The 70,738-nt window shown below is 37.6% G+C and overlaps 6 protein-coding genes across 15 annotated transcripts; 2 read left to right on the top strand and 4 right to left on the bottom strand.

The window, feature by feature from the left end:
• The first annotated feature begins 10,423 nt into the window (after window positions 1–10,423).
• LOC131017354 (UBP1-associated protein 2A-like) lies at window positions 10,424–13,965 on the top strand. 2 transcript variants are annotated; one of them, XM_057946092.1, is made up of 2 exons: window positions 10,424–12,174; window positions 13,719–13,965. In XM_057946092.1, exon 1 carries the CDS (start codon window positions 10,603–10,605, stop codon window positions 12,172–12,174), a length of 1,572 nt encoding a protein of 523 aa, XP_057802075.1. In that variant the 5' UTR covers window positions 10,424–10,602; the 3' UTR covers window positions 13,719–13,965. The 2 variants fall into 2 exon arrangements, with proteins under 2 accessions (XP_057802075.1, XP_057802069.1); XM_057946086.1 differs by having other exon boundaries at window positions 10,424–12,184.
• Window positions 13,966–15,844: 1,879 nt separating this feature from the next.
• On the bottom strand, window positions 15,845–25,097 carry LOC131017344 (la-related protein 1A). Of its 2 annotated transcripts, none has more exons than XM_057946066.1 (15): window positions 24,615–25,097; window positions 22,739–23,258; window positions 22,392–22,560; window positions 21,826–21,916; window positions 21,589–21,660; window positions 21,185–21,437; window positions 20,893–21,088; window positions 20,343–20,412; window positions 19,465–19,560; window positions 19,046–19,386; window positions 18,682–18,825; window positions 18,442–18,505; window positions 16,952–17,097; window positions 16,696–16,800; window positions 15,845–16,307 (listed from the first exon to the last, which is right to left on the bottom strand). In XM_057946066.1, the coding sequence occupies exons 1-15, from the start codon at window positions 24,855–24,857 to the stop codon at window positions 16,169–16,171; spliced, it is 2,649 nt and encodes an 882-aa protein (XP_057802049.1). In that variant the 5' UTR covers window positions 24,858–25,097; the 3' UTR covers window positions 15,845–16,168. The 2 variants fall into 2 exon arrangements, with proteins under 2 accessions (XP_057802049.1, XP_057802054.1); XM_057946071.1 differs by having other exon boundaries at window positions 21,254–21,437; window positions 24,615–25,086.
• A 13,508-nt stretch (window positions 25,098–38,605) lies between these two features.
• Window positions 38,606–41,839, bottom strand: LOC131017326 (ubiquitin-like-specific protease 2). Of its 2 annotated transcripts, none has more exons than XM_057946053.1 (7): window positions 41,377–41,839; window positions 40,116–40,317; window positions 39,881–40,048; window positions 39,668–39,799; window positions 39,460–39,541; window positions 39,265–39,378; window positions 38,606–39,194 (listed from the first exon to the last, which is right to left on the bottom strand). In XM_057946053.1, exons 1-7 carry the CDS (start codon window positions 41,567–41,569, stop codon window positions 38,985–38,987), a joined length of 1,101 nt encoding a protein of 366 aa, XP_057802036.1. In that variant the 5' UTR covers window positions 41,570–41,839; the 3' UTR covers window positions 38,606–38,984. The 2 variants fall into 2 exon arrangements, with proteins under 2 accessions (XP_057802036.1, XP_057802042.1); XM_057946059.1 differs by having other exon boundaries at window positions 38,606–39,125; window positions 41,377–41,823.
• A 1,150-nt stretch (window positions 41,840–42,989) lies between these two features.
• LOC131017314 (splicing factor U2af large subunit A-like) lies at window positions 42,990–46,103 on the bottom strand. Its single transcript, XM_057946027.1, has 11 exons — window positions 45,888–46,103; window positions 45,761–45,820; window positions 45,453–45,513; window positions 45,248–45,360; window positions 44,960–45,113; window positions 44,331–44,401; window positions 44,199–44,243; window positions 44,062–44,121; window positions 43,639–43,699; window positions 43,430–43,542; window positions 42,990–43,320 (listed from the first exon to the last, which is right to left on the bottom strand). Exons 1-11 carry the CDS (start codon window positions 45,903–45,905, stop codon window positions 43,195–43,197), a joined length of 882 nt encoding a protein of 293 aa, XP_057802010.1. The 5' UTR covers window positions 45,906–46,103; the 3' UTR covers window positions 42,990–43,194.
• Window positions 46,104–48,010: 1,907 nt separating this feature from the next.
• On the top strand, window positions 48,011–48,890 carry LOC131017322 (uncharacterized). The gene is made up of 2 exons (XM_057946040.1): window positions 48,011–48,227; window positions 48,312–48,890. The coding sequence occupies exons 1-2, from the start codon at window positions 48,125–48,127 to the stop codon at window positions 48,770–48,772; spliced, it is 564 nt and encodes a 187-aa protein (XP_057802023.1). The 5' UTR covers window positions 48,011–48,124; the 3' UTR covers window positions 48,773–48,890.
• A 10,119-nt stretch (window positions 48,891–59,009) lies between these two features.
• On the bottom strand, window positions 59,010–65,424 carry LOC131017262 (splicing factor U2af large subunit B-like). Of its 7 annotated transcripts, none has more exons than XM_057945997.1 (14): window positions 65,249–65,424; window positions 64,198–64,330; window positions 63,194–63,489; window positions 62,992–63,105; window positions 62,096–62,166; window positions 61,444–61,514; window positions 61,312–61,356; window positions 61,175–61,234; window positions 60,776–60,836; window positions 60,571–60,683; window positions 59,990–60,436; window positions 59,729–59,867; window positions 59,436–59,503; window positions 59,010–59,322 (listed from the first exon to the last, which is right to left on the bottom strand). In XM_057945997.1, the coding sequence occupies exons 2-14, from the start codon at window positions 64,309–64,311 to the stop codon at window positions 59,185–59,187; spliced, it is 1,737 nt and encodes a 578-aa protein (XP_057801980.1). In that variant the 5' UTR covers window positions 64,312–64,330; window positions 65,249–65,424; the 3' UTR covers window positions 59,010–59,184. The 7 variants fall into 7 exon arrangements, with proteins under 7 accessions (XP_057801980.1, XP_057801983.1, XP_057801998.1 ...); XM_057946000.1 differs by having other exon boundaries at window positions 64,198–64,311; XM_057946015.1 differs by lacking the exons at window positions 62,992–63,105; window positions 63,194–63,489; window positions 64,198–64,330; window positions 65,249–65,424 and adding an exon at window positions 61,724–61,810 and having other exon boundaries at window positions 62,096–62,132.
• Between the last annotated feature and the right edge of the window lie 5,314 nt (window positions 65,425–70,738).

The following is a 70,738-nucleotide window of genomic DNA, read 5'->3' as shown; positions in this document are numbered from 1 at the left end:
TCGATCGGCTCGGTTTTTGCACACCCCTACAGATGACAATGTTTGTCAGGATGAAAAGGACGTAGGGATTGCAAGAGTTGCTGGAAGGAAGCGTAAGGCCATTGACTAGATGGGCTAGTTGATCTGTTGGGTGAGATGGGCCGAAACGTTAACAAGAGGATGGACTGCATTGCCTCTCGCATAGGCTACGAATTCGATCTAAGGAAGGCTAGAAAAGAGGTATTTGACCAGCTAAATGCGATGCCTAATCTTTCAATGAGCCAGAAATTCGACGCTTATCAAATTCTGGCAGGTGAAAAACAAAGCCTCGAACTATTTATAGGTCTTCCCGACGAGGCAAAACCTCACTATGTCCTGCACATTCTTACAACCTAGACGTCGTAGTCTTGTTGATAGTCTTTTTAGTAGTCTTGTTCGTTTTTTATAAAGATATATTTTGTTGAGATAATTTAAGGTAGTGTGAATTGCTATTCTGTTCCAATGCACAGAACTTCAGTGATGATTTTGCTTGGTTAGGACACAAAAAATTAAGCAAATGTAATGTTTTGCTGGTCTAGATGCAATGAATCCATGGCTATATATCATTTTGTAATATCTTATATTATATGTTGACATGTATTATCTTCACTTCATATGATTACCTGGACATAAGATGTCATTTATAATAAAAAAACTATAGCATGTCAAGTTTACTTTTATATGTATTGTAATACCCGAATCTGATGAATTTTTTTTAGAGAGTATTTATCCAATGCCACTTGCGGTATGGTGGATTTTTCCTAAACTCATTTTCATGACATAATTGTTGCTTCAATTGTCGCATTGAAGATAATGGTCTGGGGGGAATTTTCCAATCAACAAAACATATTCTTGGCATGAGGGAATTTTCCATCGACAATATCAATAGGTGTAAAATTTGTACATAACAAAACATATTCATATTACCAATGCCATATTCATACATTTTGGTTCGAAAACTTCTACATTACGAGAAGCAGTAGCAAATTTGTACTAAACAAAACATAGTGATGGTGAGTAGACAATGCATGTTATTCCATGCATAAGGTAAGACAAAATACTCACCACTTACCAAAACATAGGTAAAACGATAGAGATGACAGCACTTCACATTAATCCTAATACACCGTCGACCTAGAAGTTCAGTAGGCGACACTATTACTTGTGTGGACTCAACGACGCACGTGAGCTATGCTCAATGTCCTTTCTAATGCCGTCGTAGTCGAGAGGTTTCTTAGGAAGTGCGTTCAGTGGAGGGAAACCTATCTTGTCTTGAGATGTAGCCCACACATGGTGCAAGTTCGGTGCAGTGTGATGAGAAGGACCGATGTTGGAGTGGGCATCGTCTTCAAACAATAGCTTACAGGCGGTTGATGCTTTGAGTACAGGTGATGTTACTACATCCTTAGAAGCGGATGCGCAAGAGTATAGTACATGAGGAGACTCACTGATCACGATAACAGTATGGAAGGCTTCCTTCTTTATGCTAGTCCACCCGAAGATGCGGCATAGCTTGAACCACTGTGGATCACCCTTGGTATAGTAAGCTTCAACCAATGGATCCGTCTGTATCATTTTAAAGAGCAAGCAAAGAATCATGTGTTGAGACTAGTCTGTGATCAAGTGAAGTTCACATATATTATATAAATGGTTGTCTTTGTTAAGTATCTTTTGTTGTTTTGCACTAATTCTGTAATATACAACATTTCTATGGTTTGCTATAATTTCAATAACTGCTTGTTCAGGGAAGAAAAGACAGAGATATGAACTAGTAGAGAGAAAAGCTCTCTACATCGATAGATACATGACATGTGATTTGATATTGGAATTCAATTTACTAGTCATGCAAAGACATCAGAGGGTGTGTCTGTGTTTTGTGTGTGGTTAGCTTGTGATATAAATATGACTGAGTATTTGACAAGTGGTGTATGTGTTTGTATGTTATCAGGGGATGTTACTTTCAAGAAGGGACGAAAATCAAGATGGAGATGAGCGTGAATGAAGCGTTTGAGAGGTCGATGAGGTCTTTGTCGGAGTGGATAAGCCGGGAAGTGAATCGAAATATGTGATCATATATACTTGATACTTGGTTCATTCGGATGATAATGTATGAATATTTTGGATGATATATAATATTGTTATTGTTGATTTTATCATTTTGTTGTTTTAAAGTTATTTATTTATTTCTTGAGATAAATAACATAAAAATTGAGAAAAAATAAATAAATATTAAATATTAAAGATAACGGTTAAAACTGTTATAAAAAGTACAAAAAACTGTTAACTATGATGGAAAAAAAATAAATATATATCTAATACATAACGGTAAAAATATTAATACATAACAGTAGGAATCGTTATGTATTTCTTACAAAGATAACGGTTTAAACCGTTATAAAAAGTATAAAAAACTGTTAACTATGATGAAAAAAATAAAAAAAAAATCTAATACATAACGGTAAAATCTTAATACATTACGGTGAAAAATCGTTATGTATAATCTTTACAGATAACGGATGCGTACCGTTATGTATGAGCGCATCGTACCGTTATCTATGCTACTATACATAACGTTTTTTAACCGTTGTCTATGATACATATCATAGACAACGGTAGTATACACAACGATTTTTTGGGTCATAGATAACGAAAAAAAATCTGTTATGTATGAGCATTTTTCTAGTAGTGACTACGAAGAAATCCAAATATGAATGCGCATTAACACATATATATCCTGAACAAGCTATCCTTTACCCAAAAGATAACTTTCCACACATGTTCATCCGCAAAAACATGATTGTTGAGAACATCCCAGGCAATCTCAACGCAGCTCGCAAGTTTTTTGAAGCATGTGTAGCGCCTCCTTAAAAAGTTGACTCTCTCAATCAAGTCGACATATAGGAGGTCGGCGCCGAGCTCTTGGTTGAGGGCTTCCATGGCACATACGAATGCATGGGGCGAGTCGACGGGTGGAATGGGGTGACATTCCTTCTCGCGCTCCATCAAGCGCCGAATGAGATATGAGTCAAGCGCCTCAGTCTATTTCACATTGTGCATAAACCAATCTTGGTCAGGAGAGGAGGACTTCATTTCTTTTGTGTATAAAGCTATTTGTGAGATGGTGGAAGACTTACATCAATGGCTTGATAAGTTTTATAGACAAAATGGAAGTAGGTTTGGTAACCCCATTTACTGCACTGTGACATTATCAAGCGCTCCATTGGTGCATGCAAACATGGGGATTAATTGAATTAGAGGCGGATAGAAATGTGTCAATATGAAATGACAATGTGAGCCATTTCTTTCAATTTCTTTCGCATCCAAATTGGCATTTGTAATGATGGAGGTTTGCCTTTAATAAGGTGATTGACACACCAGCTACAAAAAAGAGTTAGTGCAAGAAAGGTATTAAATGTGATAATCCGTAAATTGGCATATTATTTGACAATATGGTGAGTGAAAATTCTCAACTTAATTCTTGTTTTTGTGACTCTGTTTTGTTGTAGCTGCTAATCATTCTCCATCTTCAAACAATAAAAGCAAAATTTCCAGTGATGAGCATTAGAGATATACACACTGGTAGTATGAATATCAAATTGTTATTGGGGTGTTATTTCCCAATCAATATATCACACTCCATTAGATGTAAAAATAAGTGTAATTTCAATCTCAATTTACATAATTATTAATAAGTAACTCTGTGAGAGATAAATTTGAATACATAAGTAATTATTTGTAAAAAAATCGGCAATTTTTTTATTAACAATTGAACTAAAATGAGGAATATGCAAGAGTTTATTTCAATAATTCAAGGGAAAAAGGTGCAGATATGCTCTTTAAGTTGTAGCCCTTATAGCGTATAACCCCTCTTACTCACTGTGTGTGTAACTAAACCCCCGAACTCAAAAAAATCGTACAATTAAGCCCCTCTGACGAAACGGCGTTATCCACCGTTAGTCAAACTTTTTTTTATTTTATAATTTAAAGTGGGGCCCACAGTCGTCCCCTCACCTCATCCCTCTTTCTGCTCTCTCTTTTTCTATGCACACACAGATGGACCGCACAGCAGCGCTGCTGCCTCCATCCATTCCCGGTGAACGGCGCCGTCCACGGTCACCACCACCGTCTCTCTTTCTCGCCTCTCACCCTTCGCCCATCGCCCCTTCTCTATCTCTCTCTCCTTCAGAAACCCTCTCTCTTTATCTGACCTCCAAGCACCAAACCCTCGCCTCTCACCCTTCGCCCATCGTCCACAGTCGGCATATGCAGCGCTGGCCGTCGCCGTCACCACCATCCCGTCATCTTCTCCCTTCCATTTTGACCTCCAAGCACCAAACCCCCAAAATAAGAGCCCCTCTCCCCAATTTCTCGACCTACAGCGTGTAACAGAGGCCGCCGCCCCTTTCTCCTTGAGTCAGATTCGGACAGCAGCAGCTATTAGTTAGCACCGCCACCGTCGTCGTCCCTCTGCCCTGCTCAAATTCCATTTCTTCTACCTCCTTCTCTCACCCTCTAGACAGACAGCCAACAGCGAGGAATCATCGTCGTGATTCTCACCGTCGGCCCCATCTCCGTCACCCATCTCATCGGCAGTAGCCACTGCTGTCACTGCCCCTCTGCCCGGCTTCAGTCCCCACCCTGGACTCACGCTACACATTTGAATGATTACTCTGGTGGTTGTGTGAGGGAGGTGAGCTTGCAGTGTGAGAGTAATGGTGGGCCCCACTTTTAAATTATATATAAAAAAATGGTTGACTAATGGTGATTATCTACCGTTTGGTCAGAGGGGCCTGATTGCACGGTTTTTTTGAGTTCGGAGGTTTAATTGCACACACAGTGAGTAAGAGAGGTTATACACTATATGTGCTACAACTTAAAGGGCCTATCTGCACCTTTTCCCATAATTCAATCGTAACTCCTCGTTGGGCTCAGCCCAACTAGATAAATGGGCTGAAGCTAACGAATGTTTATGAGCTGTAGATATATGGTTAAAATTGTGGGTCCAATTCAGTCGGATCTAATAAAACAAATACTTCTAATTAAAGATACAAATATGATAAGTGTCAATATATGTTGGTAAGTCTTTGAAGAATAATTTGTGGTAGGTAAAGATACAAATTTTCCAGCGATGAGCATTAGAGATATACACATTATGGAAGAGAATTTTGTTGACAATATATAGATGAAAAAAGGCTAAACTAAAAATAAGTTTATTTACTTGAAAATCTAAGTAAGGTGCATATATGTGGTTCATTCAGGAATCAAATAGCTCATAAAATCCAAATCTTAATTCATCAAATGCGATCTAATGGTGTCAAATTACAATGTAGACATCCGCAATTTGTCCACCGATATCCTACGCAAATACAAATCCAACTAAATGGTCTTGTTGCAATAAGCATAAAATACCAGATTCAAAGCAAAAGAGCAGAACTAAGTATAGTGGCTACCACATAACCTACAATCGTTTCCTAAATTAATTACACATAATAAATACCCTATAGGAGGTTTCCTATCACCAGCCCAAATAACACCATGACAACCAACAAGACGAAAAGAGGCATTTGCACTTCTTCTTCTCCACTTATTCGCATATGGCGACGAGACGTAGTGGGTTGTGAATCAACCACGGACGAAGTGGCTGGCTGATCTTGGTGCGGTGGTGCGTAGTTCAACTCAGTGTAATATGATGAATTCTGGCGCATCTCAGGCCACACGTGGTGGTACTCATCATACCAAAAGAAGTTACCGCGATGATCGCCAAATTTGGGGCACTTGTACTACCACCACCACCCCGGGAACAATGCCTTTGGACCCGCACACATAAGGAACATCGACCCTTTGCCACAACGACAATACAGAGCGGGTCTTCTTTACATGGCCTGTGACATATAAGACAATGCCATATTAGAACACCAAACTCAGAACTTACACAATAGAATTCCAGCTGCACATATGATATACATACATAAAAGAATGAATACAATAACTCAATAGCTCATATATCCATAAAACGCATAAAACAAGGTGATCAGAGATGCATAAATCCAACAACTCACAAAAACTGGAAATCCTAAAAAAAGCATAAAATGGGCACTACATAGATTGTGAAACTAGATAAACCATAAACTTATTGATCCATAAATGCACAAAATCATAAAATAATAAATCCAAACACCGACTAATTAACAAATCCATAAATTCATAAACTATCAATCCATAAGCCCGCAATTCCAAACATAAGCCAGAAGTCGAAGGGTAATCGGTGAACAAATCATGAATCCAAGGAAAGCAAAATACATAGCCTAAATAACAATCCATCCAATGTAATACAAGGAAAACAACATGAACATCAAACATGATTCAAGTAATTAGTCCACATATTGTGGGCTATTGCATCTCTCTCCACATTCCACTGTGGGGAAAACTCAATACCGTCTATGTATTCAGGTTCTAGCTCAAGTTCTTCTTGCTCAGGTAGATTGGCACTATCGAATTGTTGCTCAATCGGATCAATGGCCATCTCATTCTTAATAAAGTTATTAAGGATGAAACAAGACGTAGTCAAACGATTTTGAGTCTTCACAGGGTAGAAAGTAGAGCTCCTCAAGATACCCCATCACATTTTCATGATGCCAAAAGCTCGCTCAATCACGTTGTGCGCCTTCGAATGGCGCAGGTTAAATAATTCCATAGCATTTTGGGGTCTTCCAGCATTCGGTCCCCATTTCTTCAAATGGTATCGTATACCTTTATAGGGAACGAGGAAACCCTCGCAGTTGGCATACCCGTTGTCGCATAAGTAATAGTTATCTGCATTAGTTACGTATAATGTCATGCGAGCAGCAAAAAATCAGTGAGTTGAGTGGCATAAGTTAGAAATATACGCAGAGTATATACCCTTAGGGACCCCGAAGCCATTCACACGGGTGAGAGCATCGCGCAAAATCCTTGAATCGGCGGCTAAACCTTTCCACCCGGGTAACACATAAGCAAATTTCATTTGTCGGTCACAAACTGCTAGTGTGTTTGTTGAGATATGACCTCCGTGTTCGATACCTCGGTTTGTCAACATTTCGTACCATTACATTTATATACGTACCATCGAGAGCAACCAAACAACCTTACCATAAATGTGCCAAACAGTATGTCAATAAGTAAATAGTGATTACCCCAAGCATAGAAGCGGATGAAAATGTACAGCTGATAAGTCTATATGTTGCTTCTTCTTTCGTCCAAGACAAGTCCTCCAATGCTAAATGCTTGCTCGACGGAGACCGTTGAGGCCGATACCGCGAATAACTCCTTGGCCATGGTGGCGAGTATGAGATATTCCTTCTCGTGCAAGGACCACCATTTCAAGACGTCGAATTGTTCACCACCTACACTTTTGAAAGCAAATGTACTGGACAAATATATATTTAATTCGTTAGTAGTATGACTCATTTGTGTATTCATAAATGAATAGACGGCTTGAGCGAAGCGGTTGGAACCAAAAGCAAGAGCAATAAAGTGTGTGTAGTGCTAGTGTAATTGAAATATATAGTAATAGTATATAATATTAAGTACTTAGTAGTAATATAATGTAAGCAAGAGCAATAAAGTACAGCAAGAGAGTAACAATAGTTATAGAACAAGAGCAATTTAGCAAGACAATTTTAGCACATAAAGAATGAAGGAGAATTAGAAGTAGAAGATAAGAGAGTGTAGAATTGTTAACACAATGGGATGGTTTTGAAGGTGGAAGAAGGGGGTATTTATAGATAAAATTGGGTGGGAGAAATTTGAATGTGAATTTGAAAAAATAAAATAAAATTCGGCGAAAATCACCGATTTTGGGCGGTTTTTGCCTTGGAGACCGCGCCTACGCCTGCCGTCCTGCCACCTCTCCTGCCGCGCTTGGCCCGCCGGTTTCTAGGCCGAACCGCCGAGCCGCAGTTCAAAAAAATAAGGCCCTGAACCGGCCCGTAGCTGTTGGCGATTCCGGTTCTGGAACTGGCCCGCAGTCAACGGTCCGGGCCGGAACCGTTGACCACGGCCGATTCCGGCCCGGTTTAATTGTGGCAACACTATTTCCAACCATAACTCTAAACGTTTGGGTTTCGGGCTAACCTATCGGACTAATCGGACTTGAAAATTTATTTTTTTAAAATTAAATAATTTATTTCTCTTGACAATATTATATTTATAACAAATACACGCATAAATAAGTGACATTTCAACATCTACTTATATAAGTAAGTAATATGCAACTCTTAAATATATAAAAATGCAACATTTTTGTTAAATACTCCCTCCGTCCACGAAAAAACTTCCTATCTTTCATTTTCGGGACGTCCACAAAAGAACTTCCTACCTATTTTTGGACTATACCCCACCATTTATAATCCCTTACTTTTCACTTTTCACAACTCTCAATATTAATTATAACACTTTTTCACCACTTCCAATACACTCTACTATCTTTTATCTACTCTCAATATATTCAACAATATTTTTTCTTAAAACCCGTGCCACTCCCTCCTAGGAAGTTCTTTCATGGACGGAGGGGAGTAATTATCATTTTTTAATTTTTACATCTAAATATTTTATGTTAAGCATTGGATTAAAAATACAAATAAGTGAAATGATTAATATTGAATTTCTAATATTGAATCAAAATATATATTCACAATTTTTTTGAAAAACTATCTTATGATACTAATTTTCAAAAACAAAGTAATGAAGTTGGAAATCAATTAATGAGAAAATTTTCATATAATCGGGCGAACACATTATTTTCGGTTCAGCCCTATAGTGTTTCGGGTTATCTTTGAGTCAACCCTATCAGGTTCGGGCTATTTGGGTTGTATTTTTTATCGAGTTAAAAATTTCAGCCCTAACCCTCTCGGATTGACTGGCTAATCGGGCCAGCCCACGAGATTCGGGCTGGATTGACATCCCTATTACTAATATTTAATATGTGTAAATAGGGGAATCTACCCACTTCATAGCATGTCTTACAAAACTACTCACCCATATAATATGCCTTATAAAACTACCCAAAACACAATTAATGTTGATAGGTGGGCATTGATTTTTGCAAAAGTTCTTACACTTTTCTTACACAAGTACAATTGTGTAAGATACGTAGTTAAAAAATGTACAAATCTGATAAATGTGCAATTATTGTAAAAGTCACGTCACTTTGTAACCCTAAAATGCCCTAAGTTTGAAAAAATGAGGACAAGTTTGTGTATTATAAAACATTACTACGAAGGCTGAAAAATTCAAGTTTATGTATATTTTGAAACCAAAAAAAATTCTGAAGCTAATGGATCAACTAGCCTTGGAAAAACCCTAGCCACTCACACTAGTCGCCAGGAAAATATTAAATAATAATTTTTTTTATAAGTGTGTCTCATACAATACACTCACAATAAAAATGAGACCATTATTACACTAACTCACATTCAATCAATTTCTAAAAATATGTCATTTTCAAATCAGTACTCATTTGATGGACATATGGATTATGGAGTACATAAATTTATATTTTCATCATTTGTATAATTTTTAGGGTTATTTGCTTATAAATATACTAACTTTAAGAATTTTCTATTTTTTCCCCAAATTTTTTTTTGAATCTAAATATACAAACTTTATGCTTGTCTGATTTTTTCCTTAAAACTTATTTCCCTCCAAATTGATGTTGATGTGTTCGCTAGAGTTGTCTACTCGGAGTGACCGACCGACGATGTTAATTATTATTTTAGTTATTTGCGTGAAAACACACGAACTTGGACATTTTCTAGTTTTTTTCCACGAACTTCGTGCTTTTCTAATTTGCCCTACGAAATTTATTTTTTCACACGAAGTTCATTCCCCCATATTTCTTACTCAATGATAAATGATCCAAAGATTATATATATATTTTTTTAATTTTTCAACACAATAAAATATTTAAATTAATATTTTAATCATAACTAATTGCAATACAAACTCAGTGCAAAATATGCCATGATAAAATTTTGGATCCAAAAATTATATTAAAGCCTTTTAATTTCTTGACACAATAAAAATAATTTAAATTATCATTTTAATCATAACCAATTGCAACACAAACTAATTGAGAAATGTGATAGAAATGAATTTTTTGAAAAAAATCAGAAGAGTATTAAGTTTGGAAAAAATTCATATATAAATTCATATATTTACACACAAATAACTTAAATTAGAATTAACACGATAAGCCAAGTTGATTATAATTTTATCGGCATTGCGAGCACAAAAATTATATATTTAAATTTACAAAATTTTGTTTATGAAAACGTAAAAAAATATAAAAATTTTATATATTTACGCCCAAATAATCCAAAAATTTAATAGAAGAGAATAAAGTTAAGTGAAGAGCAAAAGAGTAGATGGAATATTCGAAAAAGGCGCAAGCAGTCTGTAGCGACTTCGTCAATCTGACATCAATCAACCTATAAAATACCTCTTTTTCTTATAGCGCAGACTCTCTTTTTCCCCCAAAATATCATTTCATAATCCATTTCCCATTTTGCTGAAACCCTAGCCACCCCCAAACAAAACCCTAACCCCATGGCCCGAAAACGGAAAACCCGCGCTGCTGAACTCCCTCAGGAGCCCGAAATTGTGCAGCCGGCGGAACCCGATCCCGAGCCGGAGCCCGAACCCGAGCCCGAGCCTGAGGTCAAGGCCGAGGTTGAGGTTGAGGTTGAGTCCGAGCAGACAGTAGGAGAAGGAGAAGGCGAAGGAGAAGAAGAAGAAGTGGTCGAAGAGGAAGAGGAGGAAGAAGAGCCGCCTGAGGACCACATGGAGGAGCAGAAGGATGAGGATATTCCGGAGACGAACCAATCTGGAGGTGAAATTAAAGAGGAAATTAAAGAAGAGCCCTCCGAGAACACTATTTCTGAGAATGGCAGTGGTGGTGGCGCTGAAGGAGAGGACGACCAAGGAGAAGAAGAATTTGAGGAAGAGCCCTTGGAGAAGCTTCTTGAACCCTTCTCCAAGGACCAGCTCACTCTTCTAATCAAGGAAGCCCTTGGAAAACACCCAGATCTAGCTGAGATTGTGCACAGGATGGCTGACTCCGACCCCGCCCACTGCAAGATTTTTGTTCACGGCCTCGGCTGGGATGCCAATGCGGAGACAATTACGTCTGTGTTCGGCAAGTATGGTGAGATTGAGGATTGTAAGGTGGTCAGAGACAAGAATTCTGGCAAATCCAAGGGATACGGATTTATTCTTTTTAAGAACCGGGATGGGGCTCGTCGCGCCCTCAAGGAACCTCAGAAGTTGATTGAAGGCCGGATGACTTCTTGCCAGCTGGCTTCGGCTGGCCCAGTTCAGACTCCCACCCAGACTGCAGCGCCAACCGTTTCTGTACCACCTGCGTCAGAGTACACGCAGAGGAAGATATACGTTAGCAATGTGTCTGCGGAACTTGAGCCGAAAAAGCTTTTGGAGTACTTCTCGAAATTTGGGGAGATTGAGGAAGGGCCTTTGGGGTTGGACAAACAGACTGGAAAGCCTAGGGGTTTCTGTTTGTTTGTGTATAAGAGTATTGAAAGTGCAAGAAAAGCACTGGATGAGCCGCACAAGCATTTTGAGGGTCAGATACTGCACTGCCAGAAGGCGATAGATGGCCCTAAACACAGCAAGGGTTACTTCAACCAGCAGCATGGTCAGCCTCAGCAGCAGCAGCCACAGCAACAGCAGCAGCAACATCATCACCAGGGGCACCAAGGGTATTATCATCATCCGGCTAAGAAGGGGAGGTATGCTGGTAGTGGCGGTGTGGGGCACACAGGTGGACACTTGATGGCTCCAAGCGCCGGACCAGCTGTTCCTTCTGTAGGGTTTAATCCAGCAGTTGCCCCTGCTGCCATAGGACAGGCCGTGGCAGCTCTGTTGGCCACGCAGGGGGCTGGATTGGGTATTGGCAATTTGCTCGGGGGGATTGGAGCAGGTGTGAATCCACAGGGAGTACCACCTATGATGAACAATGCTGGTTACGGAGGTCAAGGTGCTGGTGGTGGCTATGGAGGTCAACCTGGTATGCAGGGAGGTTATGGTGGCCAGCCACAGATGGGTCAAGGTGGCGTAAGGCCACATCAGGGTGGGGCACCCTATATGGGTCATGGTCACTAGGTAAGTGGAGGTACGTGGATACTTTCTATATCAGTACTCCTGCCTTTAAATTTAAGCGACTTGTGATGCCTGGATATATCAATTAGTGCCAAATTACATATGAACTCTAGAGTGTCTTACACAGTAGTTGCTTCGTAGTAATTAACTAATTACACATGAAATATAATTGATGTATTTGTCTCACTTTAGTTTTGGGCATGCAACTCTGGTTTCCTTTGCATTCCTTAAATAAGGATTTCAATTGTAAACCGGAACATAATAGTTCCAGTCTTACATTTCTGTCCTTCTTCGGTTTGAAGGGAATCCCTGAACTGGTGCCATATTTTGACTATTTTTTATCGTCAAACAATCTTTCAATGATGAACACTTTAAATAGAGGTATTTGTCAGATAATCGTTACATCTTGAACTCATATTGTTGGAGTGTCGTGTCTGCTGAAGTTACAGCTGTTAAAAGGATGATATGTGTTGTATGCATAGCTGTCTGTCAGTTAATCATTCTGTTAATTGACTGATGAAGTAAAGACTATAACGAATTGCCTGCAGGAGTCGTATGGAGTATTAGTGCCATTTTCTGTTGGTTAATGGAAGCAGAGAAAGATGATTTCTTTAGGTTTAAAAATGGAGTAGTCAAACTTTTAGTAGGAATCTAAATCCTGCTCACCACCTAGGATTAAACAGGAATACTAGTTAATCTTGCCTCGTGGAGAAGATAAGGGCAAATCTTTCCTGCAAGTTATTGTTTTTCTGTTTCAATATTATCAATGGTTATAATGCAACATCTCCACAATATATTTTATCTTCAATCAGGGTCTTTAGTTATCCTGGCTGATGAAAACATGAAGTTTAGGAAGAACTGTTCTTACCTTAAAATGTGAATATTGCTCTCTCAGGTCATAGGAAGAGGTCGGCAGCCATATCCATAATATGTTTGGAACCATGTGGTTTAACATTTAAGTTGATTGTATGATCATATTTACATAGTGAAGAGACCTTTGATCTTTTGATCTGGAACTTGAGACTAACAAATAGCAAAGAAAGTATTACTTAGCCTAAAAATTGCTGGAACTTCTTCTCCATTGGAGATCACTTAGATAACGGAACTGTTCAATGAATGCTTGTTATGGGGGCCTTATGGGGTGAACATGAAAAAAGAAGCTTGAGCGTATCTATTGATGTCCTTCTATACGTTATTACCAAAATTAAGCCATCTATAAAAAGATTAATAATCTGTTTTATGCTTTTCAAAGCACTTATTAAAACCCCTGCTGTGATTATATGGCTGACAAGTTATATCTGTTCTCTTTATCCAGGTGATATTAATTTTTAGTTCAGTAACAATCTACATGCTTCTTATAGTAATGTACTTTCCCAGATTTCACAGTTTTATGCAGTTGAGTTTCATCTTTCATGATTTTACCAGCTAACTATATTCCTTTTTTGGTTAAACTTTTTAATGACTCAGCTTCAGTGTTTTTGTTTCTTTATGAGCAAAAATTGGTTTTGCTTTTCAAATTAGTTTTTTATGTTTTTTTCATTGTGCAGATTCTTCATAAATGCATCAAACTTTTTGTTTTGGACTCTGGTGATTCTTCTGAAGTTCGGGCAATCATGCAAATGAAGTCTTTCCTTGTAGCAAAAAGTTTCCATTTGCCTAAAGAGTAGAATCTAAAAATATGTACCGTGTTTCTCTTTTTATTACTTTTATCTGTCGAATATTTTCTAAAATATGTCTTATTTTGGTCCAATAACAACTTTTCGAAAGGGTTGAGAACCAGTGGCTTGATTCCTACTTCTGTGTCTCTGAGATTTGAGGGTGTCGATTAAGCATCTTTCTTTACTTCCAATTTTAGCATCACTTAATATTTCATATGTTTCGTTATAATTCGGCCTTTGAGCTACATTCTAGTTTTTGTATGCATCTAATCCTGGTTTGGTTTCTAACATGACTTCTTGTGATTGTCTGGATATTGCATTCTTGTTAATGGATTGAAGGCAAATATGGTCCTTTACATTGATCTTTAAGTAGATGACTGGAGATTGATTTTTACTAACATTCATTATAGTTTGATCTTGTAACAGCTTTGTTGCAGGAACTTATAGTGCAGGGCAACTCATAGCATGTCACTGCAACTGCAAATATAGCCTTGTGCTGTTTGTTCATTGCACATGAGATGTTGACCAATACTTCCTGGGTTGCACATAAACATGCATTTGATTGAAGTCCCCCGTCCCCTGGCATGATTATTCTGTTAATTGAATCTGATTTTACATAAAGATGTGTTTGAATTATTAATATGCTCTTAGGTCTAAAAAAAAGTTGGCTTTCATTAAAAACAGTGAAGTAATGCATCTGATGAGCTGACTCCTCAAGTTTCATGTGGTCTCATCTTCTTTTAGTTGAAAAGTTTGGATTTGATTCAGTATCAAGCTTTCCTTAGCTGATTTCTCAAATTTTACTTTCCATACTTGTGCTCTTGAGCACGGTGTTCTCTTTTGGTAAAGCATAGGTCTAAAATCTAAATTTTACTTTATATTCCTATTCCACTCCTGCTTAAAATCTGTTGCAAATCCATTGGCCTTGTATTTGGTGGGGGGTTGCAATATTTGGTGGCTGATGAATGTTTGGAAGTTGATGCTGGAGGAGCTTGATGCAAGTTTTGTAACGCAGAGCAGGTAATTGCCCGTTGTCACCATGGAAGGCCTCAGTGTAAATCCTCAAGCAACTTGAGCTTCATTGTTCGATCTGGGATATGTTTATGTAAATACATGCGTTCTGGATAATGATCAGACCAGGAAACATAATAGTGTTAATCTTATTTTGATGGTTGGCTGTTCATTTTGGTCTCTATGTTCTTAAGAGGAGACCAAGTTGGGTATTGGAATTCTGTCAATCAGTGAAGAGAAGAGAAGGGATGAAGGGTGGGTAAAGGGACTTGCATTGCAAATGGTGGAGCAGCCAATTTAGGAATCATGATTTTTATTTATTCTTTTGGTTTATCTATACCGCAGGTTGGGATTCTCTACACCACATTCGCCCAGTAACTTATTCAGTGTTGAAGCAGCTACATGATTTCTGATGCATATACTAATTCATTCTTATAAAACGAAAATCAGATCAAAAATATGCTTCGCTCCTATCCTTTAACCTATTTCCATTGCTTTAAATCGTAAAAGAGATACTATCTGATATAAAGTTAAAACTATATTAATTTTATACGAAGTGAATTGCTCCTGTGATTAATATCGTGTTTCAAAATGTATGTTACCAAAGTCTTCTACATACTGTTATTTAAGCTTCCATTAAAAACGAGCTGCTATTGTATTACGGATCACTAATTATGACAAGCTTAACACACTAATTCTGTTGAATTCTAGAGCAAAAACTTGTAGCAAAAAAGAGATGCTGATAGAGGTTGAATATTGTCCAATTTCTTTGATTTACAAAAAAAAAATCGAAAAAAAGAGAAGTACAATCGAGCCCTTTAAGTAACTCAAACCTTTGACATGTCAGTTGGAGAATTGAATTGTGAACCACGAGATGGCTAATGAAAATTAGAAAACAAGCAGTATATTAATTTATACCTAAAGCTAAAGGTCTTGAATTAGAGTCCACTGTTCTACATCTAATAATCAAGGAAAAAAAAATTACTAGAATATAAGGAGATAAATAAGGTTTAGTGTCAAATGTTCGATTTGAACAAAACCTCGTTTGATGTTTTGTTTTCTATAACATCCACCCCTCAACCTTCACTCAAATAGTTTTTGCTATAATTTATATACAATGTAACAATCTACTTAGGAAAACAGAGTGGCTCCCTCCCTCCCTCAACGGGCGGTAGAACAAGTTAGACTAAAAGCTAGCTCAAAGAGATGACCGACGACGGCAATCAGTTTCGATTCCCATGTCAGAATTACATTGCTCTATATGACTGTTAGAATTATCTCCCCAAAATTTGACATGGCATGCCACCACCTTCCCCAAATCTTAGTGCTTAACATCTTTTTGTAGTAGCACTCTTAGCTTTTTCACGTTTGAAGTCGTCCATACTACGATATTCTTCTCTGAGCAGTCTGTCCAGTTCTGGATGTTTCACCACTGGTTCATCAGCCCCCCGGTAATGGTGAAACGCCCTGCATGATAAGAAAAGGCATGGTGACAATGAAATGATGGCAACCTCACGACTCTTCATTTAATCATTTAAAGCAAAAGCTTTTTGCACCCATGATGCAGCAATTAACTCTTTAGCTAATTATCTCTGCAAACCTTACCAAAAATATCTGAAGACAAGGGGCAAGAGCATAGGGTAAGGAATCAGAATATAATGAGTGAAAGACAGTGGACCAAGTAACACCTTCAAAGCGCAAGTATTACGGTAAACAAATTTTGATTGGGGCGAAATTTGGCAACATGACATTGATAACATTTTGTGCTTAACAGAACAAGCTACGCCGTTTTCATATGGTACTTGTGATTGTGATGGTATACATAGGAATAGGATAAGAGGGATTATGGAATTACCAGTACTTCTCCAAACCATACAGGCTACCATTCTTATAAGAGTCAAGTGTAAGCTGTTCAAAGTCCTTGTATACTTCCATTCTGAATTCCTTCTCCAAGCCATAACTTAAAAATAGTAAAATAAGGGCACAAATGGTAAGTACAGAAGGAGGGCTTGCAAACACAAGAGGCAATTATATTAAACAAGAATCTACCAGTGGAAAAAATATAAGGAAACCAAGGGTCTAAATATTTCAATCAAAAACTCAAATCCCACCTATAAAATCTGAATAAGCACTCCATTCCATAGTTATAACCAGCAGCAGCATCTTCTAGAGCATACTTCTTGAATTCAGTATACATGGTAGGAATAAACATGTTCCTCAAGAAAAATGACCAAAACCTATAAAGAGTATTCATCTCCTGCAATTATAGAGTTCCATGTCATAGATATATCAATACTTGCACATGACAAGAGATTGTACATTTTTACATTGGTGTCAGAATTCTTTCGGTGCCACCTGGCATTTTAGGGTGGACATAGCCAGATGAACTATCAGAATAATGATAGGACAAGAAAGGTTTAGATAAAACTAGAAAAGTCAAGCATCGGGTCACTGAGTCAACATGGATAAACTGACTTGGGTAAAATATAGAAAAAGCCGAAAATGGGTGTAAAACATGTTTGTTGAGGTTGGTATAAAGCATTTTTTAACAACGGCACATTATTTACACCCAGTCTTTCATAAAAGCAATTTACTTATTTTGGCATTTAAAATGAAATTACTCCCTTATTTTGGGATTTCTTATATTTTCCTTGTTATTTACCATGTTGACATGTTGAAACTTGAAAGTAGAAGTGACAATGCTTGGCATATCATGTATTTCGTGTTCTACTGAAAGGAGATTATTTGGAGAACACATATTATGCTGGCCTTTGAGATTTAGGAATATGAATATCATTGACAAATTATAACGAAAGAGCATCTTGAAGCCTGCGGGTAGCAGAAATGGATTCATAATTTCTTGGAACACCGTGTAGACTTAATTCAAGTTGACAGCTAATCTGAAACGGGTAGGAACCTAAAGCAATGACTGGAGGTGCCCCTTTAAATTTTATTTTATGTCATACGGTTCTAAATTAGGCTAGATTTCTCCTATGAAAAAAAAAATGCTAGAAAAACAGTATTCCAAGATGAAGACAGATTGGCTAATTGGAGAAGACACCACTTAGTTTATGGGCATCTTTGGAAGAAATCCTAAAATATACAGCACTAGATACATTATCTTCCAGAAGTAATAAGTTGGGAGGTGGGTTGGGTTGACAACACAACAAATCAGTGGTGAAACAAGAATATTTTTGTGTGGGTAATGTGATGCCATTTGAATGCAATTTGTAGACACATGCAAAGACAACTGAGTGATAGTCAAGCAAAGAGACTGAGTGCAATCAACAACGAAGGCCAAAAGTTAACAAATGGGAATTGGTTGATCTGATGCCTCTTTTAGGTAATTTGCAAGAGACATGTAAAGACAATAGAGCATGGTCAACAAACAAGACCACATAGTCCTGCTATCAGAATGACTCCATCACATTGATGTAAAAAAGGATTCACGACTGGACACATATTAAGGAGCACTAAAAAGCTTTTCCCATTATTTACCATGGCAGGTTAACTTGGATGAGTCTTAACCGAGATCCCGAAAGAAATCAGATTAGGATAAAGGTTTGATAGAATATATCAAAATCAATAGAACAAAAAGTACCTCGCTACAACCAACACCCATCCTCTTCCGCTCAGCAAGGCAGCGCTTGTTATACTTCTTGTACCTGAGAAAATGCTCCAAAACTTAGTTGAATACTAGAGGACATTATGAGAAACACCTTGGCATAACCATTGAATGTGCAGGAAAATGTAAATTCAAGTATCTGAGCAAACTAATATCTTCTAGTACATCTGGGCATGCAAACTTAGACCAGCAATGTCCCTTACTAAATTCACTTACAGCTGCTGTTTGAAACCATTTTCCTCTAGAAGTTTATGACTTGGATGCTGAAATGGTGGAAATGGCTTTGGCATTGATCCAATTGGTGGACTACTTCCTGACAGATGGCTGTGAGGAGAAGCACTCAATTTTGAAGGCCTCAGCCTGCAAAATAAAGTTTAACATAAGTTAAGTCAGGGGTAGATTGCACCAATTCATATGCACCGAATGCTTCCTCACTGTAACCAAAAGCAGAAGCCATATATTCATAATTCATCTAGCATTACAATTAAAAGGCAATCACTGAAGAGCTAGCATTCACCTTTCCTTGACATAACATAGTTGATAATGCAAAATGAAGAAGACAAAGAGATGTGATGCTCACCCATTACTATCCGGAGGTGTTGAACCAAAGAAAAACCCAATAGCATCACTAGGGGGACTTTCAGAAATTATTCCATGGGAGTTCCGCCCACTTCCATGTGTTTTGAAGTTGCCAGGGAAAAGCCGCTGCTTATGAATGAAATGCTGTTTGGAGTTGGCTTTGTTCTGCTTCCTTTGAGAATTAGAATTTCCATGCCCTTCACTGCTGCTTCCCCCAGTAGAGCAATCAACAGCTCTCGGATTTATTAGAGAAGCATCACTAGCAAAGCATCTGGAGTTCTCATCTCTGCTGTCGGTGATAGGCTTATTGTGTCTACTATAAGATCTATTTGATTTTAGTTCCTGCAAATTGATGATATTGAATGCTATGGCATATTTCCATACAGGAGCAATGTGAAATTGATAAAACAATCGTGTTACCTGCTCATAAAAGTAGAGGCCATCATTTATAGTAGAAGCAAGCTCACTGCAAATGATCTTTGATTCCTCACCCGGTCTCTCACCTTTTCGCCTATTCTGCAGCATACAATCTCATGAGCTTGTTCTTAAATCATTCAATCTCCTTAACTATCTGATGAAACAAAGGGAACTTTTCATGGAGTTGAGACAAAAACAGACACAACATTAAATTACATACACAGATATCTGACATACTCAAGTACAAATATAGATTTTAACCACTGACGCCTTATAGATAACTACAAAATTATCCAAGTAAAAGAAGTTGACCCAACTCAAGTTGGTTGAAATGAAGACTTTTTGAGGTCATCCAAGCATTGAAATAGTTTCTTCTGGAAATCAAAAGGTGTTGCACATCTACGACAACTGCCCCCTCAATCATCGCCATAGTGCGAGAAGGGCCAATATTTGGAAAGTTGTGCAGTGACCACACATATAGTTGGGGGCATGTCCTTTGATGTAAGAAAAAAAAAACTCATTACAGAGAATGTGAAACCTTGTCCCCTAGGGTTAGGTTTCATAGACTAGTCAGATAATATCCCTAAGGGGAAAAGATGCAAATTTAGCTGAGCTGAACCTGCAAAAGACAGATAATATCCTCTAGTGCTAAACGGATTAAAACAAGGGATGAAACATTAAGGACAAAGTTTTGATCAAAGCCACAATTAAGGAAGAAATCTTCATCCTAGCATGAGCTTGAAATGTTTTAAATTAAAGGAACATAAGAAAATGCAAATTTGCAGGATATACTGAGAAGACCACCATAATAACTAGCATCAATTGTCTCTAAAGACTTCAAATCAGCAGACAACCAGTATATCTAAATGGAGTGGCCTTACCTGAGTGACAATCACAAGCTTCTCAACTGCTTGATCATTAACCATGATTTCATCATCTTCATCATCAAACCTGATTAGTATAGGAGAGTAAACACCCTTGAACACATAAAAGGATGTGCAATAATAACAAAATGTATAACAAAAAGAAAAATATAGTGCAGTTCAATATGTCTGACTATTGAATACTGAAAATATTTCAGAACTGACAATATAAGAAAAGCAATATGCATTGTCTGTAGTAATTAAAAAGATAAATACCAAACAATCCCAATGCAGCACGAGGTCTCAAAGGTAACAATGAAAGAATAATAGATACAAAGCTTTCTTATAATTGTTCATATAAATGACCGTGAGTGGAGAATTATTAACAAATAAACCAACTAAAGGAAACTGCCCTATTCCAGATACTCAATACAAAATGGTACACTCAGAACAGAACACCATTCAAAACATAATATCTTAAACTGTTTTATTTTAGTTGCTGTGAAGCAAACTACAATGTTTTGAACAATTTTCAGAAAATCAAAAGACTGCAGATAGCAGGAATTACCTCTCCAAGGTAGAAGGTCGATCGCTCCTTACTGTTCCCTGCTCGAGTTCCAGCTCTTCATCAAGCATAAATGTGCTTGAAAAATCATTAGATAAGTCATTCAGTTGCACATTGAGACACGAATTAGCCTGCATCCTTGAGCTTTTGCAGTTTTTATCAACACTTGACTTTGCTGAATCATCCCCTTGTGAAATATCTGGAAATTTTGTTCATTATCAAGTTCAGTTAATATGCCAATTATCAAGATGAAAATATATCCCCATGCTTCAAATACTATTTTCAGATGTTTTACCACTGAAAGAAGCATCAACCCTGTTATGATCAGTGTTGTCATCAAATGATTCATGTACGCAGTCTTCACCTAATTGGTCGGGATCCAGAGTGAATCCATTTGATGAAGGAACTTCATTTAAGCCTTCAGGGCAGTCACCTCTATTTTCACTGATGCTATCATTCTTCCCAACATTTGAACCATGAGAAGCTTGGTGATCAGCAGAGGTTGGGATCCACTTTGACCACTCATTGCGTCTCCTTACCTTCTCACCCTACAGTGATTAAAAATCAAAGCAAAAGCAGTTTATTATGAGAACAACTGGTCAAATCAAAAAAGAAAAGTACACAAGGAAAGTGTATGGGGCAAAATCAAGAAAGTATGGGATTGATAGTGAGGTACTCGAGAGAAGGATAATATTTGACCTGTGTTTCAATGGCCTCTGAAGCCTGCAATGCATCCAGAATAAATGGTATATCCGTAGTCATTCTTTTAACCTGAAACAAGAAATTTTGATAACATAACCCAATTTGTGTTTAACCTTCCAAAATTTGTGCAAGTAAGGTACGGCGGAGAATGAAAGAGAGAGAGGTCGAAAAATTGTGTAGATATTATGCAATATTGAATGCATGTACATCAACAATAATCTTTTAGTATATTACCCTTTTAAAGTCAGCAATTAGTGATACTGGCACCCAACCTTGGTTATCCATCAAGGAAATCAAGTGGTGATCAGTCTGCAGATTCTTGTCGCTGCCAAAAATAGTAAAATTTGAAAGCTTAGTCATCATTTGCAAAATGAAAACAAAATCACTAGTGTAATTAGCACAGCATAAAGACAGTTCCACTCAGATAGCAGCAAGTCCTATTTGTCATCATTTTCTTTGAATCATAAACTGTTACAAAGAAACACAGCAGGTTCAGGATTACATATGCCACCCATCATTGCGAATAATTATCATGACCAGCCAGTGCCTTCTAATATTAAAGTACTTAAACTAGACTCCACATGTTCGATGATACAAACCTCTGATTCATTACAAGCAGATTAACATCAGAATTCCTCAGTAAAGCAGTATAACATACTCAACTCCATATACTGAATGCGACTCTTCCTATTGTACTTTCTTGGGGGGAAGGGGTGAGGATGTTAATATTGTAATCCATTATCACTGCAGTAAGGTTGGAGCATTGCCAAGCATGAGATCTATTCAATATTTCAATTCACCTAAAATAATATTCAATTTGTTTCACGATGTTAGCCCTCAAAGCAATGACTGGTGAAGGTGGCATTGGAATTCCAGAGCTCAAAGGATGTGGAACAAAAACTGGAGGGTACGGTACTCTCACAGAGCCTGAAGGAGGAGCAGGAAAATAATACACAGTTCCTGGAGGACCTGTACAATAACTAATCTTGTTAGCCAATGTATGCAAAACTCTTAAAGAAGAAAAAGAAGATCAAGGGAAAGCAGACAAAGGTTACAACTTACAAGCAAATATCAAGAGAAATATCCTACAGGCAAATAGTACAAGCTGTCATTACTGACAGAGCGTCATATGTAATAATTCAAATACCTTGGAAGTTTGCTCCCTCAATGAAGCCTGCGGGAACAAGAAATGGAGGTCTTATGAAAGCTCTCGAACCCATTGTTTGTTGCAAATGGAAGTTGTTGTTAAAAGCAGCTGGCCTTTGATTATTCCAGGAAGGATTCATTTGGCCATCTTGTTCTTTTACATTAGGCTTCCTTTCAACAGAATTGGAATCATGAGCATTTGAATTAGCATGTAACGGAGACTGGAATTCCCCATTCGCTGGAGGAACAAAGGGTTTTGAAGTAGCATCACCGCCAGGCTTTACCAAACGACCATCAACTCTGGGAAAAGCTCCCGGAGGGAATGGATAAGGGTATCCAGGAGCTGAATTAGGGGGCATGGGAACCATAGTATGAAAAGCTGGTGGATAATAGGGTAAGGGCACAGGAAATGGAGCTGCAACATTTGGGCCATGATGCTTGGGACCAGTCTTATGTTGATAAATGGGCTTACGGGGTGATCTGATATTACCTCGTCCATGGAACTTCTGCTGCTCCGGAGCCTGAAAGACCAGCAAAATAAATATCACGCAAGCTGCTAACTTATAATTTGTGCATCACTTAGCTAGCTGATTTACAGAACAGCAAAGTCATAACAAATAGCACGTAAAGTTCATATATGAGTGTTTCCAATCCAAAGGAAAGCTGGTCACAGAAACACATATCCAGAAGGTTTAAGAAATGCACATAAAAATCATAGTGCATGCTCGTAACTCAGGGTTCACAAATAGTTATGTAACTAACTAAGTGTGTAAGACCAGTAAGCAGAGAATACATGAATTTAACGTCATCAATGTCCACAAGAACTTTTTACTGCTCTAACATGCAGATTCTGCAGCTGATTCCTACGTGTGCTAAAATGGCATATAACTTCCCAAAAATTCATTTCAGACAATCATTTTAATCAGTCAAGGCTCATCAGGGGAGGGAAAAAGAAAAGAAAACAGGTTTAGAATGAGATTTATAGTCAAATAGTGCACAATGGAGCTATACCCAGAAATGCATACATGATGTTTACTGATTCAATTTTTTTTCATGCACTATAAGATAGTGCAGAACAAGCTTCTCTGCAGACAAATTTTCCAATTGCACTAATGCGTGAGCATGTGAGGTGCAAAATTGAGAGCATTTTTCATTTGCAACTACAATTGCAAAAAAAGAAGAAAAAGATCTAACTGTACTTACTACTTAGTCAAATTTCTGTTTTTACATCTCAATATTCATGAGAAGCAAAAGCAGCAGCTCTAAATATAAACATAATAAAATCAAAAGTAAAACTTAAAAGGGAAAAGGTCAATTACACTCTTGATACTTACTCCAATGTTCAAATATACATTTCTGAGTATTTCGAGGTACAAGTAAACCAATATTGTTTGCCAATACCAACATTCATTCCCCTCTCAAGTCTCTACTTGAGCAATATTTTGTAGCTTACTAGCCATTAGGTTAAGCTATATATTGTGGGACCCTAAGTGATGTTTATTTACTACTAATAAGCTATATAAACTTTCTTAAAAGAACTACACAGACTAGTAAAATAATTAGAACTCTTACAAGATTAAATATTTTTTCGAGTGATTTTTTTTGTTTATGCGCAAACATAAACTTGCAAATAACATAAAAAATATCAACTTAATCTGTTGACAGGTATTTCTTGTAATTTCTTTCTGATGTCCATAGGAGTAATATCTATTTTAGATTAGATGCGCAGTTTATACACGATATGAACAAATAACACTGCATGGAAAGTGAGACAACAAATTTCGACTAAAAACAACCTGCATTCATACACAAATAGACAAAAGCACAAAAAAAGGAGAAAAAGGTTGAATAAGAACCAGCGAAGTAACAGCACTCACCGGCTGCATCGCCGGAGGGTCATGTGGTTGAGCTGGCGGGGACTTGGCGGAGTTGAAATCGACAACCACATTGCTCTTCGGCCGCTGTTGCGCGTCGCCAAGCGCGGGCCATGACTCCGAATCAGAGGCCGCCGGAGAAACGGCGGCGGGCTTCTTCCACGGCGACTTGGGGGGCGCACCGACAACGACGTCGTTTTGGCTATCGAACTGATCACCAATATCATCACTCTCTCCCATCCCCATACCTGGGAATCAACAAGCAAGGTTATGCGGGCTACTCAATTGGTGTATAATTCGAGACGAATTTAGGCAAAAACACCGAGCTAAAAATGGAAGTGATTTGGTGTGTGGCGGCGGAGAGAGGTGGCGGCAGGGCGTGCGCGCGCGTGTAGAGAGAGAGAGAGACTAGGGTTACAATGTCTTTTTTGATAGAGTTGTGTTGACAGATTGACTGCGAGTGAGTGCGCGTGGCTGCGCTTACTTACCTCAAATTTATACTTCTTCCGTCCACCAATTAAAGGCCTATATGAAAAAATACGAGCTTTAAGAAAAAGTGTATTTTTATTAGTTGAGTGGAGAAAGGAAAATATTTTTTAAGAAAAAATGTATTTTTATTAGTTGAGTGAAGAAAGGGTCCCAAAAGTAAAGAATCTTTTGACTTTTTTGATTAAATAATGAATAAAAACTTACCAAAAATAGGTAGACCTTGTTTTTGTGGACGAACCAAAAAGACAAGTAGGCCTTGAATTGGTGGACGGAGGGAGTACTATTTTGATATCCTTTATTAGGTTAATAATATAATAATTGAGTGAATTGCTTAAAAAAATCATGATTTTTATGAAAATTAGTATTAAATTCGTGCTTCGCACGGCCTGATAATTTACGTATTTATAATGTATAGTAGAAGTACTATTGGATTCTAAAAAAAATGATAATTTACAGAGAAATATTGTAATATATAGTAAAATATAATATAGAGAAATTAAACAAAATTGATAATTTACATAACATTCAAAAGTATTGTATTGAATATATGAGCCTAATTAAGCTCATATATATTTATTCTTCATATGCGCTGCAACAAAAATAAGTTATATAAAAAAAAATGAGCCACAACAAAATAAATGTTGTGTTGCATGCATGGAAAAATTACAATCTGAATAGCCCGACACCTAATAGGATCGGCTCGAATTAACCCGAAACCCTATAGCGCTGATTCGAAAATAATGTCTTCGGTTGATTATATGAAAAATCTCTTCGTATTTGATTTTCAATTTCATTATTTTATAATAAAATATTTTTTCCAAAAGTTCGTAAAACGTATTTTGATTCAATATTAGAAATTCAATATTACTCATCATTTTACTTCTCTATATTTTTTTTAAGAGTGGATTTTTAAAATGGCCACTTTCATATTGTAAAATTAAAAATTGTCCACTAAAATAAAAATATTAAAAAATGGTCAGTGTTACCAAAATACCTTTCACATTAAAAATTTAAAAAATGTCCACTTCATTTTACCCTTTAAACATCACCCCTTTAAAAAATTCCGCAATTCAAAACCAGTGTGAATTCACAACCAAAATTTTTTGGTTGTGAATTCACAATTCACAATCAGTCGAATTCACAACCAGAATTTTTTGTTTGTGAATTCACAACCAAAATTTAATTCACAACCATAATTTTTGGTTGTGAATTCACAACCAATTGAATTCACAACCAAAATTTAATTCACAACCATAATTTAAAATTTAATTCACAACCATAATTTTTTTGTTGTGAATTCAAGTAATTGTAAATTTGAGTTTTTAAAGTTTGAATTCACAACTAAAACTAGAATTTATTTTGATTGTGAATTCGAGTTTTAGTTGTGAATTCATAAATCTGGTTGTGAATTCAAGAATATTAAGTTGTGAATTTATCGAGCTGGTTGTGAATTCGAGAATATTAAGTTGTGAATTCATAGATCCGGTTGTGAATTCATAAATGTTGTCGTGAATTCATAGATATAATTGTGAATTCATAAATTTAATTGTGAATTCATGAACAAATAATATAATTATTTTTTCTTTTCTCATAGCCCAATGCGATGTCTGATGTCTCTCCATCCCTGTCCTCTCTCTCTCTCACACACACACACACACTCACAGCAGCACACCCCATCGCCTCCACCTATACAATAATAACATTGTAATAGAAATTCCCAAGCACACACACAAACATCTGATCTGATCACACACACTCTCAATATTTAATTAATTAATCCTGCAATTGCAGAATTTACACGAATCCATACTCTCACACCATCCTAGTGAAATGAAATGAAAAAGTTCAAATAATAAATTCATTATTATAAGTTTCAAATAGAAGTTTGTAAATGCATACAAGAAAGCCACCAAGACATTTAGAATTTACATGAGCAGAGTAATGCTGGAGATAGTTATGATCACCAACCTCATTCTTGTATATATCCCCTCTATAAAAATTCAACAATGCCGAACGTGAAATGAAAAACACCGGAGAACGTCGTCGCAACAAAGAGATGGAGAGAGAGAGGAGATGGCAGAAGCGACGAAAAACGCCAGAGAACGTCGCACTGCCGCTGGATCCCTAAGAATCACCGACGCTGGAGGATCGCCCGCTGAAGAACGTTGCGCTGCTGGAGTACCGCCGATGGAGAAAGGAGCGCTGTCGTCGTCGCTGGAGAGGAAAGGTAGCCGCCGCCGCCTTCAATTTCTGGGGGAGAGAAACTAAAAAAACTCAAATTCACAACAGATCTGGGGGAGATCTGTCGAGAAAGAGAGAGATCTGTCGCCATCTCCTCTGTTGATTGCCGACCAGCTCGTCAGAAACCCTAGAAACGACGGCGCGTCGGTGAGATCCTCCGCAGCTGCCGCGGAACTCGAAGCGCTGCCGCACTCATCCTCCTCTACTTCGAAGGAATTGGTGGCGGGCGGAGGCTAAAGTCGCGGCGGGGGTGAAGCAGGAGATGGCGGAGGCGGCGGGGGTGGCGAGAGAGAAAGAGGGTTCAGTGAGAGAGAGAGAGTACATGATAGAGAGAGCGAGAATTTTAGAATTTTGGGAGAGAGGTATTTTCGACTTTTTGTTCAAAAACTGGCCACTTTTTAATATTTTTATATGATAGGCTAAATTTTAATTTTACAATATGAAAGTGGATAGTTTTATATATTAGCTCTTTTTTAAATTCAATACTTAATATAAAATATTCTCGAATAACCCGTAACCCGATAGGGCTAGCCCGAAATCCTGTGAATTGACCCGATTGACATTCTTATTTATGCTAACCTTTATGCATATTCTTTTTCAATTATATGCATAGTACTATGCGACACTAGGGCTGGGAATCGGGTCGGGTTCGGGTACCCTACCCGAAAAAATCGGGTACCCGAACCCGAAAATCCCCTAAACCCTATACCCGACCCCGACCCCGAAAACGAAATCGGGTACCCTAATACCCGACTCGGGTACCCGAGTCGGGTATTCGGGTACCCTAATACCCGATATTTTCTAAGCAGCAAATTCAAAGCAGCAAATCAATACCCGAAAATTCAATACCCGATTTCAATTCCAATTCAATTCCAATTCAAATGAGACAATGTCACAGATCCCTAATACCCGATATTTTCTAAGCAGCAAATTCAAAGCAGCAAATCAATACCCGAAAATTCAATACCCGATTTCAATTCCAATTCAATTCCAATTCAAATGAGACAATGTCACAGATCCATTAATCCCCACTAAATAAATTCGAAAACTGTTTTAAAAAAAAAAAAAAAAAAAAGAAGAAGCGAGGGTTGCGGTGGGAGTTGCGGCGACGGCGGGGCTGCACCTGCACGGCTGCGGCGGCGGCGATTGCTGACTGGGGACACGGGCGGCGGCGGCGAACAGCGAGGGTTGCGGTGGGAGTTGCGGCGACGGCGGGGCTGGACTCTGGTGTGGGCGAGGGGCGGGGCGGCCGGGCTGGCGAGGAGCGAGGGGCGACGGCGAGTGGGGCGGCCGGCCGGGGCTGGACTCTGGAGTGAGAGCCGAGATTGGGAGGGATGAATTGATTGGGAGGGAATCGACTATGGCGTTTGGGAGAATTGGGATTAATTGAATTGGGAGGAATTAGGGCCGGCGGGGCTGTGGGAGTTTGGGAGAATTAAATAGTTTAAATTTTATTAATTAAAAAATCGGGTAATTCGGGTATACCCGATACCCGATTTTTTCACAGCCTAAATATCCGACCCCGACCCCGACCCCGATTTTTTCGGGTATAGGGTACCCGATACCCGATTTTTTCGGGTCGGGTATCGGGTACCCGATTACCCGATCCGGAAATTCCCAGCCCTATGCGACACCGTCAAGTGACTCTCTACGCTGGTCACTTGACGGATTATACTTTCACAATGGGGGCACATAGTGATATTTATTTAAAAATAAATATTTTAATAATTTTTATTAATGATATTGATGAATATTTCTTAACACTAATATTAATATCTATTCAACTATAAAAAAATGAATTTATACCTCTAAAGAATATTTATATATTATAGTTAAATTATAATGTACGCTTGGACAAACTAAAATATAAAAGCAATTGATTAATAATTATAAAAATTAATATCAATTGATTATGAAAATAATTCCTACATTTTTATAAGAGCATTTTCAATGCAAAGTTGCAAAGGAGATGCATCCTCATAAAAAAAATTTTGGACGTTGTATGTTGAGTAGGTATGATTAGGAAAGAGATGCAATATTGCATCCCCTATAATTGGCAATCCCAGAAAGTGGGGTCATTCGATATTTTTTACTTTAATTTATTTCCTATTTTTTTGTTTTATTCTTTCTATTAATTATCATATTAATGTCTTCTCTCTTTTTTTTTCTCTCCTCTGAACAACTATAGTTTTTCTCTATTAAATTTATAATAATTGTTTTTAATTATTAATCTCAACAATTATGCAGTAGTTCTTTTGATTTACAATTTTGCTATTATTTCGAATGTCTTTTTTGACAGAGTTACAATGTCTTTTTTGACAGAGCTGTGTTGACAGATTGACTGCGAGTGAGTGCGCGTGGCTGCGCTTACTTACCTCAAATTTATACTAGTACGTTTTTTGGTATCCTTTATTAGGTTAATAATATAATAATTGAGTGAATTGCTTAAAAAATCATGATTTTCATGGAAATGTCTGAGCTACACATTGCGCAATACACAATGCCGTTCAGATCATGACACGTAGCCATTAATGAAACTCTCTCGGTTTGCTTTAATTTCGATCGGTCTGATTTATTAATTAAAATACCGTTGATTGTTTATAAAAAAATGCACTCTTCCTTGCTTCTCGACACGTGTGCCTAGGAATCCCCTAGCAACACAGATTCATTTTTTGATTTTGGGTAGGACACGTTTCGTCATCGAATTTATGTTGTCACTTTGGCCGATGTAATTCACACTGTTCGATTGTTTTAAAAAATATCAGTAATTTCTGAACATGTGTATTATTTTTGTTAGGTCCTGAGGGTCTCGAATAGGTGTATGGGGGGGGGAATACACCTATAGGCTATTTTTGACTTAATCTTCTGACCTCAATCAGAGGGATCTCAGTCAGAGATCAAAACGAAACTTTGCACGCAAACAAGGACTCCTGTTTTACTGAAATCAGTTTTGACCAACAGGGTTGACGACTGATACTGAAAACTCTTCAGTAATGAGTTATCAGTTAAGTTACTGGAACTTAACTGATCCAAGTAAGGGCTTCAGTCGTGTTTGCAAAGATAGAGATGATATCACTCTTCCTTACTATTAGAGGATAGTTCAGTCACATTGATATCATACGCAGCGAAAATTAAACTTAGTTTCGTAATAGCCTCGGTGGAGCAGGTTGTTGGATTAAGGTTTCTCTTTGCTGTTATTCAGTGTTCAATTTTATCAATTGAAATAGCACAAGTAAGAATATAAAACTGAAAGCTGTAAATAACACAGAGACTTTTACGTGGTTCGGAAAAACCCTTTCCTACATCCACGGTTGGTTGATCAGACCAACAATCCACTCCGCAAGTGCTTCACTGGTGCACTACAAACCGTACCCGTGTGCTTGCCTGGTGCACACAACCGTAAACTGAAGAAAACCCTTCTTCAGCACCCACACACCTCGCGTAGGATTTCCCTGCTAAGCACACCTCGTGCTCAGACTTTTCACTCAGAGTTCAGAGTACCTTCCTGAACTCCGAACCACTCAAACACTCTTATGGGGAGGAGGTTTGAACGAGTGCCAACTATACTTACAAAGAACAAGTTCTTTGAAGCAAGTTTGACCTTTGGCTTCTGGGTAAACAGATATATGCCTAGGGTCTAAGAGAATGTATGTAATCAGCAGTGACTGATTTTGGCTTTGGAATTCTCTTCTTCGATTCAAGCTTTGGGGCGGTTAAGCTTTAGGCTGAGTAGCAATTTTGGCTGAGCTTCAGCTTATGTCGTTGAATCGGTGAAGGTTGAAGTGATCCTCGAGCGCTATTTGTAGGAGAACTCTTGAATAGATCCGTTGGCGTAAATCGTCCTCAAGATTTCTTCCGTTGGAGAGCAATTCGAATTTGGGCTGAGGCTTCAATCTTCGAGGTTCCTTGTCTGTGTGAAAACGGCTCTCTTTGATGGACAGGAGATGTGACATCTCTGAAAAGTAACCACTAGATAGGAATGACCTCTGCAGAGATAAGATATTCTGAGATCTCTGCATTTAATGCGGCTGTACTTGTGCGTACGTGGCTTCCTCTGAACGTTGGAAGATCAGTCCTAGGAGGAATGTTCAACTGATACTTGACTTTAGTATCAGTCCTTTGCGCACATTAAATAATCAGTCTTCAACTGATTCTTCAACTGATACTTCAGTTGGTATCTGCAGTCTTCAGTCTTCAGTCTTCGTTCTTCAGTCTTCAGTCTTCGACACCGCAACTAAACTAGAAACGAACTCTAACACTTGAGTTCTAAACGATTCTAGTCTATTACATATAAGTCCTATGAATTTTGGTATCATCAAAACAAGGGTTAGGATATTCCACAAGGTTCCCAACAATTTTTAACATATTACGTATTTCAGTGATTTAAATTGGCTTGTTGCAGAAGCTTGTCCATTTTTGTGAAGAAATTATATGGGCTTTTACGAATAAAGTTTTCTAGCATTATGGATTTAGTTATGTTATGATATTTATTTGAACAAGTACCGATTATCTGAACATTTGTTTGATTTAATTTGTGCTCTTTTGTATCGTTTTGTATATTTTGTTTGAGGTTGATGTCTTGCTAATTTGAAGGCAGAAGCATCTGGTTTTTGGGTAGTTACGTGTTTATGCGTGAATGTAATTTCCTCTCATTTTGTGATTCTGTTCCAGATACATGTACTGTGGACCTTGGTGAAATGAGTTTGGATTTGAATGTTAGTTGTGGAGATGATAGTCATGAAGATACTTACTGTGACAATCTTAACAGGACCACATTTTGTTACAATCACAATGGAGTTGAGGTTGAAGGATCGAATGAACACATATTTGAGGTCATTAGCAGTCCGGATGAAAATGATAATGGAGACAGTAACGATGGTGAAGATCTGTCTCGTTCCATTAACTTTGATAATGGTCAGAATGTGTCGGAAGAAAGTGCGTGTTCAGTACAAGTTTCGAAGAAATTAGTGAAAGGTTTGATAAAGGTGGGATGTTGCGTTGACACTTTGGACGAGGTCCATGTGTTGTATCGTGAGTACGCACGGCTTAAGGGGTTCTCGGTTAGGAAAGGAAGTCAATCTTATTTTCATGAACACTATGATTGTTCGCGCCAAGTTTTATCATTGTTCATGTGAGGGTCCTCCTGACAACAAATGCTCGAACGGTAGAGTGCCAGTATGCAAAAGACAGTCCTATAGGTGCAATTGCAAGGCGAAGCTACGTGTTGTGAGAGTTTATGCTGAGTTACCCTGGAAAGTGACAGCTTTTGAGATCCAACACAACCACAAATTACTCCACCCTAGTGAGAGTTACCTTCTCCGTTCCGCTCGCAATATGTCACAATTGTAGAAGACATTGCTTATAACTTTAACGTCTAGCGGTATTGGTGTTAGTCGTGCGTATCGTTTTCTTGAGAATGAAGCAGGTAGTCGAGCAAATATTGGATTTCTGTGCAAGGATGTGTATAATTAGCTCAATAGCGAGCGGAGGAAAATGTTGAAAGTTGCTAATGCAGACGCAAACAAGTTGTTGGAGTATTTCACGGACAAATGATCCAGTGACCCGTCTTTCTACTGGAAAGTGAAGGTAGGGGATGACAGAAGGCTTAAGAATCTATTTTTCCGCAATACAAAGTGCCTTATAGACTACCAACATTTTGGTGACGTTGTTTCGGTGGATGCCACGTATAAGACTAACAAATACGACCTGATATATGTTCTCATAATTGGGATTAACCATCAACGTACCAATGTTATGTTTGCAATGGCTTTCTTGTCGAATGAGAAAACGGATGCATACGAATGGTTGTTTTCAACTTTTTTGGAGTCGATGTTTGATAAGGAGCCCATAATAATTTTCTCAAACCAAGATCAAGCTTTAATAAATGTTTTAGACAACTCATTTCATGAAGCAACCCATAGGCTATGTCAGTGGCATATAAACAAGAATGCCGGGAAGCAATTTGGTAAGTTGAACTACAATAAAGAATTCAAGAGCTTGTGGCACCGGTGTATGAATGGATGTGAAAACGGTGAAGAGTTCGATGCAACCTGGAATCGCATGATTGAAGAATTCCATCTAATGGAAAACAGATGGTTCAAAAACATGTATAACTTGAGGAAGAGTTGGTCCACCGCCTTTACTTTAGAAAAATTTTCTGGTGGGTTGCATGCTACATCTAGAAGTGAAGTAACAAACAAGGTCATAAAAGAATTGTGTTCGAGCACCTTTAATGTGTACGATGTCATAATTGTTTTTGAGAATGTGCAAAAAAGTTGGCGAACTAGGGAGTTTGAGGAGGATGCTTTATGCCGAAGCATGCCGGGGATGTTTGTCGCACGCAGCGGTATTATGTTGCAGCTTGGTGAGATATTGACTAGAAATATGTTCAAGATTTTTGAGGCGGAAGTGTTGAACTCGGTAACGTTGAAAATGATTGAACAACCTCATGATCTAAATGTTGAAGTTTCGATGTTCAAGGTTATGTCTTCAAAGGCAATGAAGGGTGGTTATCGTATTGTCATGGTAAATCATCAAACAAAAATAGGTACGTGTTCATGTCATAGATGGGAGACGGAATGTATAATTTATCGGTATTTATTTAAAGTGTATTTTCATTTGAACTTGGATCGAATTCTGGATGAAATGGTGCTTAGTCGGTGGCGACGTGATGCTAAGGAGCGGATACCGATCAATGAGCGGGCTATCGATTGTGTTGGTCCCAACAATTTCACGAACATGGTGTTCGTGAATTACAACACCAAGCGCGCGTATGATTTGTTGAGCGATTTCAAGGACAACAAGACTTGTAGGGATGCAATGAATAAGTATATTGATGATATGATACACAGTGTGCGTAGCTTGGCAAATGGGTTCTAAGAACGAAAAGAAGGAAGCCTTGCATCGCCCTATAAAAAACCCATTGCCAATAAAAAACGTCTTTATCGGCGGAAGATGTGTAGTCGAATGTGGAAACGTGGAGGCCTCGACCAAAGCCAGGAATCAACCAGTAGATGTGCGACGACAGGTGACATTTACCGTTCTGCATATTTCATTTTTTGAAAACATTATGTTAACAACTTTCCTTTATGTTTAGCAGATGACGAAGAAGAGTTGCCTGGTAGTAACTTTGAGGTACTGGATTCCCAAATAGAGGATGTTGTTGCGTCTCCTGATCGTTTCTCGATGGACTAGATTTCGTCTCCTATAGTAGAGCTTTATTTCGAAGGTTCAAATTTTTTTTTTTGTGCTGAAGTTGTATGGAGAGACAACTAGTGTCATATTTGCGGTTTGTTCGTCTTATGTAGTAGTAACTGCCAGTTATTTTGATTAATTGTGAAACTAGTGTTTAGTTATTATATCTAATTTAATTTTAAAAAAATGTACAATCATTACTTTGTTTTTTTTTTTTTTATCTTTTTTCTTTTTTCGGTTTGCCATGCATCAGGTTTCTCAAAATTTTAATTTTATGGAATTTTATGACATTGATGATGGGGGCGTTCGGGTTCTTGTACGCTGCTCAGTCCAAGGATCAAGCGAAGATGAACGTGGGTTACCCGGCGGGGATTCGTAGTGAGGAACTCGCTGCTGGTGCTGGGGTGTGCGTGAATGCTTTGGGCGTTATGTTTACATTTTTGGTGCCCGAGTCAAATGGGAAATCACTGGAGGAGATGTCAAGGGAGAATGAGAATGAAAATGAGAATGTGGAGATGAGGGATGTTAGTGATGCTAGGACGGTTCCGCTTTGATCACCTTTGTCTTGTCTAAATATATAGTTTGTTTATCTGCTACATGATGGGCATTAATTTGAGATTCTAGATCTACTCCACTTGCATTCTTCATGTCTGTTTTGAATGCTAATGTGCTACTATAATGTTGTGAGAAATTATCTCGGGCTAGTGGCAGTATCATATTTCAAACTTGATGTTCATATGTATGAGGGCAAGATTATAACAGGATCTTACGAGATGAAACTAAGAGCTCATTCAACGTGGAGTTACCAGTAGTATTAGATGTGTTTGATAAATGTTCATTCACATTACATTGTGTTTAGAATCTTTCTACTGCTCATGTTCATCCACATTTAATTATTTTAATTGATAGAATTACATTAACTTAGATTTTTTATTATTATTAATCATACATACGAGGCGTCCTGAACAAGGATTGGGAGGATTTTGAATCTAAATAAAAATAGCTTGATAAAAAGCCTATTTTCATCAACACCCGAATTGCAATCGTAACAAGTGGAAAGAGGACCTGATAGAGTAGATTCACGGAGACGAAAGAGTTTTCCAGAGCACAATCTTCACGGGCACAACAAGATGTTTCTTGTATTTCAATCAAACCAGAGAGTCAATTACAATGGCTAGCATGGTATTTATAGATATTACAACAGAAAGGGGGTACAATGGACTTTTTCTCTTTCACACGCACTCTGCATGTACAAACATCCTCCGGTATCACTATCGTCTCTTGAGTGTCCTTTCCTAACGATCTTGCAGTTTTTTCACCTTTATCAGAAGGTAGTTGGTGACCTGCGCGAGTGTGCTCCCAAATGGCTGCGCAGGCTCCTCAAGGATCCGTGTGAGTTCACCTTCATAAGCCTGCGCAGGTGGGGTTTCATAAGGTTGTGCAAGTGAAGCTTCGTGATGCTGCACAGGTGGAACTTCATAGTCCTGCGCCGTCCAGATGCGAGTTGGTAGTATTCTTAATTAGGCTCTTGATCTACGCTATTTCAGGGCGAACTCTCCTTCACTCCTTTGATATTCACCTGCGCTGTTAGTTTTCCTCCACATATATAACAATAAATATCATGTAGAAATGATTGTTGAGTACAATATCCTGCGCTGATGAGGATCATACCCCTCATCATAACTCGATTTTAAATTTTGAAGATTATTAAAATAAAAACATAAAGGGCATTTTAGGTAAGTGGGGCTATAATTATTATTAATTTGTTTTTGTGGTTAATTAGAAATACTTATGAAATCCTAGATTATACGACAAAGGGACTATCCAACATCACTGCGATTGAACAAGAATTTTTATAATCCACAACATAAGCAATTGAGCATCAGTTCATAGTAGAGTAAGGTAGTGTTCACATTTTATAATATTACAAAAAGATCAGAGCATGGCCTGCTTCTAAGTAGAACATATTCAAAAGAAACAGATTTTCACGAAATCTATATAACTACGATAATGCATAAAATGCATTATGGGAAAAGAAAGATTTTCGCGCAATCTGTTTTCGTGGATAAAATTGCCATGACATACGTTGTATGCGCCACCTAACCATAATCTGCAGTTTAACAAACATTTACAGAACTAGACCATCTCTTGATAATGGGAACAATTTGTAACTGATTTCAAGTAAAATATTCGGGTCATTCAACGTTTTGCTACTTAAATGAAGTAACCTAAACAAACGAATTGATATATGGAGTTATTTATTTCATTTTTTATATTTGTATTAGATATCATTTTCATATATTTTTTTATGACAGTTTATTGCAACTAAAAAGATAAAATTTATATTTGTTCATTTTAGAATTCTTTATCTTAAAAATATTTTTTCAAAGTGAAATTTATATTAATATAAATTCGTAGATAAAACATTAATTTTGTATATATATATATATATATATATATATATATATATATATATCTTAAAAATAGCATTTTAAATATTAAATCATGTACATTTTATTTTTGAAAATGAACTATATACTATATCCCATGTTCAACCTTTTATTTTTTCACTTACCCATTGATAAAAATATCGGTAAAATAACATAATTTTTTTTATGCATATAAAAATAATTGTTGTCATGTTTATTCAAATCAAATCTTTGAATATTTCATAGGAATTTTATTTTAAAATTTGTATTTAAACAAAAATGACCACATAAATATGATATATATATGCATTCAAAAAATATATTAAATTATATTCAAATAAATAGTTTTGTACATCTTAGAATATTATATGATACATAATGATACTCATTATCATTTATAATTGCTTTTGATATTTGATGATGTATATATTTATACACATTATCAGTTAAAATTAATTAATTGCTATTTCAAAAATTGAAAATTCAAATGTTTTTAAATTCATGTTTTTTTATTGATATTATGTTGTGGATAATTTTAATTTTTTTTAGATTCATATTTGCATTAACTTATATTCAAATTATGTTTAATATGTAGTATATTTTTTTATTTAAAATGTCATTCAATTTTGATCTTGGTCGTATATCGCATGAGCGGACGTACTGGTCTATATAAAATAGGAGTTTCCCACTTTATTTTTTCTCTCTCTTCTCCCATCAATTTTTTCATTATTTTCTTCTATCTTTTGTTTATAATTTTAATTCTTTTCTAAATATCGTCAAATTTGATTTATGAATAAATATTCAATATGCATCTTAAGTTTAAGTCAGTAACAAGATCTTTAATATGGTATAAAATTTATCAAAAATGAATTTAAAACGAATAAGTTATTAAAATTTTAAAATATTTTATTAAGTAATTGATATTTTATTTTTAAACCATATTTTGCATTTATTTATATTTTGATTATGTTTAATTTATATGTATTCATTTAAAATATAATTTAATTTTGATTTCGCCGTGCATCGCACGGATGAACTTACTAGTAATATCTTATTCTATAAATAATTAGTGGATTTTAAAACATATTACTCCCTCCGTCCCATTACAAATGTCTTAATTTTCATAATGGAATGTCCAATTACAAATATTTCATTCCATTTTTGGCAATATATTCTCTATATACCTAATATTTAAATAATTTTCACTAACCCACACTTTCTATACATTTTTTAATCTCCATGTACAAAAGTAATGAGACATTTATAATAATAGGATGGAGGGAGTATCAATTACCAACGTGCCATGGTCACCAAAAACTAATAAAATATTGAAAACTAGATAATATAATTGTAACATCAAACCCCATTAATTAGGAAAAACTATAACTATACAAATCTTATATACTCCCTCCATCCACAAAGAGTGTGTGGTAGAGTGGAGAGCACGAGTTTTAATAAAAAAGTTAAAAGATATGATTTTAGTGTTAAAGTGTAGTATTGGACCCACCAAATTGTAAAAGTAAATGATGAGTATTTTGTAAATATTTAGTGTGAATGAGGTTCAAAGTATAAAGGAAATTTCTAAAAAAGGAAAACACACAATCTTTGTGAACGGACGAAAATAGTAATAAACACACAATCTTTGTGGACGGAGGGAATATTAAACAACCGGCTTCCCCAAAAACATATACATAATACAATGAATATTGAAACTGAACCTAATTGCACGCACGCACATATACACAGCAATACTACAACACACTTGAAACAAAACAAGCAACTCAAATCCACATGATATTCAACTTCCATCACCTGCAATTCGTACAGCAGCAGGGAACAAAAAGCAACTTGTTGCGATGATGATTCGTAGTTAAGCTCTAGAGGGAGTATACGACACAACACATACCTATATATACATTCCCTATCATTTATACTCACGGTCTTCTACCGCGTGCAAAAGATGAGAGTTGCATGCATGACAGAATCTCCATTGGTGATACTTTGCCTCTCATTTTCTTTTTCAAGAGAACGGAGTCTCAGCCATTTCGATAGAATCACTAGACTCAGAGGAAGCGGGACCGTGATCACTTACAGCAGGAAGGGCCTCTAGAGATTTGCAGAAGGATTCAACTTCTTCATCAGTGAACCAATCCTTTCCCATCTGCAATACGGTATAAGCCAATTTGCAGAAGGATTCCACTTCTTCATCAGTGAACCAATCCTTTCCTGTCTGCAATACGGTATAAATCAAAACTAAAGCACAGTAAGGTAGCCGTGAAGTAATGTGAAGTAAAACTCACCAACTTCGGATAACCCTCAGATATGGTGAACCTTTGAAGGGGGCTATCTATGAAGAGGCGTATGTAGTATAGAACGTAAAATCCACAATCATCGCCCCTTTTCTGCTGCGGGACCTGTAAATGATGTTACACCGATACATGTAAGAGCATGTTGTTTATAATATAATGCAAAAAAATAAATGTAAGAGCTCCTACATCTGGAATCGAGAGAGGAATCTTTAGTAGCTCTTTCTCGCTCTCTGTCCTCTCCTCTGACATATAGATGTCAATGAGAAGTCTGCAATATATATCAGTAGCAAAATTAAAGGCTAAAAATAATAATAATAATAACCGGAAGCATACTGCATATACTAGAAAAGTGAGCAATGCATATACCGATCAAGTGAAGTAAGACGGATGATACCTTCTTATTGATGGTTCGAGCCGTTTGGAATCTACTGCTTGCAATGAATCCAGAAGCAGCATACAAGGAGCATTAGTTTCTGAATCCAGACGTTGACCCAAGTTACAAAAGATTAAGAGACTCCAGTGAGACCTACCAAAATGAAATCTTATTACACGAACTCCATGTTAAGTGATGAGGTATGATTTGCACAAATATTGAAGAAACACATACCACATAACTATAGGGACCAGAACATATTTCTTGGAGAAAATGCCCTTCTCTTTGATCCAGCTCAGAACATTGGCTTTTCTATTCTGATTGGCATACATGTCAAACCACAAAGGGTCGAAATATGTAGCTGATTCAACTTTTTCTTTTGGAAATTCATCCCACATGTGCCTACACGAACTCAAACATTATTTGTTATAGTCATAAATTCAAATAATAAGTTAGCTAAATCACCTACATGAGGTAGTGATGGAATCTTCCAGTGTCCAACTTTCCTCTTTCAGTGGTAATTCTGCCGCTGTTGCTTCTAGATCCCCTTACATGACCACGACGACGAGTGTGCCTTGGAACAGTGACTTCAGAAACACTCAATTCATCTTGTTTTAATTTACTCTTTCGCTTGCGACCCTTTGGGCTTGGGCGTGCTACCTTGGAGACTCCTACAGAAAACCATTATCTCTCAGTGATATATGTCTTTTATATCCCAAAGAAAGATCAAAATTCTCGAAAATAAGTGACCACATGCTTTATGTTTGATAAAATAGTCTGTGAAGCAATCTCAACTGCGTATAGGAAAAGATATGACAATGAAGAAGTTAACCAAAGAGCTAAAAACATCAGTGCATAAAATTATTAACCACAACCCATGACTGGCCGAATAACTTTGACTCAATCACGAATATGGACATACATCACCTGCTGAGGAAGATGATCAAAAGACTGCACATGATTTTGAAGATTTGATCCTACAACAACTACATTTTAATATATATGATTTGAGGATTGGCTTGACACTTTCACTCACTTCACAGTTGACTCACCTTTACTTGGCAGCTTCTCGAAATATTAGCAGATGAATTCGAGAAGCTGTAGCGTAGAGGATTTAAAATGAGCTAAACTAGTTACTGAACCTTAAATGCTTCTATTAACAATTAACCACCACTCCAAGAGACATCAAAAATCAATATAGTGAATAATCAACCTCGGAAAACACTAAGTTAATTTAGAAAATGATCATAAACATATCGACTATGTGAATCGTATAACATGTAGTAACATTTATAATGTAGATTATGAGGGGGGATGCTTAATCCTTTCCACCATAACTTAATGCAGAAATTGTTAACACAAACTTGTGTTACCATTTGCACAATGTGGCAAAATGGTTCTAGACAAGAAGGAGATTGTTTATAACCTAAACTCCATACAATTCGATACTGGATTCACCAAGACCAATATGACATTTCTCAACTGAGAGGTCATTTGGGCTTCATTTTTCTACTCTGCAATACAGAAAGTCTGCTGTTTCACCGTCTACGTTCCTAGATCAGAAAGTTATCTTCAAATAGAAAGAGCAAAACTAATAATCAAGTTATCGAATGAACTGCATTTCAAGAAAGCCCTGTGCCATAACTGTTAAAAGACCTCCACCATGAACAGAGAAAGGAGCATCATTTTAATACAAAATAAAAATATGTAAATGAAAATTGATACAAAACCATTTTCTTGATCGGTGCTCTCGCTCCCAGCAGAACCCTTTGTGTTTCCAAGATTCACTGACATTACAAAAGGAGAAAGAAAAGAAGAAAGCGGAAGAAATTTCGAAGAAAATAGTGGGAAGGAGTGAAAAAAAAAAAAACAAAAAGCAATGGCGTCAATCCGGGTTTTGAATAGAGGTGGGATGGGGGTCATGCGTTTTGGATTCAGGAATTGGGGAGTTTGAGGTCGATCAATTAGAACCCTTTTCGAAGGCTGCGAGTTCTGAGTTCTTGAATTCTCATAATTGCATATCTATCTATCTCTGTGTAGTAATAAACTCATGTGTTGCGTTTGCGTACAAAGGAAGACAACTAGGTGTGGTGTTTCTAAAAAAAATACTCATCTACCTTTCCAAAAAAAAAAACAAAGTACTTCATCCTCCACCATAACTATGATACGGAGAAGATGATGCGAAATTTAAATAAATATTGAGAGATATACATATAATAGATAAAAGAATTCACTAAAGTTATTTGTTAGGTATTAGTAATAAATTGTCTAAAATAAGTTTTCAATATTTTCTTAACTTTTCATCTCTAGTAAATATATGATAAAGAAAAAGAAAATGATAATATTTTCACATCTTTTCTTATCCATAATTTTTCAATGAAAATTTTACAATCGAAGTAAACGCACCCTAAGAGCATCACCAGTGGGGATGACCTGATAGGGGGGACCACATTGGGTCAAAGAGGCTGCAGTAGGATAACATGATAGCTGTCCTGATCTTTTTAATTTTAATTTTTGTATTTTTTTATTTAATTTTAATTGCATAAATTTAAATAAAACAATTTACTTCAAATTTTAATAGAGAGGTATTTATAGAAAGGAGAAATTAAAAAAAAAAGAAGTAAAAAAATGGCTAAAATAGCCGTTGGAGAGAGAGAGAAACAAACGGCTATCATCATTTTTCAAAATCCGATTTTTTTTTTTTTTTAAATTGGCGCGTGTAAAACACGTGCCTCACATTTTTGCCTGTCGGGGCACACCCAATCTATCGGGACCATCGAGTCATCCTTAGCTGCAGTGGGCGACCCGATAGGCGGGTGACTCGAGTCCCCCCTATCGGGTCACCACTGCGGGTGCACTAAGAGCTTATAAGCTCCCCAATAAATAAGTTCCTCCATCACAACTTATTTTCTCATTATCTTATAAGTAACACTCACTTTATAAAAATAACTCAACTATGATTTTTTATTTTCATCATATATTGTCTAATTTTGTCTTTCTTCGATTTTTTTCTCTCTAACTATTTTTTTTTCTCTAACTTATAAGTCAAATTATCCACTTTGACAACTTACAAGCTCTTAAAAAACTTATAAGCTTTTGAAACATATTGTAAACTCTTAATTTGTTGAGTTTTTCCAACTCTCAGCTCTGCAGCATCTTTCCGATTCTGATGTTCTGATCATTTTATGAAACTGAAAAGGAAATTCTTTGTTTAATGCTATACTTTGATGTAAAATTGCTAATTCGGCCGAGTCATAGAATTTGCATAAAGTTTACTGTCCGGTTCAAGTTTAATGCTATACTTTGATGTAAAATTGTATATGTAAAAAAATTCCAAACTCTTGTAATAAATTACTCCATGTCTTTATTTCTTTTAGTAGATTTGATTGTTTAAATCAACTGATAAGTGTAGTGATATGCAAGACATACAACATAGTATAGTTTTGTAACAACCCCACATCTACCTGTATAAAGAAATTCCATCTGAAATTTTTAGGCTCAAAATATTCTCCTCAAAACTCAATAAAAACTAGCAACACTTGTGTTAATCAAAGCTTTGAGAACAAAAAACATAAAGAAGCAAGATTCAGATTGGGATTAGGTTGAGTGGGGCCTAGAGTGGCAGCAAGCGAGGGGTTGTAGTCGCTCGGTCTTCTCACTTTAACTGCTGCACCCTGAATAAATAAACAAGAAATTACTTTCAAAACCATACTACCGTGGCATCTCAGAACAAACAATAGTTAAAAAGTAGTAAAACTTTGATTTCAGCTATCAGTTTGCTACCTCAAAAATAATGCCATCCAAAGCCATAGCATTGCTAGCCTCTTCAACTGATCTCATCTCCACAAAAGCAAATTTCTTCTCATGGTTAATGTAAACATTCACTACGGCATCTCCTGAATAACGAAACGGAACAGAATGAATTATTCATAAATTCCTAGAGATATATGGATGGCTAAAGGATTTATAGCAGTCTAGTCTAGAGATTTCACCTGGACCGGCAGTATTTCCTCCGATTGCTGACATAACATGATTGAAGAATGTTGCCACAGACTGCTCAAGGAGAAAAGGGAAATTAAACACTACACTGATCAAACAGTAGGAAATGGAAACATATGAGCATGAAAAGAAAGGACAAATCAAGGACTAAAAGAAAAAGTTCATGAGGAGGTTAGGACTTTATTAAAATAATTGAAAATGTGGGCTTCAACATTTGAAGAAAAATGTATCAACAGAAAGACTACATTCACATGCAAATAACAGCATGGGAACAACCATAACTTTCATAAACTGATTGCAAAAGGGTCAGACTTAACAAGAAAAATCATCCATCTAGTGCCATATTTAGCAATGGATATACCCAACTACGAGAATAAAATTACAAAAACTAATGAGAGGAACTTATATAGTATCACCTGTTCATTAGCAGTTGGTGGAAGTCCGCCAACATAGACCCTGAGAGCTTGTCTGGCAGCCTGATAAAACAATAATTTCTTTCAAGACTCCTCATAATTAGATTTCACACATAATACATAAATTAACATGAACAGACCTGCTGAATCATTGCGTGCATAGGCATCGCAGGGAGGGCTCCAAACTGCAATCAAATTTAAGATACATCTTCAGAAGCTATATCAAAGAGCTATAATAAATGCTAGATGTAAAACTGTAAAAGTAAGACAACCTGTCCGCCTGGCAAAGGTAGTATATTGGGGAACATTCCAGGAAGGGTGGGGGCGACTCCCGGAAGCAGACCTGTAAATGCTACACCAAGTTACATCCAACATAAAAAAGCCAGTCCATCTTATTCTTAAGTTACAGGAGCCAGAGTTGATATTAGTTAATATATTTTCTCCATGATTATATTCCAATATAGGCTATCAATTTACAATAGAACTCTAACATCTATTAGAAATTTTGTAAAAGCTACCAAACATGCAATCCTGGTTAGAGATGGACAAGACCTGTATTCATTCTTCCTTGTACATAAAAGCTACAGAAGTCGGCTCACGCCCATTGTCAGCACAGAACATTGCCTTCTTAGAACATAACATAGCAGATACAAAACAAACAAACAAACACAAGCACAATAAGAAACCAAAAACTCTCTCAGTTTCCATCACCAAGCAAATAATTAAATAAAAAACTGAACTGTCAATTTTAGAGACTACTACTCCAAATTGTGACGTGCAATTGAAGGACCGAGTATGCTTACCAAAATGAAACCATTTTTTTGATACGACCATTCCACACTATATCACAGAAAAGAAAATATATAGTTATCATATCAAGAAAATTGTAGAATGGCTGTACCTGCAACAGCAGCGGCAGTATTTGGAAGCAATGCAGATCCTGATGTCAACCCAACAGCTGCAAGATTCAGATTGGTATTAGGTTGAGTGGGGCCTAGAGTGGCAGCAAGCGAGGGGTTGTATTCGCTCGGTCTTCTCACGTTAACTGGTGCACCCTGAATATATAAAGAAGAAATTACTTTCAAAAGCATACTACCGTTTCATTTACTTGGTATCTCAAAACAAACAGTAGTTAAAAGACATTCAAGTAAAATTTTGCTTTCAGCTATCAGTTCAACTGAGTTGCTACCTCAAAAATAATGCCATCTAAAGCCATTGCATTGCTAGCCTCCTCAACTGATCTCATCGCCACAAAAGCAAATTTCTTCTCATGGTTAATGTAAACATTCACAACGGCATCTCCTGAATAATGAAACAGAACAGTATTGAACTATTCATAAATTCCTACAGATATACGGATGGACAAAGGATTTATAGCAGTGTAGAGATTTCACCTGGACCGGCAGTATTTCCTCCGATTGCTGACATAACATGACTGAAGAATGTTGCCAAAGACTGCTCAAGGAGAAAATCGAAATTAAACACTTAACTGATCAAACAGTAGGAAATAGAAACATATGAGCATGAAAAGAATGGACAAATAATTGAAGACTCCATTCACATGCAAACAACAGCATGGGAACAATCATAACTTTCATAAACTGATTGCAAAAGGGTCAAGAAAAATCAAGATAATATATCATCTCATATTTAGCAAACAAGAATAAAATTACAAAAACTAGTGAGAGGAACTTAGTATCACCTGTTGATTAGCAGTTGGTGGAAGTCCGCCAACATAGACCCTGAGAGCATGTCTGGTAACCTGATAAAACAATAATTTCTTTCAGGACTACTCATATTTAGATTTCACACAAAGTAACATGAAATACCTGCTGAGTCGTTGCCATCTCCAAACTGCAATCAAATTTGTTGTGCCTACGCAAGAATGACGCCAAACTTAGGGAATTTTGTATTGATGGCAAGAATTCGTGTATGCTTATATGTTTACAATGAGATTTTAGATGTATTTATAGACTAAAATAGTAAGAATTCTAATAGGAATAGAATAGGATTCTTTTAAAAATTATAATAGAGCTTATGTCTATCCATATCTTTGAGATCTTCTGTAGTAGCCCCACCTTAACTATATTATTATTTGTTAATATCTAGTTACGTAGAGATATTCATGCTTAATAAATTAGATATATTTGATTAATTGAATAAAAGTAGTTACATGAAATATAGATTTATTAAGTATATAAGAAGTTGAACTAAATATAGATTTATAGCTATAACAATCCAATACTTCACCAAATTTTTATTTTAGATTGGATTAGAGTTTATTTTTTCACTTGCAGCCCAACTTATTATTGGGCCAAAGACTTTTGTTTAAAATGTGGAAAAGGCTCAAGCCCAATTCTTTTACTTAATCAGTAGATTGGACAACTCTTAGGGCTAGTCTGATTTGCTTGTTATGGCCTTATTAGGTCCTTTACTGGGCTAATAATTGTGTTTGAAAACCTATTAAAATAAAGCTGCAGGCCCTTTAAAAACACTTGGCCCGGCCTTAAATCATTGATTTCTCGAGGAAAGCTAACCGAAGGCCTCCCTTGGTTAGCTAATCTTGGGTTTTACAAAATTTCGATTAAAATACTTTCTCCTAATTTGCCCCTCTTTTTCAAATTCAACACTTCTTCATTTTTACATCTGCCGCTTCTATTGTGAGAGCTTTTCAAGGGACCAGGGCGCAGCAACGAGTTCACGCCGTTCAACACCTTTTTCTTCAATCTGTGGGTATGTTTGCGTCTCTACGAATAGGGATTTCAATCGAGTCAATTTTTGAGGAGCAAACTCAATCAAGTTTTTCTAGGAATAGAGATCTTTTTTTTTTTGAGGGGATAGGAATAGAGATCTCATTCCTTTATATTTCGTCATCTTCAATGTTGGTTAACCGGTGCTTGCGTTGGATTATAGGGGCGCTCGATTTGTTGGGTCTGCCATCATCGAATTCGATTGGCGTGGAGTTGTTGCCGGGTGTTGTCCAATTGAACATCTACGCACTGCTGTCATCTAGGGTTTTCTGTCCTGTGAGTTTTTTCAAATCCATTTTCTTTGCAATTGATGATTTCGACCTGTGGAGCACCTGTAGTGCGTGTGATAATTGACAAAATTATTCATATTTCGTGGCAATTATGTGTCTCAGTATACGTGCCTTCTTTATTTCTATTTAAATTTGCCAATTCGAAAATGCCTTACTGCGGAATTGTATATATGGTGCAATGGTGAAATTGATGTTGTGTTGCTGCCATCAAATGTATGTACAGCAGTTTACTGAGGTTTGTGGTGTGCATTTGTGAATTATTTTTTATTGTATGTTGTATGCTCAGCGTCATGGATATTATACGGCATAAGAAGGCTTGTGTATATATGGCCGTAGAGGAAGTTTTGCATGATCAGATGATGCAGATAGCGGTTGTCCTCGATGATGTCGATAGGGCAAGGTCCCGGAAACGTAAGCGTAGAGTTCTAGCTGTGCCGTATAGGATGCTACATAGAATCCCTGATCAAGTGAAACACCTTAATCGAATTATAGGTTTTAGCGATGTCGATTGTTTAATAAATTTGAGGATGGACCGAAATACATTCGGTAGACTATGTCTGCTATTGAGAGACTTAGGTGGGCTGAAAGATGGTAGATTTGTGACTGTGGAGGAGCAGGTTGCGTTATTTCTTTATGTACTTGCTACCCACAAAAAAATCGTGTTGTAAAGTTCGATTTTTGGAGAAGTGGGTGGACAGTGTCACACTATATTCATGTTGTCTTGAGAGCCATCCTGAGTCTCCATGTTATACTGTTGGTAAAGCCCACTGCGGTGCAGAAAGATTCAACCGATCCGCGATGGAAATGGTTTAGGGTATGTGACAAAACCATATAACAAGCAGTGAGATATATGTGCCTATATTCTGATTTTATGATAGATTTACATAATTACATTGTTTTCAAGGTTGTTTGGGTGCATTAGACGGTACATACATCAATGTTATGGTGCCGAATATTGATAAACCGCGGTATCGAACGAGGAAGGGATAAATTTCAACAAATACACTTGCAGTTTGTGACAAAAATATGAAGTTTGTGTACGTTTTGCCGGGATGGGAGGGATCAGCGGCGGATGCTAGAATCTTGCGCGATGCGTTGAACAGACCTAATGGATTCAAGGTACCCAGGGGTAAGTTGTAGCCATATATCATAATAGCTAGTAATGTTATATCTGCAAATTCATTCAAAATTAATATTTCATGCTTTGGTGTAGGCTTATACTATCTCGTGGATAATGGATATGTCAATTCTGAGGGGTTTCTCGCTCCCTACAAAGGGGTTCGGTATCATCTTAAAGAATGGGGACCGATGGCTGCACGCCCACAAAATGCTGAAGAATTGTTCAATATGCGCCATACGAAGGCTCGAAACGTCATTGAACGTGCCTTTGGTGTTATGAAGATGCGATGGGGGATTTTGAGGAGCACTACGTTTTATCCCGTGAAGGTTCAGAATCGCCTTATTATGGCTTGTTTTTTATTGAATAATTTCATTAGAACGGAGATGGACGTGGATCATCTCGTGCAAGCATTCGATAACTTACCACAAGATAATGAGTTCAATGAACCGGAACATGGAGATTATGTGGATGCAGTTAAGCCGTCTCGTGAGTGGGTTGCGAATCGTGATGCCATTGCCCAAACGATGTGGCAACAGTATGTTGCAATGCATTGAAGTAATTAGGATCTATAATATTGTGTAATTCATTCGTGGATCTGAATTATGAATAGTTTGTTTGTGACATTTTCTGCCCGCCATTTTTGATATATGCAAAAACTTGGTAGTTTGTCGATTTTTGATACTTTGGTGCAGGATTTTTTGTTGTTCATTTTTTTGGTCTTTTGGAATAGGTGTCTGATGGATCGTGCAAGGTATCCTGCCCCTTTTTGTTGCTGTGGTAATGGAAAGATGTTGCTACGGTGTGCAGGATGGAAAGCTCGAGATGTAACCAAGCTGATCAAAGACCTGTTTCCTAGCCTTTCCCATGTCAAAGTCATAACCAATTCTATTAGTCAAGTTCTCCAGCCTCTTATCCGTGGTACGGTTGATCTCACGAAGTACCTCACACAGACCACTCATATCATCCCGCTGTTTACGCTTCCTGCCAACAACACCAGCCGTGGGTGTCTCCTTGCTGCTTTGTCCAACACTTTCATCGACAGTTTCATGGTCCAGAATGTCATCAAGATTGACATGGTAGTCGGATTCAGGAGTGTTGAGCACGACTTGTTCGCGGCGATGCATCTCATTGACTGCATCCATCAAGTCCTCAGCTTGTTCCCCGGTTGCGCGGTCTTTACCAAAAACCTCTTTCCAATCCTCTAGCATCGGCCATGGCTTGTACCTCATCAGCCTTGCATTGGGATCACACTGCGTTGGAGAAGTATTAGAAACCACAATAAAGCATTTCAGTTGAGAAAATTTAACAATTTTGTTAAAGAAATTTGAAGAATACCTTGACTATTTGCTCTCACATTTCATTTGAGCAATCAATCAAATAGTCACCATTGGTGTTAAACCCAAATCCACTGCGTCCTAACATTTGTGACAAGCTATAGTAATTTTTTTTCCACGCACATATATTAGAGTTTATGTGCGGGGAACCTTTGAGATCCGTCTCTGGAAACGCAACCTTCATCGCCTCCTCGAGTTTAGTTAGGTATCCCGCCCTAAACCCGTTGTCCGACTTCCAGCCTTGAACCACCAACTCCTTCAACGAATCCATTAGTATTTCCTCCTCCTTACCTATCCAACTCCTCCATGTCTTATCCGTCTTATTCAGACGGACACGGCCTAGTTCCGAACTCCCTGGGAATCATGCAATGGTATTCAGTGAGAAGCAAAAAAAATAAAAATAAAAAGAAAAAATGGATTCATATTCACAATATTATGGATTGGACATAACATCCTCCACAAAAAACAAAGAGAAATATAACGCAAAGAACTATGCTGTGACTAAATAAATATAAGAAAAATTGAGTTGCATAGTATTCATTCTATTTTCCCAATAAACATGCCAATTGAAACAATAAATCCACATCAATATCACAGTGTTCTTTCGATGAAAAAAACTCAAACAACAAATAGAAATATAACGAAAAGAACTCGCGCCAATCAGTGTACATTTCGATGCAAAAATACGTAAACAATATACAGGAATGAACGAAAAGAACTCGCGTAGATATGAAGATTTACAGCGATTTGGGGGTATAAATAATATCGCAATTCGCGAATTTGGATACGCTTCGCATTCTCGGCGGGAGTTTGCTGAAGGATACGCTTGGTAATAACAAAAAATAAAGAGGATAATATGGTCATATCATTTTATACGCGTGCAATTACCAAATCATATCAAACGTTGCGCATGCCATAACACTAGGTTTAATGATGTATATCAAATACACGGCCCATTTACTGTAGTAGCCTAGTCCATATTACTTTACATTGGGTTACGTTAAGTGGGCTTAAACCAACAAACAAACCAAACACGGCCTTATTAGTTTAAGTTGGATAATTAGATGTATTAAACCAAGTTAGCCCTCCAAGCAACACGTGGCAGGCTACTTTTACGCAGCTGCTTACCAACCGACTTAAGAGTCGGTATAAGTCTCTCTCACGTCTCACCATTTTCCTCATTCTGCAATCTAATATACCAGCAAAATTCACATCCCAAATACAACTAAACCAAAATCACGAGTATCCTCTACAACAGCAGTTCTATCAAAGAAGGTAGTTTTTCTTTGGGGTAATTGCCCCTAAATACATTACATTTCCCTATTTTCTGGAATTGCACATCACCTTTAAAATTCGCCTCATAATACATAATCTTTCTTTTTCTTCTGAAATTGCACATGGTCAGTCAACCATCAACCGGAAAAATGACGTGGATGCCGGAAACGCCACATATACACGCCGGAAAAAAAAAAATTAATTGATGTGGCAGGCATGTAGAAAATTATAATTTTTTTTGCAATTAAATTCGAATTTCCAGAATATAGAATTAATGCATTAATTTCTCAAATCCCCAATTTTCTCCTAAATCCCCTAATTTTACAATTTCCCCATTCGAAACAAATTGTCGAACGGACAGATCTTTATCGGCTTGCGCCGAACCCGATGGTTGGCCTCCTAACATCGTTGATCGCAACCTTCCATCACTAGATCCCACGAAAACAACAATTTCCCATCAGCCCTGCAGTTCTACCATAATCAACAACACGCCAACGATAAATGCATTTAAACTAGCCAAAAAATGATTATATCAACTAAGTTTTCAGCACAGTAGGCCCTGGATAAAGAAAGCAACCCATGTCAAATGCACAATGAATAATTCAAATTGCCGGCTTGTTCGCTTTAATTGAGTTCGTGGAATCTATCCAAATTAGCAGTTGATGTTAGGGGAAAGATCGCAATCTAGGTTAAATCAACGGCGACACGTTCGTCTCGCTGCCTGGTTCGTCCCGTGAGCCAGAGCCTTGGTCGTCGGTTCATCGCGTGCGCCGGAGCCTTCGCCGCCGGTTCGTGTTGGTGTAATCGCTAGAGCAAGTGTAATCGCCGGAGCTGGAGCCTCTCTTGGTGTTGGTGTAATCGCTGGAGCTAGGGCAATGTGGAACAGATCACTGGACGCTAGGGTAATTGTGGAGCAGATCAAAATTCAAGTCTGAACGCTAGGACAATTGTAAAATGGGGGAAATTGTAAAATTAGGGAATTTAGGCGAAAATTGGAGATTTGAGAAATTAATACCTTAATTCTATATTCTGGAAATTCGAATTTAATAGCAAAAAAAAATTATAATTTCCTACATGGCTGCCACATCAATTAATTTTTTTTTTCGGCATGTATATATGGCGTTTCCAGCATCCACGTCATTTTTCCAGTTGGTGTGGTTGGTTGATCATGTGCAATACCAGAAGAAAATGAAAGATTATGTATTATAAGGCAGATTTTAAAGGTGATGTGCAATTCCAAAAAATGAGAAAATGTAATGTATTTAGGGGCAATTACCCCTTTTTCTTTTTATTCAATTAGGTTGCGTTCTCTTTGTGGGAAAAGGATGGAAAACAAATAATTTTCCTCATTTTCCATCTTTTTCATGTGTTCTCTTTGTTAGCAAATTTTCTCCGGGCAGGAGGGAAAACTTTCCCGGGCAGCCCCATTTCCCACATTTTCATCCCAAATCATGATAATATTATCATGACCTGCAGGTGTGATAAAATTTTCCCATGATGTATATTTTTTTGATCTTCCAATTTTGCCCTTGACATTAAGAATGTCAGTGAGTGAGTCTTATTCGGATCGAAACCATTAATTTTTTTTTTCATTAATTTTACTCCCCACCCCATCCCACCTCCACCCCACGCCCCCACCCCCCCTCCCCACCCCCTCCCCAACCCCAATTTTTTTTTTCTCGCCACCTCCACCCACCCTCCCCTACCTCACGCCCCCACCCCACCCCCTACCCCCAATAAAAAAAATTATTTTTTCTCGCCACCTTCACCCACCCTCTCCTACCCCACGCCCCCACCCACACCCCACCCCCCATCCCCCAATTTTTTTTAAAAAATTTTCTCGCCAAATGGCAACGGGCCGGATCTGGACCGGGTCTGGCCAATACCAGATCCAGATTCGTTTTCATATATTAGATCCAGATCCAGATCCAGATTCGTGGATCTGAAAATTTTGGATCCAGATCCAGATCCGTCAGATCCGCGGGTCCACGGGTCCAGATCCATGGATCTGCTATTTTTAAATTAAATTAAAAAAATTTCACAAAATCAACAATATCTAATTTCCATCATAAAAAATATAACACAAAATACTTTTATCTAATTACTTTTAGTTTTTATTCTTTTGAATATAATTTATTTATTATTTTTAATTTAGTTAATATTATTAGTAAACTAAATATAAAATATAAAATATATATATAAAATAAAACGGATCCACGGGTCGGATCTGGGCCGGATCCGGATCTAAAATTTCAAGATCCAGATCCAGATCCGTTTTCAAAACTGAGATCCAGATCCAGATCCAGATCTGTCGGGTCCAAAAAATTGAGATCCAGATCCGTAAAAACGGATCTGGACCGGGTCCAAGATCCACTGCCATCCCTACCCACCCACCTCTACCCCACGCACCCACCACCCCCTCCCCACCCCCCCCAAATTTTTTTTTCTCGCCACCTCCACCCACCATCCCCTACCCCACGCCCCCACCCATCCCCTCCCCACCCCCCTCCCCCCACCCCAGTGTGTTGGTACTGAAAAGTGTATTTTCAGTTCAAGGGTTGTTGTGCACCTATAAGCATAAGCCCAGAGTGTTTGTCAGTGTGTTCAACTGACCGTGGACCTAGGAATTGGATTCTGAACCACGTAAAAATCTCTTTGTCGTTTATCGCTTTCAGTTCTACTTACTTATCTGTGCTCAAACGTCTTTAACTAAAACTGATTAATTGCAAAGTGAAACATAAACCTGATAACGTGTTAATCACAAAGGCTATTTCAAAAGAAAAAAGTTTTCCACTGACAGTGTTATAAGTCTAACTGATAAATCTTTGGATAGTCAGTAAGATTCATAACACTCATCTGCTTTATAACTAAGACTGAAGCCTTGCTTATATCAGTTAAAGTCTTGGACTTAATTGATACTATCTCTTTACTGAAGAGAGATTCAGTATCAGTCTTCAACCTTTGGAATCAAAGTTTTCCTTAACTAATTCTATAACCAAAAAGTTGTGTTTGTTGTTTGGAAAAATAGCCGATAGGTGTATCCCCTCCCATACACCTATTCTAGACCTTCCGGGACCTAGCAATATATATATATATATATATATATATATATAGGGTAGGGATCCATAGAGAATTATATTTTTCGAGAGAATGAAAAATAACGAATAAGCCTATAAATTTTACGAATAGATCAACATAAATAATGAACAGATGTATTCAGTAAATATGGTAAAAATAATGAAAATCTCGCCCCTATCAGGATTCGAACCATGACCAAAAATCTTATTCATACGATATGTTGATTTATTCATCGAAATTACAGAGTTATTCGAACGCATTCTCTATTCTCAAAATATTTAGCATTCTCCATGGATCTTTTCCCTATATATATATATATATATATATATATATATATATATATATTGTTAGGTCCTGAGGGTCTCGAATAGGTGTATGGGGGGGAGGGGGAATACACCTATAGGCTATTTTTAATTAATCTACTGACCTCAATCAGAGGGATCTCAGTCAGAGATCAAAACGAAACTTTGCACGCAAACAAGGACTCATGTTTTACTGAAATCAGTTTTGACCAACAGGGTTGACGACTGATACTGAAAGCTCTTCAGTAAAGAGTTATCAGTTAAGTTGCTGGAACTTAACTGATCCAAGTAAGGGCTTCAGTCGTGTTTGCTAAGATAGAGATAGAGATGATATCACTCTTTCTTACTATCAGAGGATAGTTCAGTCAGATTGATATCATACGCAGCGAAAATTAAACTTAGTTTCGTAATAGCCTCGGTGGAGCAGATTGTTGGATTAAGGTTTCTCTTTGCTATTAGTCAGTGTTCAGTTTTATCAATAGAAATAGCACAAGTAAGAATGTAAAACTGAAAGCTGTAAATAACACAGAGACTTTTACGTGGTTCGAAAAAACCCTTTCCTACATCCACGACTGGTTGATCAGACCAACAATCCACTCCGCAAGTGCTTCACTGGTGCACTGCAAACCGTACCCGTGTGCTTGCCTGGTGCACACAACCGTAAACTGAAGAAAACCCTTCTTCAGCACCCACACACCTCGCGTAGGATTTCCCTGCTAAGCACACCTCGTGCTCAGACTTTTCACTCAGAGTTCAGAGTACCTTCCTGAACTCCGAACCACTCAAACACTCTTATGGGGGGAGGTTTGAACGAGTGCCGACTATACTTACAAAGAACGAGTTCTTTGAAGCAAGTTTGACCTTTGACTTCTGGGTAAACAGATATATGCCTAGGGTCTAAGAGAATGTATGTAATCAGCAGTGACTGATTTTGGCTTTGGAATTCTCTTCTTCGATTCAAGCTTTGGGGCGGTTAAGCTTTAGGCTGACTAGCAATTTCGGCAGAGCTTCAGCTTATGTCGTTGAATCGGTGAAGGTTGAAGTGATCCTCGAGCGCTATTTGTAGGAGAACTCTTGAATAGATCCGTTGGCGTAAATCGTCCTCAAGATTTCTTCCGTTGGAGAGCAATTCGAATTTGGGCTGAGGCTTCAATCTTCGAGGTTCCTTGTCTGTGTGGAAACGGCTCTCTTTGATGGACAGGAGATGTGACATCTTTGAAAAGTAACCACCAGATAGGAATGACCTCTGCAGAGATAAGATATTTTGAGATCTCTGCATTTAATGCGGCTGTACTTGTGCGTACGTGGCTTCCTCTGAACGTTGGAAGATCAGTCCTAGGAGGAATGTTCAACTGATACTTGACTTTAGTATCAGTCCTTTGCGCGCATTAAATAATCAGTCTTCAACTGATTCTTCAACTGATACTTCAGTTGGTAACTGCAGTCTTCAATCTGCAGTCTTCAGTCTTCAGTCTTCGTTCTTCAGTCTTCAGTCTTCGACACCGCAACTAAACTAGAAACGAACTCTAACACTTGAGTTCAAAACAATTCTAGTCTATTACATATAAGTCCTATGAATTTTGGTATCATCAAAACAAGGGTTAGGATATTCCACAAGGTTCCCAACATATATATATATTTTAATTTTATACTCCCTCCGTCCCAAAGGAAATGTCCTCCTTCTTTTGGGCACGGTTATTAAGGAACAAGTTAATTAGAGTATTAAGTGGTGTTGTGTAAAGTTAAAAATTTAGTGGGTCCTACAATAAAGCATTTAATTATTTAAGGTTGAAAGTTAAGCTTCAAGCTTCGCCGGAACGGGGCGGCTCCGAGCGCCGTAGCTCGAGTTTTCCGGTATCTGCCGCGGCCTCTTCCTCTTCGGAGCTGCAAAACGATAGCAGCAAGATTTTTAGCTCCCTTAATCAGAAAAATCTGGAAACCCTTCAAATTGGGATAGAATCAGAAAAATTGGAAACCCTTAATCAGAAAAATCTGGAAAATCCTTCAAATCTGGAAAGTCTTCAGAAAACGATAGCAGCAAGATTATTTAACACTTACCTTTGATTGAAAGGGGCCCAGAATTGGATCCCAAATTGGGATTATTGGCCGAAGGAGAATTCGAAATCGGCGACGAATTATGCGATTTCGCATCGCTGCCCAATCTGTTGATTTCTCTCGACTCCTCCTTCTTCGATGAAGGGGCTTGCGACTGAGTCATCAAGCCGTACAACACCTCCGCGATTTCAATCTCCAACTCCTCCGTGCATGATGGTGAATGGACGGCGGCGCGGCGGTGGGAGAACACGGTGCGACGCGGTGGGAGAGAAGAGGTGACGCGGTAAGAGAACCTCCGGGCGATGGGAGAACACGGTGCGCGAGGCGGTGAGAGAGAAGAGGGCGCGGCGGTGAGAGAACTCCGGGCGGCGCGAGACGGTGAGAGAACTCCGGGCGGCGGTGAGAGAGAAGAGGGCGCGGCAGTGGGAGAAAAGAATCGAGAGGGTTTTCTGAAAATGGGCTGAAATTCAATTAGGCGTATAAGATTAAGGTTTGAATTAAGACACAATTAGTAACTTAATTAGGCACTTAGTATCCCTTATTTTTTCCCAAAAAGGAAAGGGGACATTTCGTTTGGGACAACCCAAAAAGGAAAGGAGGACATTTCGTTTGGGACAGAGGGAGTACTATATTTCACTCCAATAAAATTAATATAATTACATGAATAAATTAATTTTTAAAAAATGATAAAATATAATTTTAAAATTAACATAATTATGCTAAAATTGAAAAAAATTAAACGCTAATAATATTGAAAAGTAAATTTGTACAACACAACTAAATTTTAAAAGATACTTTTCCCATCGATCTCGTTGCTGATTGTTGCGTGTTTCCAGTCGGCGAAGACCACTCTCTCTATTTCTCCTTCGCGGTGGTAGTGAACTACCAGATAATATGAGGAGGATTCCTCCATGGGAAAAACAGATAACTATTCGAGGAATGATTGCTGGTTTATTTATTGGAATGATTTACAGTATTGTGTTGATGAAGCTCAATCTCTCAACTGGGCTAGTGCCAAACCTCAAATGTATCAGTTGCTCTTCTTGCATTCGTGTTCAGGCGGTCGCGGTGGATTGCAAATATGGGAATTTCTTTTTTCTTTATTCTTTTTAATTATACTAACTCAAAACGATGTCGTTTGAGTGTTAGAATATAACTACAAAACGATATCGTATCACGAGAACGTCGGTGCGTCCACGTCTGCAAATTCCGGGAGCCACGTCAACTAGGATTTAGGTTATGGTCAACGCGTGTGCACATTGCAATTAAATCAATAATTTGGGTATTATGGAGCTATATTTTAAGGTCATGTGCAAAATACAAATTTGGTGAAATTTCGTATATTTTTCGGCCATTAATCCAATCAAATTATAAAAAAGAGCATACAAAAAAAAGCAAGAAGACAAAAACAAGATAAAGATTGAGAGTATCCACAAAAAGGCAAAATTAAGGAACAAAACAAAATATAATTTAAAAGAAATTTGAGAAGAAAATAAAACAATAGCAAAAAGGTACAAACAAAATAAACAAAAACGATAACAAGAAGAAAAGAACAAATACGATAGCAAAAAAACAGAAATAAAACACAAAAACGGTTGCAAAAAGAGGGGAAACAAAAGAGTTATGGCCCAAAAATACACAAATTTTGAAAAAAGTTGTAATTTTTATCTGAACTTTTAATTAAGCTAAAAATTATATGAATTTATATTTTTGTTGTAATTTTCATCTAAGTTTAACTTTCAACAAAATTAGAGCTTAATTAATAGTCGAAATTAAGTCAAATATATTAATTTTTATCTTCTTAGACTTCCGAGCTTCTAAATACTCCTCATCATTAGAGGTTAGAACAACTTCAGGTGAACTTTCGACTACCAACTAAGCTCTAATTTTTACTAAAAATTAAACTCAGATGAAAATTACAATAAAAATATAAATTTATGTATTTTTTAATTTAATTAAAAATTTTTAAAAAATTATAGTATATATTTTTTTAAAGTTCGTGTATTTGTTAACCATATTCCACCAGAAAAATAGATATAAGATCGCAGCAAAAGAGAAGAAATAGGACTTCAATTTAAAATTACTTTGGGACCCACCAATTCTGATGCTACCTAGGTAGTAAAACCACTGCCCAGAAAATTTCGCTACCCCATTTGACAAAAAATAGTTCAAGAATTTGCATCAAGTTTCCTACCCGGTTCCAGTTTAATGCTCTACTTAATGTAAAATTGTAAATGTAAAAAAATTCCACTCATGTAATAAATTACTCCATGTCTTTAATTCTTTTAGGGCGTGTTCGCTTTTTATCCTTCTAAATGAAGGGATAATAAAAATTTATGCCTTTAAATATTTACTTTCTTATCCCACATTTTACACAAACACCATTTTTCCTTTTTTATTTTCACTTCAAGATTGAAGTGAAAATAAAAAAGGAAAAATGGTGTTTGTGTAAAATGTGGGATAAGAAAATAAACATTTAAAATCATAAATTTTTGTTATCCCTCCATTTAGAGGGATAAAAAGCAATAAAAAGCAATCACACCCCTAGTAGATTAGATTAGATTATTATTAAAATCAACATATAAGTGTAGTGATACACAAGACACAACACAGTATAGTTTTCTAACAACCCCACATCCATTATAAAGAAGCAAGAACAGGCTAGTAAGACATTCTACTCAAAACTGGTAACACTTTTTGTTGCGTAGCTCAAACCCTTGTCCAATTCACTTTTTTTTAATCATGGCTTTGAGAACAAAAAATATAAACATTCTATTATAATCATAACATCATACATATGGTTTTAGAGGTGGTTACGTGCAGCACTAAATCAGAACAGGCCTTTGCAACAAAACCTACTTTAAATCCAAATAAGTGAAGCTTAGAATTAGAATAGAAACATAAAACTTCCTACAAGACGAACTATGCGCTGTAATCTCCTTCCGAAAACTTATTTTCTGGGTAGAAAACTGCCACAACTTCATTTCCCCCAAATTTCCTTCCATTCAGTCCTTGGCGAGCTTTCACAGCACTCTCAGTGTCCGCATATTCCAAATAGACCTATGCATCACGAGTTACAATAATCATAAGTGATGCAACAAAATATTTAATTGCAGGCAACACAATGTAACAAGTTATCTCTAGTGAAAATGAAAGACTGCTTAACCACTAACCTTCCCTACACCTGGTGCATTTTCTACACCGGGAACTGGGCGGGGGATTATCAAATTCACCAGCGTACCTGCAAATTCGTGTTTCAAAAGTTGGAATCAGTGTTTTAACAACTGAAGGACAGTATATCAGACGCATTTCATGTTAAACAGTAGGCTTATGCATAAATATTCCATTTAGCGGAACAAGGAGTTGAAAACGAGATGAACACAGCCCACAAAATGAATTCAGCATCATTAAAGACAAACAAAATACAAAAGTTAAAATTTGAAGCAGACGAGTTAAGATTACTAACCAAACTTCCCACATTCAGTTCTCATGTCTTCAAGTATATCTTCATAATCATCGTCATCCTTGAGCTCATCCGGGGTAACCACATTTGTTAAGCAAACAACCTTTGTCGCTGGTGCAATAGTAGGAGCTAGCATGAGTCTCTGCAAAAGAAATGATGTTCATTTCAAGAAATGTACCAGTCAGAGTCACAATCAAAACCAACCAACAGCCTTGAGAATCATGATAACAACTGAAGGATATCAAAGAACATGAGTACCATTACCTGTAATGCAATTTGTTGTTGCGCATGCAATAACACACTCTCCTGCTCGGGTTTAGGTTGCGTTGCACCCTGATTAGCACGCCTGACAGTGAGCGTTTTATCACCCATCTTTATCCCATTAAGAGCTGCACAAGCAATATCTGTAACTGATAAATCCTGGTAAACACAAAATGCATAGCCTTTGGAGTTCCCGGTTTCTCTATCTTTAACCAGATCAAAACCCCGAAGTGGTCCAAAGGATTCGAGCAACTCCCTGATCTGTGATTCTGTGAAATAATACGGCAACCCACCAACAAATATGCGGTCGGGACCCTCAAGCCCCCCAGCAGATCCTGGTGTCAACCCAACAGCTGCAAGATTCAGATTGGGATTAGGTTGACTGGGGCCTAGAGTGGCAGCAAGCGAAGGGTTGTAGTCACTCGGTCTTCTCACTTTAACTGGTGCACCCTGAATAAATAAAGAAGAAATTACTTTCAAAAGCATACTACCGATTCATTTATTTGGTATCTCAAAACAAACAATAGTTAAAAGATATTCAAGTAAAATTTTGCTTTCAGCTATCAGTTCAACTGAGTTACTACCTCAAAAATAATGCCATCTAAAGCCATTGCATTGCTAGCCTCCTCAACTGATCTCATCTCCACAAAAGCAAATTTCTTCTCATGGTTAATGTAAACATTCACAACGGCATCTCCTGAATAATGAAACAGAACAGTATTGAACTATTCATAAATTCCTACAGATATACGGATGGACAAAGGATTTACAGCAGTGTAGAGATTTCACCTGGACCGGCAGTATTTCCTCCGATTGCTGACATAACATGACTGAAGAATGTTGCCACAGACTGCTCAAGGAGAAAATGGAAATTAAACACTAAACAGATCAAACAGTAGGAAATGGAAACATATGAGCATGAAAAGAATGGACAAATCAAGGACTAACAGCAAAGTCCATGAGGAGGACAGGACTTTATTAAAATAATTGAAATGTATCAACAGAAGACTCCATTCACATGCAGATAACAGCATGGGAACAATCATAACTTTATAAACTGATTGCAAAAGGGTCAGACGTAACAAGAAAAATCAAGATAATATATCATCTATCTAGTGCCATATTTAGCAATGGATATATCCAACAAGAATAAAATTACAAAAACTAGTGAGAGGAACTTAGTATCACCTGTTCATTAGCAGTTGGTGGAAGTCCGCCAACATAGACCCTGCGAGCATGTCTGGTAGCCTGATAAAACAATAATTTCTTTCAGCACTCCTCATATTTAGATTTCACACATAATACATAAAGTAACATGAAGAGACCTGCTGAGTCATTGCCTGCACAGGCATCGCAGGGAGGGCTCCAAACTACAATCAAATTTAAGATACATCTTCAGGAGCTATATCAAAGAGCTATAATAAATGCTAGATGTAAAACTGTAAAAGTAAGACAACCTGTCCTCCTGGCAAAGGTAGTATATTGGGGAACATTCCAGGAAGGGTGGGGGTGACTCCCGGAAGCTGACCTGTAAATGCTACACCAAGTTATATCTAACATAAAAAAGGCAGTCCATCTTATTCTTAAGTTACAGGAGCCAGAGTTGATATTAGTTAATATATTTTCTCCATGATTATATTCCAATATAGGCTATCAATTTACAATAGAACTCTAACATCTATTAGAAATTTTGTAAAAGCTACCAAACATGCAATCCTGGTTAGAGATGGACAAGACCTGTATTCATTCTTCCTTGTACATAAAAGCTACAGAAGTCGGCTCACGCCCATTGTCAGCACAGTGGGGCTAGTGGCCCAACATTGCCTTCTTAGAACATAACATAGCACATACAAAACAAACAAACAAACACAAACACAACAAGAAACCAAAAACTCTCTCAGTTTCCATCACCAAGCAAATAATTAAATAAGAAACTGAACTGTCAATTTTAGGGACTACTACTCCAAATTGTGATGTGCAATTGAAGGACCGAGTACGCTTACCAAAATGAAACCATTTTTTTGATACGACCATTCCACACTATATCACAGAAAAGAAAATATATAGTTATCATATCAAGAAAATTGTAGAACAATTGTTTGGCTGTACCTGCAACAGCAGCGGCAGTATTTGGAAGCAATGCAGCAGGAGGAGCCATGTCAAAACCACTCATCCTTTTGCTGTAGAGTGTAACATTAATGCCAGAGACAAGCAAAACATGTGGCAATAATAGTTGAATTTAGACCATGTAAAATAACTTGCATGAGTAAATGAACCCCAAATTACTGAATTCTGGTATTATAAAAGGGCAGCAAATATGATGTAGAAACAGAGCTTCATAATAGTAAAAAAAAAAAAAACTGGTGGAGCTCCCTTATCTGGAAAGAGTTAAGAAACACAGACATCAATCACTTAATTTACTTTTAAAAATTCTTCTAAAATACTGCACAGAAGAATAGCTGATTTCAAACAATATTATAAACCAGTAACAAGTCTGGTCAATGACATACTCTAAAGTCTAAAAATTGAATATAGGCTACTGAGAGTGCCAAATAAGTATGATGCAATCATAACATATCCATGCAGCAGCGATGTTATTGTCAGCAAAAATTATGATTGTTTTCATTTGTTAACAAAGACAATGTCAGTCTGGCCAATGGTATATGTTAAATAGGTGGAATCCAATGTTATATGTTAAATAGGTGAAATCCAATGTTATACGTTGAATAGGTGGAATCTATTACATCTAGTTTTCAAATTTGACTATAGACACCAACCACAAGACACGAGTAGAAGAAAATCATTATATTACAAATGACATATGATTCCAGCATTTTTTCTTAACCAGTAGAATCAGAGTTATTTAATCAGAATTTAGTACCTATATTTTTCTTTTTACCCCCCACTCTCATTGCAATTCCTTTGCAAATTGTAACACCATGTTCAGAAGGCTTTCCAATCTGACAATCACAAATAAACAAGAGAAGAGTACTATCACAAACTACCTTTTGGAACGTGAACGAGACCGTGACCTTGATCTGTGCTCAGATTTAGCCCTAGAACGAGATCTTGATCTGTGCCTGTGTCTTTCCTCCCTACCTTTGTCATAATCTTTCCGCCTGAAATTATAATATTTTACCAAGTCCTTAACAGTAACAATCTGATAACTGCTGGTAGTAAACGTACAAAGAGTAACACTTTTCTCACCTGTCATAGTCTCGGCTACGGTAGTAGTCATCATCATCATCCCTATCTCTGGTCCTTTCCCTTCTCTCACTTCGGTCTCTGTGGCGATCTCGGTGATGCCGATCACGATCTTTGTCCCGTTCCCTTTCCCTGTCCTTATCCCTTTCCCTATCTCTGTCTTTGTCCCTCTCCCTTTCTCGCTCCCTATCCTTCTCTTTGTCCCTATCTCTATCTTTTTCTCGACCTCTTTCCCTCTCCCTGTCTCTGCTTTTAGAGGACTCTCTCTCCCTATCTCTAGCATGTTCACGAGATTCATGCTGCAAAAAGTGAAGTTGGATAAATGTAACATTATGTAACATATAGGTAACAGGCAAATACAGAAGTAAGTTTTCCAAAATGATTGTTCCGATGAACATAAATTTGGGAAATAGCACAAACATGCAACAATATTCTTGTGCAACTTCCCATTTGTGTTATGGGTAGAGCATATCAATGCTACGATCCACATGGTTTCCAAATTTACAAAGGTGTTTGATTTTTTTCACATTTCAAAATTTTCTTATTTTCCTCTGCTGTAGAACAAACTATTCTTTTGGTAATATCCTGTTCTCTGCAATAGATTCTCAACTGTCATTCTTGTTTTCTAAGCATTATAGAAAGACAAGCATTCTCCAGACAAGCATGATTTTATATGGAATATCTAAACCTAGCTGCAAAAAGTGCTGAAGATAGCTGACATCCCATTTTTGGGGAACTTGGGGTGGATTGAGCAACTTCTCCCATCAGTCACTAACAATAAGTCAACAATACCATCAAAATTCAAAATTTATGAGAAAGCTTATATAAACAAATCCAGAAAAAACTATCTTCTATTCTAGTAAGATTAACGTCACAATTTATTTAAAATAGGTAAAAGCATTTCTGCCACCTCCAATTTAGGTACACTTACAGCATTAAATAACAATTAAAACAGAAAGGAGATGAACCACCAACAAAATAAGCTAATAGATCTCAAAATTGCTGACCTTGGATCCAGAACTTGAGGAACCTTTGTGAGACTTCTCCTGCATGGCTGCTGGTTCGGGTGATTCTGTACGAGATGGAGAAAGGGAATTTCCATCAGTTTCGTGAGTTGCCATCTGAAAACAATGTTTGAACCTGGGTTAAGATGGAGAACATAGTCACTTTTGAATCCTTATTCCTTAGCAATGCAACTAACTTAAAATCAAAACAATGTATTCAATTTGAGGAAGCAACTCAATTATGGATTCTAATGAAGAAGTTTAAGCTGCAGGAACCCAAAAGAGTGAGCTTAAGATAGGGTGTGTTATCACATGCAGTTAATATGATTCTCATAACCAAATACTATATAGCCTGTGGTTATTTAGACATGGCATGAACAAAAAGGGAGCCTTGTTGGTGTTTAAGCAGGAGTTTGGACGACAGACTACACTATCCCAATCACAAGTCATCGTGATTCCATAAAGCAATTTACTTAGAAACAAAACACTCTGTGATAGCAACTGCAGTAGTCCCATAATATACATTTAAAAAAAAAAGCTTGAGTTCCTAAGTCGAGTTATCATAGGCATGACAGTTTTACCCGCGGGTTCAGGTACTCAGCACGTAATATTTTCATACCCGTATTGGGTTCGGAGTGAATTTCTGGGAAAGCTATACCCAACCCTGCCCGGTTTACATCCAGTTTATCACAAGGATTTAAGTAACATTGCAAAGCTTGTAGGAATGTTGTGAAAATCGCTGAAGCCGGACGCCTTGAGGCGCGCCTTAAGGCAAGGCGACGCTGAACCGCACCAATATGTGAGCCTCTGTAAGATTTTTGTGCATGCGCGCCTCATCGGCGAAAGGCGGCGCCTCGACGCGAGGAGGCGCGGAGGCGATGCGAGAATTTAGGAATCGGCAGATGGATGCATATTAAAATCAACGTGATTTCGGCAGCAATTTCAAAATTTCAGACGTGATTTCAGCAATTTTACGGTAAGCACACCAACAAAATTCATTCAATATATTCACCATAGAAAAGAAATGTACAGTGAAATCATCTTCCATAAATACCTTTTCTCGAATCTGCTGCTGCGTCCCCAAACTCTGGAATTGAAGATGCAGACGAAGGAGAAGCGGAATTAAGAGAATGGATATATATTAGGGTTAGAAACAAGTAGGGAAGTCAAAGACACACAGAAGATGAGCTATAGGATAGGAATAATGGATCAGAGCCGTCCATCAGTTGAAGAGTGCGAGAACCCTTTATTTCCATAAGTCGCATATGGGTTTTTTTTTTTTTTTTTTAAGATTAATTACTTCTAAATTCATAAACTTTAGTCAATTTCTGTATTTTTTCTCAAACCTTGAACTTTTTATTAAAAACTATCAATTATTATTTTTTCCCAATTTTCTCATGAAGTGTATTTCCGGTCAAAATTGAACACACGTACGTAGAGCCGGATTTAGCCGACGTGGACATGCCGGTAATTACTAAATCTTATCCCAATAGAAACGATGCCGTTTCTTGTGTGTTTTTTTTTTTAAAAATAAAATTAGGGTTCATCTCCTCAAACCCTCCATTACCAAATCATACTCTAATATGTCGTTTCTTGCATGAATTGAACAAAATATATTGGGCATTTAAGTAAGTTGAAGATTTCGCATGGATAAATGCATCTCATTTCGTCTGTGATTTCACGCTTTGATGCACTGTTTCATCTTCTGCGGGTTTAAAACTTACAAGACAGATGAAACGACGTCGTCTGGTCTTATATGGCAGAGACTGCACACGTTGATGCCACGCTTTAAGTAACTTTCGCCACGTCAGACAATTCTGGTATCAATTTTTAACCGGAAATGCACTTCATGAGAAAATTGGGAAGATTTGTTAGTTGATTATTTTTAATAGAAACTTCAAAGTTTGTGGAAGAAAATGAAAATTGACCAAAGTTTATGAATTTAGAGGCAATTAACCTTTTTTCCAATATAGGTTACACAATCGAGGAAAGATTCAGTACTACAGAAACGCTCATACATAACTCAAAAATTCCGTTATCTATGACTCTAAAAAACCGTTATGTATACTATTATTATATATGATACGGTCATACATAACGATAGGGATGTCCCAGCCCGAAACCCATGGGCTGGCCCGATTAACCTGCCAATCCGAGAAGGTTAGGGCTTAAAATTTTCAACCCGATAAAAATTATAACCTGATTAACTTGTAACCGAATAGTCCGGCACCCAATAGGATCGGCCCCCTAAACTAACCCGAAAACCCATAGGGCTGACCCGAAAATAATGTGTTCGCTTGATTATATGAAAATTTTCTCGTTATTTGATTTTCAACTTCATTACTTTGCTTATGAAAATTAGTACTCCCTCCGTCCCGCTATTCATGTCTCGTTTCTTTTCGGCACGGAGATTAAGGAGAATGAAGTAAGTAGAATAAAGAGTGTGGTCCACATATTTAAATTTGTGATTGAGGGATTGTTAATATTTGATGATTTTAATGAAGATGAAAAATTCCTAAATAATTAAAATTCTGAAAATGAAAAATTGAAATTCTTAAATGAACATAAATTTTCAGAAATTGGGCGATTTGCAGAAATTTGGGCGAAATTGCAGAAATTGGGTTGCTGCTCCTTCGCCCCAAATCGAACTCAGAAATCAAACGATTTCCCCCAACCAAATCTGCAACCCAAATTAGGGGTTAGGGTTTTGCAGAGGCAGGGGAGATCAGAGGTGAGAGGCGGAGGCGGAGGAGATCAGAGAGAGGAAAAGGGCGAACGAGGTCGGTGACAAGAACTGTTGTCGCTCGACCGAGGAGAGAGGAGAGGGAGCTGTTGTTGGTGACGATGGCGGTGGCTCTGTGCTGGATTTGTGAGTGGAAGGAGAGGCGGCCGTGGCTTCACTGAGCGCCGAAGTTTAGCAGAAGGAAGAGAGAGAGGCGAATACGGGCGGCGGAGGGAGAGAAGTGACAGATCCGGCATCTAGCAGAGAGAAGGCGATGGAGGAGAAGGTGAGGGTGGAGGCGCAGAGAGAGAGAGAGAGAACTGAGAGTCTCTTTGTAGATGGAATCCAGGAGAGGGCAGAGCCCTGGTCGCTGGAAAACGAGCGGCGAGGCACAGAGGGCAGAGCCCTGGTCGCCGGACTCAAATGGAGAAGAATTGGGAGAAAATTAAATGGTGGGTTGAAGTCCGGTAGGTTAAAATTGAAATTAGTGTGATAATTAGTGATCTCATTTAATGTTAAGCATCTCCTTATTATTTCCTTTTTAGGAAACGGGACATTATCGGTGGGACAACCAAAAAAGGAAAATGGGACTTGAATAGCGGGACGGAGGGAGTATATTTTTGTGAAATGTATTTTGATTCAATATTAGAAAGTTAAACTCATCATTTCACTTCTCTATATTTTTAATCCAATATTTAACATAAAATATTCACAAATACTCTTGTGCAACCAGTTGCACCGTGCAATTGGTTACCAGAATGATACTACTTCATTCAGGAAATGATACTTGAACATTTTTTAATGACACTACTTCAACATACAAATAACATTTAAAGATCTTCAAGTGTCATTTGTATGTTAAAGTAGTGTCATTCAGAAACCAATTGCACGGGGCAACCGGTTGCACGGGAGAATGCCTCTAAAATATTTAGATGTAAAAATTAAAAATGATACTTATTTAATAAAAATATTGCATCTTTATAACTTTAAGACTTGCATATTAGTTATTATGTGATTCGATGTTGAAATGTTACTTATTTATGTGTGTATTTATTTATTACAAATATAATATTGTCAAAAGTAATACTCAATTAGTTAATTGTTTTTAGGGTTAATTTGTTTTAAATACATAAACTTTACACGGTTTTTGGTTTTTCTCAAAATAAATAAAAGTTTGTTCTAAATACATGAACTTTCATAATTTTTGGAATTTCTCATAAAAGTCAATTCAGACAAAATTGAATCTGGTGTGACGCAGAAGATATATATGATGTTATATACTATAAAACTTGGATATTTTAATTAAGGTTAATTTGTTTTAAATACATAAACTTTACACGGTTTTTGGTTTTTCTCAAAATAAATAAAAGTTTGCTCTAAATACATGAACTTTCATAATTTTTGGAATTTCCCATAAAAGTCAATTCAGACAAAATTGAATCTGGTGTGACGCTGAATTTTGCTGACGCAGAAGATATATATGATGTTATATACTATAAAACTTGGATATTTTAATTATTGTGAAATAAATTGTACCGGATTAAACCTTTAAGATATTACACGACAACAAAATCCGACTCTATGACAGATTTAATTTTATCTGAATTAACTTTCGTGGGAAATTCCAAAATGTGTGAAAATTTGTGTATTTAAAACATATTTTTATTTTTTTTGGGAAAAACCAAAAATTGTGTAAAGTTTATGGATTTAAAACAAATTAACCCTAAAAATAAAGAATAAGAAACAACCGTTATATAATTAAAAAAGGAAAAAGAAAAACACGTAAGGTCAATAAAAGCACTAATAGAGAATAATTCGTGGAATATCTCTGAAACAATTTATATTAACTAATAATTTGTGGCCAAATCACTTTAACACTTTAGTTTTTTTTTTTTTTTTTTGACGAAAAGAGAGATTTTATTAATCACACGAACATGGAGCATGGAGATGACCCTCCACAAAGGACGGGGGTTCATTCCAAACATGAAGTGTATCCACATCTCTCGCAGCTTTAGCGAAGTAATGAGCTATCGCGTTTTGATTCCTCCTAACATTCGAAACTTTAATACCCGGCATAAGCATGAGATCCCTTCGACAATAAGCCGCAATGACACCTTTTTCATTGATACCTCCCTCATTCTTGTTAATGGCATCGCAAGCTAGCTTACTATCCGAATCTATCCACCCCTGTGTAAACCCAAGTTCCTTCAACCATGAGAGTGCCTCCTTAATACCCATAAGCTCCCCTTCAACTACCTCCCTCCTTCCTCGCAGCCTTACAGATTTACCAGCTAGAAAGGTCCCCATGTGGTTACGCACCACAATACCAATCCCCATAGCATTCTCACCATTGAAGAAGGCAGCGTCTACTCCACACCGAACGAAGCCTTCTGGGATAGCATGCCAGCCTGCACAAGGGTTTGGGGTCGAGGGATTCGCACCAGTGGGAGTGCTACGGTCGACAGCAGCTCTGGCGAGTAACCATTCTTCCCTGCAGCTTCCAGCCATGGCAACCGTCTGAGACGGACTAGGCAGCTCGCCCTCCCAAAGCACCTTATTTCTATCCTTCCATATATGCCAAAGCAGCATGCAAGCTCTCGCCACTAGCACCCCATCGTTTTTAGCAAGTATGAACGAGATGGCCTTTTGGAAAGACTCACAATTATTCATAATGCCTTCCACCAAATCTGAGAAACCCCTAAGCCTCCAGCATTCCTCCGCGAACGGGCACGCGACAAAAACTTGCCACATATTCTCATACCCCGCCTTGCACACACCACACTCGCCTCCAACCGGCAAACCTCTAGACAACAGATTTTCCTTTGAAGGGAGGTTGTTCTTTGCCGCTCTCCAAACAAAATATTTAACTTTGGGGGGTGTCGAGAGTTTCCATATAGCCTGCCATGGACCTTCCTCTCCATAAGTAATGTCGAGTGTCAGAGCACTCGCCATCTTATAAGCTGTTTTAACCGTATAGTTACCAAGCTGAGAGTAATGCCAAACCGCCGTGTCTGGTCCAGGGTTCGGGTAAATATGAATACTCCGAATAGCCTCAATCTCTTCCCCGGTAAAAAGCTGCTCCAAAAGACCAAAGTTCCACTCACCTGTACCCAAATCCATAAGATCAGAGACCTTCATATCCTCCCAGCCAGGTGGACCAGAAGAAGTTACCCAAAAGTTATCGTCTCGTCGCAGCCAAGGATCCTTGTAGACCTTAACGCTTTGCCCGTCGCCTATCCGCCACCTAACCCCTTTCTTAACGAGCTCTTGGGCAGAATGAATGCTTCGCCAGGTAAAACTAGGATTATGACCTAGCTTAGCATTCAAAAAATTCCCGCGCGGGAAGTACTTTGCTTTGATCACTCTACTGACAAGAGCATCCGGATCAGTTAACAGTCTCCACCCCATCTTGCCCAACATTGCAACATTGAAGAGCTGCAAACTTCTGAAACCCAATCCGCCCAACTTCTTATCTACGCAAAGCTTGGTCCATTTCAGCCAATTGATGTTCCTCCCCCCATCAGCCTTGTTACTCCACCAAAATTTGTTCATAAGCTTCTCCATCTCGTCCGTAAGTCCTGTAGGAAGGGAGAAAATGGACATACAAAACAAAGGAATGGCCTGCGCAACACTCTTAATAAGAATCTCCTTCCCAGCCTTAGAGAGTTTCTTCCCTTGCCAGCCTTGTATCCTTCCCCATAAGCGGTCTCTTAGATACTGAAAAATTTCACGCTTTTTACGCCCGATGAGCGAGGGTAACCCCAAGTATTTGCCCGTATTAAGAGGCGACCAGACGCCTAGTAGAGAAGACATAGCAGCCTT

Source organism: Salvia miltiorrhiza, chromosome 1, assembly GCF_028751815.1.
Source record: "Salvia miltiorrhiza cultivar Shanhuang (shh) chromosome 1, IMPLAD_Smil_shh, whole genome shotgun sequence".
Classification (NCBI taxonomy): domain Eukaryota; kingdom Viridiplantae; phylum Streptophyta; class Magnoliopsida; order Lamiales; family Lamiaceae; genus Salvia; species Salvia miltiorrhiza.
Note: the sequence above shows the minus strand (reverse complement) of the source record. Positions and strands in the feature narration are given on the sequence as shown.

Bases quoted from the DNA above. Each gene is read 5' to 3' on its own strand.
- LOC131017326 (XM_057946053.1), bottom strand. From the start codon at position 41,569: ATGACCCCCATCCCACCTCTATTCAAAACCCGGATTGACGCCATTGCT. The intron at 40,318-41,376 runs GTTTTGTATCAA...GGTTTTCTGTAG, and splicing joins GAGCACCGATCAAGAAAATG to GAGTCTCCAAGGTAGCACGC. The intron at 39,800-39,880 runs GTATGTGTTTCT...TCATTTTGGTAG, and splicing joins CTGGTCCCTATAGTTATGTG to GTCTCACTGGAGTCTCTTAA.
- LOC131017354 (XM_057946092.1), top strand. From the start codon at position 10,603: ATGGCCCGAAAACGGAAAACCCGCGCTGCTGAACTCCCTCAGGAGCCC.
- LOC131017262 (XM_057945997.1), bottom strand. From the start codon at position 64,311: ATGGCAACTCACGAAACTGATGGAAATTCCCTTTCTCCATCTCGTACA. The intron at 61,357-61,443 runs GTTGTCTTACTT...ATTTGATTGTAG, and splicing joins TACCTTTGCCAGGAGGACAG to TTTGGAGCCCTCCCTGCGAT. The intron at 59,504-59,728 runs GTTAGTAATCTT...ACGAATTTGCAG, and splicing joins AACTGAATGTGGGAAGTTTG to GTACGCTGGTGAATTTGATA.
- LOC131017322 (XM_057946040.1), top strand. From the start codon at position 48,125: ATGAAGTTTGTGTACGTTTTGCCGGGATGGGAGGGATCAGCGGCGGAT. The intron at 48,228-48,311 runs GTAAGTTGTAGC...GCTTTGGTGTAG, and splicing joins TGGATTCAAGGTACCCAGGG to GCTTATACTATCTCGTGGAT.
- LOC131017314 (XM_057946027.1), bottom strand. The intron at 45,514-45,760 runs GTGATACTAAGT...CTCCTTGAGCAG, and splicing joins CACCAACTGCTAATCAACAG to TCTTTGGCAACATTCTTCAG. The intron at 43,543-43,638 runs GTGAAATCTCTA...TTCGTTATTCAG, and splicing joins AGGAAATACTGCCGGTCCAG to GAGATGCCGTAGTGAATGTT.
- LOC131017344 (XM_057946066.1), bottom strand. From the start codon at position 24,857: ATGGGGATGGGAGAGAGTGATGATATTGGTGATCAGTTCGATAGCCAA. The intron at 19,387-19,464 runs GTAACACGATTG...ATCAATTTGCAG, and splicing joins GCCTCTACTTTTATGAGCAG to GAACTAAAATCAAATAGATC. The intron at 18,826-19,045 runs GTGAGCATCACA...TTTATTTTGCAG, and splicing joins ACACCTCCGGATAGTAATGG to GCTGAGGCCTTCAAAATTGA.